General features: G+C 44.6%; 1 protein-coding gene and 1 pseudogene across 1 annotated transcript; both read right to left on the bottom strand.

The window, feature by feature from the left end:
* Window positions 1-8,590: 8,590 nt before the first annotated feature.
* Window positions 8,591-42,916, bottom strand: Sbspon (somatomedin B and thrombospondin type 1 domain containing). The gene is made up of 5 exons (XM_052175403.1): window positions 42,700-42,916; window positions 21,679-21,873; window positions 13,154-13,244; window positions 11,644-11,820; window positions 8,591-8,917 (listed from the first exon to the last, which is right to left on the bottom strand). Exons 1-5 carry the CDS (start codon window positions 42,911-42,913, stop codon window positions 8,800-8,802), a joined length of 795 nt encoding a protein of 264 aa, XP_052031363.1. The 5' UTR covers window positions 42,914-42,916; the 3' UTR covers window positions 8,591-8,799.
* On the bottom strand, window positions 33,280-34,006 carry LOC127679710 (peroxiredoxin-1-like; annotated as a pseudogene).
* Window positions 42,917-57,140: the final 14,224 nt, after the last annotated feature.

The following is a 57,140-nucleotide window of genomic DNA, read 5'->3' as shown; positions in this document are numbered from 1 at the left end:
TTCCCAAAAATGCCTGCGTCTCGATGTGTTTGTTTCCTGAGTTTCAACTCAGATGTGTGTTTGTTTCATCTCGTCTGGACTGGAACAACTTCAATGGGCAGTTTCAGGTTTGTCTAAGGGGATAGACCAGGTGAAACAAAACAAGCAAGACTCAGAAAAGTATCACTATATAGGAGAGTCTAGGTTAAGGCTTGCATATATCTACATATATACGTATACGTAGGTGTAGGACAGAAAGGGGTCCCGTGAGGGGGGACAGTTATTGGGACTTTTCATTGAAATACGGGTGTGAGTTAGAGGATAGGGACCACGCTGGGTGCCAGAAGAGGGATTGGGTAGAACAAAGTCATAACAACAGGTATATAAATGCCAGGGGACGGTCACTTTTATGCTAACATGGAGATATAATTTTATTTTTATAAAGCACTTGAGCAAGCAGCAAACAGCAAAAGGCTTGGAAAGGAAAGTTAGAAGATAAAATAGAAGGAGAGTTAGGGCTCCCTTTATGCCATGCCGCAGTAGACATCTGTTTTCGGAAGACTCAGGATTTAACCGGCACTTCAGACTGGACTTCAGGTTCTGTGGAAGTATCGTAACTTGGGCAGGTGTTGAAAGGCCCCAGGCCTGATCCAGCCCCAAAACATAGGAAAGTGTTTGGTTTTATTCCCCTGGACTTATGATGGTGATGATTAAGAAAATTAAATGCAGCTGGGCGGTGGTGGAGCATGCCTGTAATCCCAGCACTCTGGGAGGCAGAGGCAGGAGGATTTCTGAGTTCGAGGCCAGCCTGGTCTACAGAGTGAGTTCTAGGACAGCCAGGGCTATACAGAGAAACCCTGTCTCGAAAAATACAAAAAACAACCCACCAAAAAAAAACAAAAAAAGAAAATTAAATGCTCCCAAGTATTTTTTGCTTGTATCTCTGTCACTTGGGATATCTGCAGGATCCAAATTGTATCTATATCTAATTTGCTTTTTTTTTTACATTATAATCCATTATCTATTTTGTCACATTGTTTTATGTTCTTAACGTGCATTTGAGCCATGAAAACTAAAACATCCAAAAATGAGAACCGGTAGAATATTTGAAGCTTGCTTCAAGGCAGTCAGGTGTGATCACTGTTTGGTATATATTGGATCAGGTTTCAATTAGAAGAGAAAAAAGGAAGAAAAACAAAAACTTAAAGAAACTGGAAGGTGACCAGGCAGCATTTAGGAATAGCTTTGGCTTTTTTTTTGTTTAGATGTGGAAGCGAGGACATTAGCAGGCTGTGGCCTTTTCTAAGCAGATGGTTACAGAAGTTTGGCTTCTGGGATTAATTGCCAAAGAAGTGTGGTCAGACTTCTCTTGTTATATAGAGTCTGCTCACCGTCTGTTCAAATAGTCAGTTGGAGTTACTTCCAGTCTGGCTGCTGGACTTTTGTATTTCACTGGAAAGATGATATTAGTGTGTGTGTGTGTGTGTGTGTGTGTGTAGCCTGAACTCTGCTGCCCTCGATGTTGAGGTTTGCTTTCTTCTCTACAGATGTATTGGCTTTGTTCTGGCCACAAGGCATTTCTGAATCTGAAAACTGTATATCCAAGACCAGCTATCTGATGAGAATTTGGGCTTCTAATCTACAGGATGCTAACTAGTCACAGCCTCTCGGGCCCACTAAGCTAGAATTGGGCTTTGACCTCTGACACTCTTGCTGAAGAAGAGAAGGCAGTGGAGAGGGGCCTTCCTTTCCTCCAACACTAAGCAGACCCAAGGCTAGAAAGCAGCCTGCAAGTGGTGATAAAACTGCCTGCAGGGTGTGTCGGTGGTGGCAGTGTGGGGTAGCAGTTCATCTTTGTCACCATGTAGAATAAATGGAACACATCCTCACCTCATCACAGGGCACCCATGCTAGATCAAAGTACCTAAAGATAACCGCAATTTTAGTGTAACAGATATGAAGTCAAGATGATTACAGAGTCTAAGCTCAGGCTCTAGAGATCGCAAGGTCTGGCTGGCAAAGAAGGGTAAACTTGGAACTGAAAGCAAGTAGATGATGACTGGTCCATAAAATGCTTTTATTTTTCCCATGTAGCCTGCACCTTATACACATGTGTTCACAACATGGTACTTCATGGTTGAGATGAGCCATCGTCTGTTGAAAGACCAAGGACTATAGAAGATATTGTGACACATTAAACATTATGACTCAGTGACCTATACTTCTCAAATGATAAGAACATTACAGTGTTTTTTCCCTAGCTATTTACATTTACTCTTAAAGGTAATTTTTTTCCTTTCCTCTGGAGTCTTTGAGGCACTCACAAATGTGTACTATACACAGTATCAGTGTGTAATATCTCATCTGTTGCACACCAGAGAGGCAAACACAAAGTACAGTTATTTTAACTCCCCTGAAATTGTACAAGCACATCACAGAAAGATATTCCACAATACAGAATCCATTATTCATGTAGTATCTCTCGCCTTTATTCCAGCATGTGAGAGTCACTAGCATAGGTCGGGTGTCAGTGCCAGTGGCAGTCTGCCTACTGCTGCAGCACATAGTCAGAGGGAGGCACTCTTGGTGGAATGTGTTCTTTGCAAATGTCCCTTTCACCATGTGGAGATCTCCCCTTCTCAGATCCCAGTGAGCAGTGACATCAAGTAAGGTAGGGAGAAGTCGGGCATGCTGAGAGCCAAGAAGGAATAGCAATCCTATGGTGAGTACTTTTGTGGAGAACTTACCTGTTATAAACTGATAGATCACATACTGTATGTGTGCAAGCATAGCAGGAGTTCAAAAGTAAGGTTGTAGGTCAGCTTCCCCAAGCCTCTTAAAACTCGCGTTGCTTCGTGCTTACAATCCTTACAAACTTGTTGGGAAGCTGAGCTAGAGCGCCATGAATGTGTGGCTGGCCAGGCCGTGTAACGTGAACGGCCCCTTTGCATCCTCTCAGATCATTCTTCACATGAATTATTTATTATTTTTAAGAATCCTGAATGGCACTTAATGAAAGGCTCATTCTGCATCCCGCATCCCTCCTCTGTAGGGATCTGACCCAGCAGCTGTTAGGTACCTGTGGGGAGTCGTCCTCACCTCGTTCTGAATAGCGTGCTTAGGTCTCCTCCATTCTGTGTTCACTTAAGCTTGGCTGACTCTCACATGACTGCTCACTCCCTCTACTCCTTGCCTTTATTCCGTTTCTTCCTGCATTTGTTTATTCTGTAGGCCAGGTTCGCCTCAAACGTCAGCTTCTGGAGTTACCAGTGTCACAGATGTGAGTTGCACGCTCGGTGGGCCCATTCCTTAGTCAGTTCTTTGACATTGTCAGACAGTTTATTGGTTGACATAAGGACCATCTGTAACTGCAGGTAATCTGACCACCTTCTGAGTTGGTTTTAGTTTGTCATACAGTCTAACAACCTATTGAATATTCTTGGTGCTTACATATAGGTTGATACTAAACAAAATAAAACTAGTCAGAAACCAAGATGGTGGCTCTCTCTTTATAACTAGATAGCTCTCCCCTTATAACTGGAACCAGGGAGCCAGCTTGTGCTACAGTGTAAGGCCTGTCTCAGAATAAGCAATGGCTAGAGAGATGGCTCAGCAGTTCCCACACCAGCTCTGTTCCCGCAGAGGACCCACATAGTGGCTCACAACCATCTGTAACTCCGGGTAATCACAACCAACCACCTGCTGACATTGGTGGCTACTGCGCACACCTGGTAAAGACAAACATACAGGCAAAATAAACTATACATATAGAATAAATTATTTTAATTAAAAACTAAGACTGGAGAGCTGGCTCAATGGCTAAGAACATATAGTTCTTGCAGAAGACCCAACTTCAGTTTCTAACATCCAATGATTTACAATCTCTTTTAACTCTGACTGTAAGGGACTCTGTAAGTTGACTCTCACTTCTGCTGGCACCTGCACTCAAATGCACATACAAACACACATAAACTCAAACACATAATTGAAAATAAAAAATGTTCAAAAGAAAACAAACCTGTTGTGATTGTGTATTGCAGTAGATCCTGGGGTTATGGTTAAGTCATAAAAATGTAATGCTGTGGGGCTGAGGGATGGCTCAGCGGTTAAGAGCACTGACTGTTCTTCCAAAGGTCCTGAGTTCAATTCCCAGCAACCACATGGTGGCTCACAACCATCTGTAATGGGCATCTGATGCCGTCTTCTGGTGTGTCTGAAGGCAGCCACAGTATACCCACCTACATGAAATAAATATGTAAATAAAAATGTAATGCTGTAATACGGGATAAGCAAAGGGCAAAAGAATCTGTAGTCGAGACCGGCCTTGAACCTGTGATCCTTCTGCTTCAGATTTCCCAGTAGCTGGAATTACAGGTCTCTGCCATCATGCCCAACCCATGTCACAAAATCGATAAAATTAAAAAAAAAAAAAAAAAGTATTCTTATGTTGCTTTGGCTTCCTTGAGAAATGCCCGCAGGAGGCTCCTGAACTCTTGGTCTCCACTTGATGGCTATGGTTTGGAAGGTTGTAAAACTGAGGTGGTGGGATCTCACTAGAGGAAGTAAGTCACTAAAAGCAGGCTTTGAGGTTTTTATAGCCTGGCTTAACCACACACACACACACACACACCATCACAGATGGCATCCCTTCTTATTCTATAAGCCAAAATAAACTTTTCCTCACTTAAACTGCTTCTAGTCATGCATTTGGTTACAGTGAAGAGTAATATGTTTTGACTATAGACTTTACCCCACATGTTCATAGTGTTTTAGATATAGTGGTAGTTGGCTACACCATTTTGGCCCCTAGTGGGTTGCAAGAGCACACCCGCCTAGGAGCTATCTGAATTCATGAATGAAAGATACACACGCCAGTAAATTTTAATACGCATTGATTCACTCAAAGGCTGGGCAGTTGTAATCCTCTGCCCGTCAATGCATTTCCCTCCAGTCCTCCTGGCTCAACAACTTCTAACCCTATGTTTTATCTTTGCTGCCCTATTGCCTTCTTTGCTGCCAAGACATTTCTAGGGGTACATTCTTTCTCACCTACATTTCAGATGACTTTCCTTCTGCAGCTCCAAATCTAATCCGTCTCCCTCCAAATCATGGTGATTCCCCTCCCTCCTTTCTCCCAGTTCCTAGCCCTCACAAATCTAAAGGTCCCATTTAAGTCTACCTGCCCAGCTATTGGCAGATGGCTCTTTATTGATTGATTGAAAACCAATTAGGGACAAGGACCTTCAGTGTTTGGACATGAAGATTCCAGCTTTTGGGGGCTGGATTAATTCAGGAGCATTAGAACCAATCCCCAACATTTAGGTCCCCAGCAGACAGTGCTGTTTGAGAGGTGCTGTAGATGTTAGGTAGTGGGGCTTAACTGGAGGAAGCAGCAGGCCCTTGGGGCTGAGCCTGTGAAGGTTATAGCTAATTCCTAGTCCCTGCCACCCTCTCTGTTCCTTATCCATGTGTAGAGCAGCCTGTGGCATAAGCTGTCCAATGCATGATGCTGCCTTACCAAGGGCCCAGGATCAACAGACTCAACAATGCTCTGGTCAAAACAATCCCCTTTTAGCTAATTTCCTTCAGTGTTGTGACAGGAACAGAAAACATGACCTACACAACTGGCAAGGTAAACTGCCCATTCTCAGTCTTTGGTCCCCCCATTCTGGGTAGCTCAGAACCATGCCTTGTAGAGCCTTTGTCATATTTGAATAGTTTTATTTACAGTTTCTTTCTGGAGCTTGGCAATACATCTTTATAATTTTAAAATTAGTATTGCTCACTGTGACCACTGAGAGCCACCAGCTCTCAGTATTCCCTGGGGGTGGGGGGCTTCTCAGAAGTTTTCACTTTTTCTCAGGTATTTCAATATTTACTTTTGAAAAATATGCTCATGCTCCTTTGGTGTGTTTCATTGGCCTCTTGCTGTAGGAGCAAATGTTAGGCCTCTTGCATGCCACACCCGTCTATACCCCATCTCCCCCCAACACCTATACCCACTTCTGCTCTTCACCATACCTGGTCTCTCCAGGGTTCAGAATTTGTCATCTTTATGCTAAAACAATATTCATGATTTCTTTCATATTTTGTACAATGATAGGAAGTAATCTTTATATCATTATAACTCTGTGGCTGTCATGTATACCTGGACTTTCTAGGTTCTGTGTATCTGTAGTTTATACCTCTCCAGTTCCTCTAACCACAATGAAACTCCCCAAGCCTGTTAGCAGGTGATGGGTACTGTGTCACTACATTGCCTTCTTGTCCAGCCCCCTGCCACCTCCAGGTAATCTAGCTCTTCCCCTGTGGCTAGCTTGCTCTGGGCTCTCTGTCTCCCCTCAGTGTGCTCCCTATCCTCTGGCTTGTCTTGGTTTGCATTCCTTTCCTACTTAGTTGCAGCACCCCCTGATGCCCTCCCAGAAAGGGAGCATGGAGTGGAGATGTCCATGCTTTTCATGTGTAAAACACATCTTTGCTTTGTGTGATGAATAATGTCATTGGATATAGAATTTTAGTTCGAAAAACATTTCCTTTTCGGATTCCAAAGGTATTGCTGTTTTCTTTTAACTTCAGATACTGCATTATAAATTGTCACACACTGTTCTAATTACTGGTCATATACATATGAACCAGGTTTTTTCTGTCAAGAATATTTTGTATTCTTCTTTATTTTGATAGTCTGGATTTCTGTGTCTGCTGTAATAATTTCCTTGAAGAAAACTAATGAGACAGACTGACAGTCTGCCTTAAAGAACTCTCATCCTTTAAGGATCTCTGATCTCTGACTTTCTTGTGCTTGTGTCTTCTAATTTCTCTTTAAAAATTCACTTTATAAAGAAAAAGGGTGTTGTGTGTGTACTTGTGAGGCCTGTCTGTCAGACAGGCTGTCTCTCCTTCTTACATACCCAGTGGCAGCTGGGATAGAAAGCTGCCTTCAAGTTTAGTTCCTTTTGAGGCTTACAGGTTTTGTTCTGTTCAATTTTAAATAACCCACTGATGCTGAAGAGAGTCTGCCTCTTCAGCATCTTTGTTCCTCTCTAGGTGACCTACTTTTCTCTCAGCAAGCAGGGGATCGTCGAAGTGTCCCCCTGCACTGAGAGACCTTGCTTTTCAGAAGAAAGATCCTCAGTGCTGATTTCATCTTCTCTAAATGACAGGTAGTTGTGAGCCATCCTCTCTGGGTGCTGAGAGCCAAACTCCAGTCCTCTGCAAGAGTAATGGGCACACTTTTAACTGCTGAGCCAACTCTCCAGCCCCCAAATTAAAGGTTTTTGTTAAAATTAATTTTCCATGAACATACGTTTGGCAGTTAAATGAAAATATAATCAGAAATACTATCAGGAGACCTTTGCGACCCGTTTAAGCTTGCTTACCCTCAGTCGTTACATAATTGGCACCAAAACTATGCATTTTAGTTAGCTATGTTAGTGAATAATTACATTATATCACTTAAATATTGATTCAATTCTTCAAAGAAAATATCCTCAATTTAAAACCTGCTTCAAAACAAAACCAGGCTGAGGTCCTATAATGGAGTCTTGGGCATAGTTGTGATGATCTTCCCTGACTCCCAGATGAGGAAGGTGGACCAGGTGACTGCAGATGCCGGAAACAGCCTGCCGCCGTCCTAAGCCTGCGAGCACGCCATGCCCGTAGCCACAGCCGCAGTTATCTCCCAAGCAAGGCTAAAGCTAATATTTTATTGCCTGTGTAGGAAATCATAACATTTGCAGGAACATTTGTTTTCTACCCTCTGTGCCTCTGCCTCAAACGTGCTATAGGAAGAAAGTTAGTTACTAAGCACCTTTACTTAACATGAAGTCAGACATTAAAAGATTGTCTTATTCTGCTTCAGCCTTAGCTATGAATGATGATAGAATGCTTATAATTGAAGCAGTTGGCTCACCCATTGGTGGCAAAATTTCATGAAAGTTGTAACTCTTTAAGGAATTCCTATTGATGTAGCATGGATATTTGATCTTTTCAGCTAGGCAAAAAAAAAAAAAATTCTTCTTTAAAAATGTTTGTAGCATGGGTGTTGGCTTTTCATTATAAAATGCCTGGTGAAATTTAACAACTTTCCCTGTGGAAAATTAATTACTTATGACAATTTACTTGAAATTAGCTTAGAATTTATAAAGGTAATAGTATAGGAACTTTATTGTGAGAGTTCACAATATATATATATATATATTTTTTTTAAAGTGAGAAGCTCTTAAGTATAGGTGTCCCTGAATCCTTGTAGTTGGGAGGCAGAAACAGGGAGATCTCTGAGTTTGAGGCCAGCCTAATCTACAGAACAAGCTACACAAAGAAACCCAATTTTGACCTGATCCCCCCAAAAAGCAATAGACACCAAGAATAGCAGTGCATGGTGGCACACGCCTTCAGTCCCAGCCTTCAGGAGGCAGAGGCAGGCAGTTGTTTATTAATAAGAGGCCAGTCTGTCTACATAGTGAGCTTCAGGCTATATAATGAGGACCTGTCTTTAATTTTTAAAAGAGGGAGGACCAGAAAAACAGAAGAACATAGAAGTACATGGGGTGATTCTAGTGTGGACATGTGTGCTGTGACCAAATGTAAGGTCTGTAGGCCATCGGAGCTTTTAGTATGGGTCCTTAACTCATTAAAAATAAAAACAAAGAGACTGTGATCTATCTTGAAAACTATCCCTAAGTTTTCTTTCCCAGTGGCAAAGCACAGCAATTGCAAGAGGCCAGGATCTTGGCACAGCTTTCGAGGTTTCTGAAGCTCTGAGCGCAGTTTGTCGATGCTCAGCCCGTTCACCAGCGTGCTGAGAGGTCGCTCCCAGGTGCTCTATATAAAAATGAAGCGGTGCACATCTGGACATGAGCACCGTTCTACTCGACGCACTTTTTTCCAGGTTCCCTGACATCGAGGATTGCCAATGGCTTGCCAGCGAAGAGTCTGATTTCTGAAATGATATTGGAGAAATGTAGATTCTACTAAAAATCAAGCCAGAGGAAATTCTATTCTACGTGATTAGATTTTATTTAAAGGGTTAGTGTTTTTAATTTGTGATCATTAATTTGCTGGTGGGTGTTATGTCAAGTTAATACAAGCTAGAGCCATTCAGGAAGAGGGAACCTCAACTAAGAAAATTATCCCACCAGACGGGCCAGTGGGCAGGGCTGTGGGACATTTTTTAAAATCAATGCTTGATAGGAGAGGGCTCGGCTCACTGTGGGTAGTTCCTATGCTGATGCTCCTGGGTGCTGTAAGAAAGGCTAAGCAAGTCAAACAATCTATGTCCCTCCATGGTCTCTGCTCTAGTCCCTGCCTTCATGGCCCTGCCCTGGCTGCCCTCAATGATAAACCCTTTACTTCCCAAATGGCTTTTGATCATAGTATTTTATCACAGTAATAGAACCATGACTAATATCGATAGTGATCACACAGTTTCAACATTTATTAAAAGTCAGTTTTTAAATTATTAATTTTTTATTTTACATATATGATTGTTTTGCCCAAATGTATGCCTATGAGGGCTAGAAGAGAGCATTGGATCCCCCCGGAACTGGGGTTAGCTGCTGGGTGGGTGTTGGGAATCAAACCCAGGTTCTCTGGAAGAGTATCCAGTGCTCTGAACCACAGAGCCATCTCTTTATAGTCACAGAGAAGGCTTATTTTTACTGGGCTCTGTCAATATAAGTTATGAGTTGATCCCTATGCAAGAACACTTTTTCAGAGAGCTGCTGCTGGCCTTTATGTCCATTTCCCTCAGGTAAATGTAGGAACTACAACAGTGGTGTGTGCAGGTTTAAGTCAGGAGGGTCTGCCCAGAAGGCCATTTTCATCTTATTCCAACTCTCTGATTTCATAATGAAAAATGGAAGAACTACAAAGGAGCAAAGCCAGAGAATTAAAAATATTATTCATTAAGTCACTCATATAGCAACCAGGGTTTAAGTGCTTTCTTTATTGGGTACAAATTGAATTGTAAATTCATTTAAAGTCAAAATAGAGATGAGGTATTTAGAAAAACATTAAATCCAAATATTAGGTTTCATTTGCTATGAATTCCTTATGCACTTACAGCGAGCTCAATAGAAACAGCTAGCCACAAGTGACCAATAAACGTGAGCCAAATCATTAAATATTAAAACACGATGGGAATAATGATTAATCAGAAAGGTCAGTCTTTTACTTGTAATCTGTTTTTACCATTACACCTGACATGATGAAAACCTTTATGTGTGTTCGGCTAAACTGGTCCTTCTCCAGAACTGTTGCAGGGATTCCTTCTAGCTGTAAATGGCATTAATAGGTCTAACCAAGAGTGAGTGCAGGGCGGGGAGAGGCTTGCAGGGAGACACAATGGCAGCAACTCTGCGTGTGAATCGCATGAGCGGGACTAGCACAGTGTGACCACTCATTTGCCCACCCCTCTTTGAGTAAACTTGGGAGTTAAGGATGAATGGTAGGGTTTTTAAGATTTTATTGTTTTTAATTATGTAATATGTGTGTGGATCTGTCTGCTGAGACACCCAAAAAGCCAGAAGGGGTAGCAGCACTTGTGAGCCACCTGACCTGGGCGCTGAGAGGTGAACCTGCGTCCTCTGCAAAAGTCGCACACTCCTAGTTGCTGAGCCACCCCCCCCCCCCCCCCGGCTGCGGCTCCCATGTCCTTAGGAATCAGAAGACGGCAGGTGTAGTAGCTGATGTTTGTAATCCCAGTATTACATGAGGCTGACTCTGGAGTTTGCCATGTGTTCCTGGGTACCCTGACCTTCATAGTAAGTTCCAGGCTATACTTGGATAGAGTAGCACTTTGTATCAAACAGCAACAAAGAGTTAAAGAAAAATCAAAAGAGCAATGTTTCATGACACATGAAAGCCATCTGTCCTACTTAGGGCTTCACTGCTGTGAGAAGACACCATGGCCAAGGCAACTCTGTTAAGGACAACATGTTATTGGGGCTGGCTTACAGGTTCAGAGGTGCAGTCCAGTATCATCAAGGGAACACAGCAGCATCCAGGCTGGCATGGAGCAGGAGGAGCTGAGAGGTCTACATCTTCCTGAAGGCTGCTGGCTTCCAGGCAGCTAGGGCGAGGGTCTTAAAGCCCAGTACACAGTGGCACACCTATTGCAGCAGGGCCACACCTTCTAATAGTGCCACTCCTTGGACTGACCATATACAAACCATCACACCATTCCACTTTTATTTTGGTGCTCACAAATAAAGCTTTGTTAGAGCAGAGCCAAGGTTTAGATAGACTCGGTATCACAGTCAGTAGTTATGGCAGAGTGTAGTGGATGGAAAGCTGAAAAGAACGCTTCCTAGCATTTCTAGACAAAGGTCTTAGGTGCTAACCTAGGAGTTTACTAAATCTCAGCTCTCAAGGCCACGGGTGTGGCATGGCCTTAAGTCTGCAATCCGAGAGATTCAGAATCAAGTGCTCTACAGTACTTTTGGGGTGATCAGGGTTTTGGTAGTCATTTGAAATGAACCCCAACAACCAAACTTGTCTGTGTATTTCTGGTCGAGAGAGCCTCTGAGTCCTTAGTGAGACCCAAAGTCCTGGACTTGTCCCTGGACAGGCTCTGCTGCCCGCAGCCTGTGTAGATGTGCTACATAATGACTTAAAAGGATAGATCCTCAGGATACGCAGAAAACTGGGTCAGTGTTCCTTCCTTACCCATCAGAGTCCAGACCGTCTCCAGAACAACGCAGGCTCACAGAGTTCATAGCTGGAGGCTGACAGTCCACACACACTGTGTATCCCTCACGGAGATACTGCATCCATCGAGTCAGGGGACGGTTGTCCAGGGCACAGTGAGGAGTCAGGGACTCTGTCTTGAACTCCATGCAGTATCTGGAGCAAAAGAAATCAAGAGGTCACTTACTCAGAAGTGGCCCAGTACAGAAGGAAGTCTTAAGGAGTCATGTCAACTTCATGTGGAAAATATCACTCATTCCCTGCTTTTGAGGCAAGGCTTCACCGTGTGACTCAAGCTGGCCTAGTAGCAATTCTCTTGCCTCAGTCTAAGTGCTGGCATTACAGATTTGTCATAGTGCCCAGCATATGTAGATGGTATGGATACATACATGTATGCATATATACTTGCGTACATGAAATTGGAGTCTGGGCTCATATAACTCAGATTGGCCTCAAACTCAGCTGTGAGGCTGACCCTGAGCTGCTCCTGATCCTCTTAACTCCACCCCACCTGGAACTCGTGGATTACAAATGTGCCACCACCTTGCTAAACTAAATATAATTTTTTGAGAATAAAATAATTATTAATAAAATCCCTAGTAAGCAGCCTGGGGATCTGAACGTGTGGTTTCCCTTATCTGATGGAAGAAGAATGGGTCCAGGTGAGCATCTTGCTGGTATGTGACGTGGGATCATGTTTCAAATTCACAAAACAGTTTATGAAAACTGCGGGGTATGGCGTTGCATTCTCTGAGTTCACGGCCAGCCTGGCCTGCTGTTTGGGTTCCAGAGCAGCTGGGCTATTTCATGAGATCCTGTCTGAAAAGACTCCTGGGGGAACATCCATGTACTTGTTCAACACACAGCACCTCGGTTTATATATATATATTATATATAAATTATATAATATATAATATAATATATTCCTGGAGATAAGACTAGGAGACACACAACTACAGCACCATAAAACCGAGAAGACAAGTACTTTCCGAATTTACAGTGGACTTGTGTTTTACCCAAAGTTAATGAGCAAGTGTAAGAAAACAAAGTCAAAACATTCACTCTGAAAGACTGAGAAAGCCAGGCAGCGTGGCTCCTGCCTATATTCCCGGCGCTCAGGAGGTAGAGGCAGGTGGAGTTCTCGGTTCCAAGCCACTCCCTACACAGTGAGTTACAGAGAGCCAGGGCAACACAGGGAAGCCCTGTCTCTGGAAACCAGCGGTGTGGGGAGAGGGAGGAAGGGAGGGGTGGTCGGACAGAAGGACGGACAGACGGAGGGATGGAGAGAACATAATAGTAAATTGTTTTTGTTTTTTGTTTTTTTGAGACAGGGTTTCTCTGTGTAGCCCTGGCTGTCCTGGAACTCACTCTGTAGACCAGGCTGGCCTTGAACTCAGAAATCTGCCTGCCTCTGCCTCCCAGAGTGCTGGGATCAAAGGCGTGCCCCACCAACGCCCAGCATAACAATTATTTTAAAACAACATATTACCCAGCATCCTCAGTGTGTGTAGACCACTGTGGAGATACAGCTTGTATTATTCTCTTCTTGTTGAAGGCAGAGCTAGTTATGAAGGCAGGAACTAGAAAAGAAAGAATTAGGTTGCATTTGTGCAGCCAAAGTACTCAATAAGGTTTTCCAAACTGGGTTCTGGGCCTGTCTGAGGTCTCTGTTTCCAGAGCCAAAGACCTTAGTGGCACAGTGTCAAATGAGACTGGCAGCATCTGCGGACAAGCTCACTCGTCCTCTTATGTGCTTCTAGATAGCTGTGGAGGGAGGGAGGCCTCGGTGAGCACATCTGCCTCCAGGCATGAACTTGTAAAGGAAGGGGGGCCAAAAGGAAAAGCCAGCCGCAGATAGCAAAGAAAATGGAGGGGCTAGGAAAAGAAGGCAGTGATGGAGACGACGGCATGAGGAAGTGAAGGGAGGAGAGAGAGAGGAGAAGGCAGTGTGAATGAAGCTCAAGAACAGACGCACGAGAAAGACCAGAGAAAAGAGGAAGAGGGGGAGAACCAAGCCGAGGAAATGAGGAGCATCAGAAGCAGCAAGTGGAGAAAACAAGCGGCCTGGGAACCGGAGCCCGGAAGCTTCGCTCCGCCACCACCCCTGCCCGGGCACAGTGCCCTAGTGTGGCTGCCCAGCATCGGCTACCACTGCCAGTCCCAACAACCCCGGGGGAAGAAGATTCCTGTGGCCCCTTCCCCTAGCCCGTCCAACGGGAAGGAAGCAGCCAGGGATACTTCCACTGATGGCTTCCTTTAGCCGCGGCATCTTGCTTCAGTCTGGTGAAGTACCTGTTGATAAGCCTCTTGACCCCATGCTCTGTCACTGTTCCCCTGGTACTCTTATGCACTTAATACATGCTTGTACAATGAGACACGGAGTGAGGTGTGGGCTCGCCACCAAGACACACAGGTCCTACGTGCGTTCTCTGGTCTGCTTTACGCAGAGCTCTCTTGGTGTCTAGGGCTGTTGAATTCGCAACCTCTAAAGTACACGAGTGCTAAGTCCTTTAAAAATGCTCTTAAATACCTCCCCTGCTGCACTTTTTAAGTGCCGGGATCGAAATTTAGGACATCACATACACGAAACACACGCTTTACCACTGGGTTACACCCTCAGCTCCACCCATAGACTTTAACAAGTCGAGAAAACCTAAAATACCCAGTGTGGCACAAATCGTTGTTACTGTTTAGCTTCCTAAACCGTGGATTGGGAATGGGAAGGTTGTGAAAATTTGGCAAGAGTAAAAGGTGTTTGTATGCGCCATGACAAAAACTTAACTCAAAGTCAGACTCGCAAGGAATGCGAGCTGGTTCTGGCAACATGTGCCCACGTGTGTCACATGACCTCATTGCAACCTCCATTCTGAAAATGCATGCACTGCACTGCGGCGCCATCGCACCAAGAGTCACTGGCGGAGGCGCTGAGCGGCTGCTGTTTGAGACTATAGTGTATTTAGGTTGTAGTGTTTTTAATGTAGATACGAAGTTTTCTCCTCTTAGTGAAATATAATGGTTCAATTATGGTAAACAAAGATTTGATGTTGTCATAGAAGCATTAACTCAGTATATTTTTATATAGTGATGTGTTAGAATGCTTGAATTAAAAAATGGCTGTTTGAATAGCTGACTTGCCTTTCCTTTAAAAAAAAGTAATTCAGTGATTTTTGACTTCAGATTAGGACAAATTTTCCAAAAATTTCTGAAATGGCCTCAAACATCCTTCAGCTGGTTGGTACTGCATTTTTATATGAAGTAGTGTACTCAACATTAATGATTATAAAATCAAAATATCAATCAACTCTGAAAAATATCAAAGATTTTTTTTATGTCCTGTATTTCAAATATTCAACTAGGACTTAATTTTTATGTGAAAATAAATAAGAACATCTACTTCATTAGTATGTATATCTGCTTTTATCTTTAATAAGTGATAAAATTATATATAAAAATAATTGTTTTAAAATAAATTCCATTATGGTTTATTATCAGTAAGCATTTTATTTACTTACCTATCATATATACTTATCCACTTGGGATGAAATAAAAATTTGAATAAGGGTGAAAGAGAGTCACAAGTAGAAAAAGATAAAAAGTCCTGGTTTAGAAATAATATCAAGGGGAAGAGTCTGGGCAGGAAGGTGGCTCAGGTGGTAATGTGACTGCTACTACACAGTGTGCGGACCTGGGTTCCATGCCTAAGAACCATACAACAGGCACACACACACACACACACACACACACACACACCATTTTACTATATATGTTCAGTATAGACAATTTTCCCTCAAATATTTCCAGTCCTACTTGGGTGAATCTACAGATTGTATGGACAGAGCCTGAGTAACTCAATAGCCTCTCCTGCCTTTTGCTTCAGAAACTGGACAATCTAGATAAGGGCAGATAGAGGCTAAGACTGGGTTTTGAAATGCTAAAATCGTTAACAAGAGCAAACTGGTGTGAAGGGGCTATAAAAAGAAGAAAAGCTTCAAACTACATGTTGATTTTCCTGGCACCTGGCTGCCACAAGATGGCAGGCCTTAATTCTCTTTCAGACTTTGTTTTGTTTATTTCTCTTCCTCTCTTTCTTCCTCTCTTCCTTCCTTCCTTCCTTCCCTCCCTCCCTCCTTTCTTTCTTTCTTCTCTCTCTCTCTCTCTCTCTCTCTCTCTTCTTTCTTTCTTTCTTTCTTTCTTTCTTTCTTTCTTTCTTTCTTTCTTTCTTTCTTTCTTTCTTTCTTTCTTTTTTCTTTCCAGAGGAGTAACCCTTTATCCCTTTATTTACATGTTTCCATTCAAAACCAGCAGAGTAGAGTGTTTGGGAAGGATTAGTCAGAAACCAAATCCCTTATCTGACTCCTCAGACCTTTCCTTGGCTTCAGTTCTGGCTGTGGCAGCAGCACCAGTGATGGGAACAGTGACTACAAGAAAATGCAGATGTGGGAGCCCAGAAGGCACTGACCTGTCCAAATGGGAAGGTATACGTAGTTCTCACAGACAAAGCCAGGGCCAGATGTGTATGTGTGGGCTCAAGCACAGGAGATCAGGACCAACTTGAGATGTCATTCCTAGGCAGATGTCTGCCTTGCTTTATAAGATGGGATCTCTACAGAGGCTGGCTGGTCACTGTGGCCTCTGATCTCTAGAGGTCATCTGACTCTAGCTTATCAACACTGGCATTGCAAGCACATGCACCATGTCTGACTTTCACCTTCTGCTCTTTAGACTTTCCTGTCCAGGGGTTGAGAATGTAGATCAGTTAGAGCATTCTTTAGCATGAGGCCCTAAGTCTATCACTAGCACTGGAAAATCACAGCAACAACAATATGCATATATATAACCATATACATATATATATACACACACACATATGTATATATACATGTATAACATACACAAATAACACATATGTACATATGTGTATACACACATATACACATTACACATTACACACACACACACACATATGTATATATATAAAATCCTATCACCCATGACATAGATGCATGAGAATTTAGACCAGTCTGACCAGTCTGGACTGCAGGACTGCAGGAGTCCCCATATTCTTGTTTAGTTTCTGTGCTGATAGTCTGTGTTATGTTTATTGTTGTTATTTGTTTCTTTCTTTGTTTGGGGACAGAGGCCCAGGATTGTTTTCAAGTCCGAATCCTCTTGCCTGAGCCTAACGCCCCTGACTTGTGACACATCTTAAAAGCAAGGCATTCCTGAGAAACCTGTCTTCTCCCACACCCAGCGGCTGCCGGGTTTGGATCCAGGACATCCCTCCCCCGCTCAAGAGTCTTCAGCACACAGACTCTGAGCCAGATGGCCTGCAGCACTTTGAACCAAAGCCACTCTTTAATAATAATCTGAAGGTTTAATTTTCATATCTTGAGGGTTGTAAATAATTTAAATGTTATTTTGGCCTTCACTCCCACCTCTGCTTCTATGGGGAAGCATGGAGCTGGTGCCTCAGGACACGGTCTCTCCGTGAACGGCTGCCCCTCCCTTTCCTGGGTTGGCAGCTCTGTTCAAATGTAACAGCGTCTTTGCTCAGAGGCCATTTGCCAACTTTTTGGCAACCTATGAACCTACCATTGTTCACTCTTACGACAAGTTTCACTTTAAAAAATCAAACAGCACAGCCCTGCACATATTTTCTTTGAACATGAAAGTAAATGAGTTTGCTTTGAGAATTTCATAAGCCCTCTGACACAGCGCATGCCACAAAAGTGGGCTTAGAGTCTGCTGTGTGCACAGTACAGAAGAGAATAAAGAGGAAATTTGGCAAATAACCCCGACCTGGAAGCATAGTTTATTGTTAACGTACATTGGCCTTTTGTGGGGGGAAAATGCACATAAACCTTAGTAATGTGCAACAGTTCAGGTTCTTATATTTGTTTTTTAGATAAAATATAATTATATACCTTGAGTTTAATGCGAACAACTCATTAGAAGAGAGTCGGCGTGTTCACAGGCTTCATGGGGCTTTTATATTTTGACTTAGTCACCAAGTCTGTAATCCTGATTTTAATGATGACAGTCTGCAGAGGAAGCAGCACAGGATTTGTAGCCGTGAGGTGTGAGTTTTAGTCCTGATAGCCATGAACAACCAATTGCCTTCCAGAACTCTAGGGTCTTTGCCAAGCACCGTGACTGAGCTGCGCCCTTACCCTGGAGATGTCCAAGCCTGAATCTCTAGAATGCATGCCATGTGATATGACAAAAAGGGATCAAATACACAGATAGGATTCAAATTGCTCCTCAGTTGATTTGAAATAGGAAGGTTCTCCATCTTCTAGATGGATCCCAGGGACTTTTAACATGTCTGCTGGGAGAGGGATATAATTCAGAAGAAAGGCACAGGTAGATGCAGTGTTATTAGATGTAATGTTGTTAGCTGTGCTGATGGACAGGACTGTGAGACAAGGAATGTAGTTAGTCTCCACACAATGAAACACCAATTTGGAGATGAAACCCTGATTTCTTGTAGGATTTCTATGAGAATTGACTCAAGAATGCTTATGAGAGCTCTCTGAACGAGGTGTGTGCATATCTGCAGGTGACAAAAGTTTGTCCCCAACATGTGGGAGGGGACAACAGGAAGATCAGAAGTTCAAGGTCATCAACGGGTACATAGAGAGTTTGAGGTCAGCCTGGGTTACATGAACATGATCTTGTTTCAAAAAACAAACAAAAGATATCCATGCCATTCAAAAGTGAGGTATATCTATGCCATGCAATAAGGCCTGTGCCCCATGACAGGGGTTGCAGTAGAGGCACAAGGGGGTAGTACTAAGTACACATGTCACCACAGCATAGAACAAACTTCCACTGAGGTGGACTTTTCTCCATGCTCCCACATCAACCCAAGACACACCCCCAACACACACACACACACACACACTTTTAAAATTGGGGGTAGTGCTTTATGCATGCTGGAGGGTGTGTGTAGAGGTTAGAGGAGAACTTGCAGGAATTGATTGTCTCCCTTCTTCTGGGTGGTTTCCAGCACTTGACCTCCAGCCCAGGACTCTTCCCAGCACAGTTCTCATGAGCCTGAGCTGTAGCATGATGTGATACACTTGCTGTTTGGGTTTGGATCACTAAAACCTACTGCAGTCATGGCAGGAAGCAAGTACTCAGCAAGTATTTAATGAATGAGTGTGTGGCCTGGCCTCTGATCGCCAGGTTTGAGTGCATTGATCTGGCTGGTGAGCAGGAGTCCCCTTCCTCCCTGATGCCTCTCCATTCTCATCTTTTCTGAAGCTATGTTTAGCTGAAGAGGAGGATCTGTCCTGACGGAGGACCAGCCTTCAAGTCTGTGAGAGCAATGTGCTCCTTAGATAGGGCTTCTACCTAAGCTCACAGAGTCTGAAGGAGCAGGAGCTGGAGTGAAACAGACCACGAAGAATCCACCAGAATGGATGCTCTGCCTCTCACCTTCTCTTATTAGTTCATCTTATAACGCATATTCATGAACACCAGCGATTTTACTGAGTTGTTTCTGGGGTGAGGGAGGTTTGTTTAACTAAACATGGTGGGGAAACCCTGAATATTCTACATCCTTCTTTGCAGAGTGGACTTGACCCAATCATCATTAGTTCTGAAAGGTCTTTTGGTCGAGAAAACAAATTCCTTTTTGTTCACATTACTATTACAAAAGAAGGTGCACTTTGGGAACTTTTGGCAGCCATGACACAAGCAGAAGTGCACGGCCATGTTTGAGATATCCTAAAACTCTAGTGACAATTGGTCAATCCAGAAAGGTGTGTTGCAATTCAGACGGAATTCTGAACCCACCCCATGCGTCTGGGCCAGGCCCTAGAAGGTTTTATTTCTAATGAGTTTCTAAGCGGTTCAGGGTCTCATGTTAAGAGCCACTGCAGTAAAGTATTCGGCAGGCATTCTGGTTCCCAAGCAGCCTGTGACTGGAATCACCATTTCAATTCCTCTCCCCCTGGGGGATGGGGGGAGATCAACCTTGGGACCAAAGTCAGGACTAAAACTGTGAAGATGTCCCTCTTCTTTGCAAACTAGGAAATTGGTATTTAAGCACTTAGGGAGTGTAAACACAAAATCTACACCAGTGTAAACCAAGGCCACTAGCAGCTTCAAGAAGAAAGAGAAAAAAAAACCTGTCACATCAAATCCTCAGTGGGGTGTGTTGGCAGGAGCTGTGAGATGGATATTTGGGACCCTGTGGAAGAGGAGTTAGAAGGCAGATCTGGAGCTGGACAAGAAGTAAGCACCTCTAAGAGAAACACCCAGGACTCTGAATATGAACCAGGCTCCCCTGGGGCACATTGTCCCCTAGGTATAAGTTAGAGACTCAAGACTGGGGAGTGCAATAGCTTGAGTGTTGAAGAAACCCTTCCAGCACCCCAAAACTATGAATGAATAGAATAGATGCTCTTCTTGCTAGGTAGACTCTAGGACTACAGCCACCAAAAACTAAAAGCCACACAACAACCATCTTGCTGGGCCTGTGGTGTTGTGTCTCTGCTGAGGGCTTGAACTGAGTATGAACTATGCCCTGTAAATGCTTCTGTGAATACCCTCTTTAGAGCTGCATAATTATTTCTCCCTAAACTTAATGTGATAGCCACATCAATAACTGACCTTCACCAAAACCCTCCGCTGTGATCCTTTACAACCCCAAGTCTGATTACAATGGTCCCTGCAGAACACACCTCAATGGCTTTCCTAGGCTCTTCCGAAAAAGACAGGAATCCAAAAATAGAGTTCTCTCTACTTCAAAAGCTTGCTGGCACCAACCCCCAAATTTTCCACATTCAGTTTTTAAATAGCCAAACAAGGGCGTGAGGAACAAGTCAGTCAGTAAAGTGCTTGAGGACTTGAGTTTGATCCCCCCCCCCAGAAACCACATAAAACAGCCAGACGTGGGGGTGGGAGGTGGGCTCTGCGCTTGGAATCCTAGATTTAGGGAAGTGTGGAGAGGCAGACCCCGGGGGCTCAGACGCCAGCCAACCTAGGTTAATTGCTCAGTTCCAGGTCAGTGAGAGATCAGATTGAAAGAACATGGGAAAAGGCACCTGAGGGGAGACATTGGGGGCTGTCCTTTGGCCTCCACATGCATGCCCACATGTACACGTACATGTGTTCTTGAACACATGAATACACACACCTTAAACAATCAAACAAGCAACTTTTTAGCATTTAGTGCTCACTTGCCCAACTGTGGCACCACACCCAGTATCCACTAATGAGACAGGACCTTATATCGTAGATCCCAGGCCGCCATGCTGTGAGGGGTTCCCTTCCATATACCCTGCTCAAGCACTGTCTGCTCAAGTTTGTCTCTAGTAGTCCTCTGTTAGCGTTAGTCAGCCCTTCCATCTGTGTGCAACTGACTCAGGGTTAAGCAAGCTGGCCTTTCTTCTGGGCAGCTCAGGCTTTCTTGGCCTCATCCCCAAAAACAAAAAAACAAACAAACAAACAAAAAAAAAACCCTCTTGTCCCTCAAGATAAAAGGGAATCAGTGTTATTCCTGCTTACAGATCCCTGGATGTCTGATTTGTTTGCCTCATTGGACAATTTAACACAGTTATAACTCTCTAGGATTAATTTCCTGGGATCATGGGATGTTTATGTTCCTTCCCACTAAACTGCAATGACCAAGACTTTGGGCCTCACATCAACTTTCCTCCCCACGATAACCCAACATACAGCCCATGTCTGGCACCAAATTGACATTCAGCAAATAAATACATGGATGTGGAAAAAAAGAAAGAATGAAATTGTTTGATAAAGATCACATTGATGTAAAATTTTCCAGGTTTATACAAAACATGTGGTGTTTTCTACCCAGGAAAGCCAATGTTTTGCTGCACTGGATTCGGTCCAGAGCACCACACCCAGTATCCACAAATGAGACAGGACCTTATATCGTAGATCCCAGGCCGCCATGCTGTGAGGGGTTCCCTTCCATATACCCTGGAAGTAGCAGAAAGTCATCAAAAGCAACAAAGACAGCAGTCGTGAGAACACCAGTACCGAAGGCGTGCCCGCAGTCCTGGCCCTGTGATGAGGAGTACTCCAGGCAGCCGGCTCTCTCTTCCAGGGCTGGGCAGGGCGCCCCTCCGTTTAGTGGCTCCTGATGCACTGAACGCCTGCGCACACGCGTAGTGGGCTGGCACTGACCTGCGCAGCTGCTCCAGGGGCTCCATTCTCCCACAAAGCAAGGGCGAGCTGGAAAACAGAACGACAACATGCTCACACTCGAGGAAACCCAGCCAACGTGCCAGCTTGTTCCTGTCCACACCAACGGTGGAATCTATCTGGCTGTGTAAGCTTTGTAAACTTAGCCATGACCTGTAGTATCTGGAAACACAACAGTTCTCAAAGATATGAACTCCACCCAACCTGATGGTTAACTGAAAATCATGTGCTTCTGTGGAGATCCGGGATGCTGAGGGTTGTCCAGGGACACACAGGTAAATTTATACAGGATACTTCCTCATACTCCTGGGTTTATATTCGTGTGTGTGTGTGTGTGTGTGTGTGTGTGTGTGTGTGTGTGTATGTAATAGTAACATTTATCCCAGCCACTAATTTTTAATGTGATTTTCTTTCCAGATTGTATTTTTACATGTATATATTTATGTGAACAGGGGTATAATGATCAAATTAGTCACTAGTAAACCGAGCTTTTTAAACATTGAGTATTTCCTGTAGGTGGAACTAATAGCCATTTTGGAATATAAGATTGTTAATAGCCACGGTCACCCAGCAATACTACAGAACATTGGGAGTTGTTTCTCCTAATTGCATCAGTACACCTGGTAGACAGCCTTTCTCTGTCATCACCTCCTCCCTTCCCAGAACACTATCAACAGTAATACAGTCATTGTAGAAAACACATAAAATAATTATAAAAAAAGCAAAAATGAACTTTATCCATCAATAGCCCCAGCACTTCCTGATCAATCCTTGTAGAAAATGCAATGATAAGACATGTAACTCAATAGTAACAAAACCAAACTTATTGCAGGACACACAGGTCTCTGCAATAGAACAAGGTCCCTGGTAGAAGTCTCTGGAACTACAGCCACCCCACTTTCGACAAAGAAAATGGAAGTTCACACTGGAGAACAGATAACTGTCAAGGTCCCAAAGCCCCCATTCCCCTAAACAGGAAATGCTGGCAATGCGGCCCTGAACAGGTGGACTCTGGCTGGGTAAACGGAAGGGTTGTTGTCAGGTAAAAAAGCCTAAATGCTTCTCTTCCCCCATCCCTCCTCTAGCAAGGGCAGCTGGTACCTGACGAATGGAGATAGTCTGCATGGGCTCAGACCCCCACCCTGCCAGCTGTCATATAAAATCTGGATGCTTTCTCACTATTTTGCTTTGCAAATGATTCTAGGAAATTAAATGAAATTGGATCCTTATCTCTCACTCTGCATAAAAATCAATTCCAGTGGCTCAAAGATCTCAGTGTCGGCTCTCAAACTCGGAAACCACGACAAGACAAAGGAGTGAGTGTGCTCAAAAATATGAACACACACAAGGGCTTTCTGAATAGGACTCAAGGAAATAAGGCCAAAAATGGAGATAGTGGGATCTTACAAAATACAAAAGCTTCTTTTAATGGAGAGAAGAGGCAGCCTATAACATGAAGCAATCACCTGACAGAATTAGTACCTAGAATATACAAAGAACTTAGAAATCAAATATCAAGACGACCGGGTTAATAAATGGCCTATGCACTGTCTGCTGTCACTGTTGAGGCTTGTCCCCCTAGCATAGCTGTAGCCATTTTGTTCATGCCCATCAGGTACTCATTTCATTGTTGTAATGTGCGTGCCAGTCATTGGTGCAGAAAAATAACCCTCTGAGCAAGGTCACACTGACCGCATACCCTGTTATGTTCTGTATGTTATAAGGTTTGTTAATCTTTTTCTCTCTTTTTTTATTGAAAGGGAAGTAAAAACATTTTATGATAAAATTGAAGATTTACATGGAAAATATTCCTGACAAAATGAAAAAACATAAAAACACATTAAAATTGAAATTTTTCATGTAAAATTAAAGAGTAAATTGGTAGACATAAAGAACATTGCTAAATTAATTGAAAAAGGAGGTAGAAACATTTTATGATAGAATTGAAGATTTATGTGGGAAATATTTCTTATACTATTATACAAAAATATAGAATAACTTATTAAAATTGAAGATTATCATAGAAAATTACACAGATAAAATGGTATGCATAAAATATTTCTTAGGTGATTGAAAGTGGAATTATAAACTTTTTCTGATAAAATTGAAGATTTATATGGAAAATATCTCTGATAAAATTGAAGAAATATATAGAAAACACATTAAAATTGACTATCTCATGGAAAATTATACGGATAAAAAGGTAGACATAAAAACATTACTAGCCAGGCAATGGTGGTGCATGCCTTTAATCCCAGCACTTGGGAGGCAGAGGCAGAAGGATTTCTGAGTCCGAGGCCAGCTTGGTCTACAGAGTGAGTTCCAGGACAGCCAGGGCTACACAGAGAAACCCTGTCTCAAAAACCAAAACAACAACAACAACAACAACAACAACAAAAAACCCACTAAATTAATTGGAAGAGGAATTGCAAACATTTTTTGATAAAATTGAAGATTTACATGAAAAATACTTCTGTTAGTCTATGTCTTTTTATTGGGGAATTGAGTTCATTGATGTTAAGGGATATAAGGAAGAGTGATTGCTGCTTCCTGTTATTTTTGGTGTTATTTTTATGTTTGTGTGGTTACTTTCTTTTGGGTTTGTTAGAAGATTACTTTCTTTTTCTAGGGTGTAGTTTCCCTCCTTATATTGGCATTTTCCAGCTGTTATCCTTTGTAGGGATGGATTTGTGGAAAAATGTGTAAATTTGGTTTTATCATGGAATATCTTGGTTTCTCCATCTATGGTGATTGAGAGTTTTGCTGGGTATAGTAGTCTTGGCTGACATTTGTGTTCTCTTAGGGTCTGTATGAGGTCTGCCCAGGATCTTCTAGCTTTCATCATCTCTGGTGAGAATCTGGTGTAATTCTGATAGGTCTTCCTTTATATGTTACTTGCCCTTTTCCCCTTACTGCTTTTAATATTCTTTCTTTGTTTAGTGTATTTGTTGTTTTGATTATTATGTGCCAGGAGGACTTTTTGGTCTGGTCCAATCTGTTTGGAGTTCTGTTGGCTTCTTCTATGTTCATGGGAATCTCTTTCTTTAGGTTAGGGAAGTTTTCTTCTATAATTTTGTTGAAAACATTTACTGGCCCTTTAAGCTAGAAATCTTCGCTCTCTTCTATACCTATAATCCTTAGGTTTGGTCTTCTCATTGTGTCCTGGATTTCCTAGATATTTTGGGTTAAAAGCTTTATGCATTTTGCATTTTCTTTGACTGCTGAGTCAATGTTTTCTATGGTATCTTCAGCACCTGAGATTCTTCTATTTCTTGTATTCTGTTGTTGATGCTTGCATCTATGACTCCTGAATTCTTTCCAAGGTTTTCTATCTCCAAAAATGTCTCATTTTGTGATTTCTTCATTGCTTCTACTTCCACTTTTAGATCCTGGATGGTTTTGTTCAGTTCCTTCACTTGATGATTTATGTTTTCCTGACATTCTTTAAGGGATTTTTGTGTTTCCTCTTTAAGGGCTTCTGCCTGTTGACCCGTGATCTCCTGTATTTCTTTAAGGGATTTTTGTGTTTCCTCTTTAAGGGCTTTTACCTGTTGACCCATGTTCTCCTGTATTTCTTTGAGGGAGTTATTTAAATCTTTCTTGAAGCCCTCAATCAGCATCATGAGATACGATTTTAAATCCAACTCTTGCTTTTCTGGTGTGTTGGGGTTTCCAGAACTTGCTGTGGTAGGAGAACTGGGTTCTGATGTTGCCATGTGGCCTTGGTTTCTGTTGGTAGGGTTCTTGTGCTTGCCTTTCACCATCTGGTTATCTCTGGTGTTAGTTGATCTTGCTGTCTCTGGCTGGAGTTTGTCCCTCCTGTGGGCCTGTAAGCCTGTGTCCACACTCCTGGGAGACCAACTCTCTTCTGGCAGAGTCTGTGCACAGAAGGCTGTGGAGCTGCCTGGCTCCCTGGTGCAAATGGTGATCAGAATACTCCTGTCCCAGCAGCTCCACTCACTGATCATATGCCCCTGTGTGCTCTTGGCTGTTCCCCTCCAGAGAGAAGGTGGAGATCTCACCTCTGCACTCAGATGTGGAAAAGCCCTGCTGGGAGATCACCCTCTTCTGGAGGGCCATGCACTGAAGGCTGTGGAGCTGCCTGGCTCCCTGGTGCAAATGGCAGCCGGAAGCAAGGTTTCTTAATCTTTTTTTTTTTTTTTTTTTGTCTTTTTTTTTTATTTGATATAATTTATTTACATTTCAAATGATTTCCCCTTTTCTAGCCCCCCCCACTCCCCGAAAGTCCCGTAAGCCCCCTTCTCTTCCCCTGTCCTCCCTCCCACCCCTTCCCAGTTCCCCGTTCTGGTTTTGCCAAATACTGTTTCACTGAGTCTTTCCAGAACCAGGGACCACTCCTGCTTTCTTCTTGTATCTCATTTGATGTGTGGATTATGTTTTGGGTATTCCAGTTTTCTAGGTTAATAACCACTTATTAGTGAGTGCATACCATGATTCACCTTTTGAGTCTGGGTTACCTCACTTAGTATGATGTTCTCTAGCTCCATCCATTTGCCTAAGAATTTCATGAATTCATTGTTTCTAATGGCTGAATAGTACTCCATTGTGTAGATATACCACATTTTTTGTATCCACTCTTCTGTTGAGGGATACCTGGGTTCTTTCCAGCATCTGGCAATTATAAATAGGGCTGCTATGAACATAGTAGAGCATGTATCCTTATTACATGGTGGGGAATCCTCTGGGTATATGCCCAGGAGTGGTATAGCAGGATCTTCTGGAAGTGAGGTGCCCAGTTTTCGGAGGAACCGCCAGACTGCTTTCCAGAGTGGTTGTACCAATTTGCAACCCCACCAGCAGTGGAGGAGTGTTCCTCTTTCTCCGCACCCTCTCCAACACCTGCTGTCTCCTGAATTTTTAATCTTAGCCATTCTGACTGGTGTAAGATGAAATCTTAGGGTTGTTTTGATTTGCATTTCCCTAATGACTAATGAAGTGGAGCATTTTTTAAGATGCTTCTCCGCCATCCGAAGTTCTTCAGGTGAGAATTCTTTGTTTAACTCTGTACCCCATTTTTTAATAGGGTTGTTCGGTTTTCTGGAGTCTAACTTCTTGAGTTCTTTATATATATTGGATATTAGCCCTCTATCTGATGTAGGATTGGTGAAGATCTTTTCCCAATTTGTTGGTTGCCGATCTGTCCTCTTGACGGTGTCCTTTGCCTGAAAAATACAACAAGAAGAACTCTCAATCCTGAACATCTATGCTCCAAATGCAAGGGCACCCTCTTTCATAAAAGAAACTTTATTAAAACTCAAAGCACACATTGCACCTAACACAATAATTGTTGGTGACTTCAACACTGCACTTTCCTCAATGGACCGATCAGGAAAACAGAAACTAAACAAGGACACAATGAAACTAATTGAAGCTTTGGACCAATTAGATTTAACTGATATATATAGAACATTCTATCCTAAAACAAAAGAATATACCTTTTTTTCAGCACCTCATGGTACCTTCTCCAAAATCGACCATATAATTGGTCACAAGACAGACCTCAACAAATATAAAAAGATAGAACTAATCCCATGCCTCCTATCTGATCACTATGGAATAAAAGTGGTCTTCAATAGCAACAGAAACAACAGAAAACCCACAAACACGTGGAGATTGAACAATACTCTACTCAATGACACCTTGGTCAAGGAAGAAATAAAGAAAGAAATTAAAGACTTTTTAGAACACAATGAAAATGAAAACACAACATACCCAAATCTATGGGACACAATGAAAGCAGTGCTAAGAGGAAAACTCATAGCCCTGAGTGCCTCCAAAAAGAAAATGGAGAGAGCATACATTACCAACTTAATGACACACCTGAAAGCCCTAGAACAAAAAGAAGCTATTTCACCCAGGAGGAGTAGAAGGCAGGAAATCATCAAACTCAGGGCCGAAATCAATCAAGTAGAAACAAAGAGAACCATACAAAAAATCAACAAAACTAGGAGCTGGTTCTTTGAGAAAATCAACAAGATAGATAAACCCTTAGCCAGACTGACCAAAGGGCACAGAGAAAGTATCCAAATTAACAAACTTAGAAATGAAAAGGGAGACATAACAACGGAAACTGAGGAAATCCAAAAAATCATCAGATCCTACTACAAGAGCCTGTACTCAACACAACTGGAGAATCTGGAGGAAATGGACAATTTCCTTGACAGATACCAAATACCAAAATTAAATCAGGACCAACTAGACCATCTAAACAGTCCCATAAAGCCTAAAGAAATAGAAGGAGTCATAGAAAGTCTTCCAACCAAAAAAAGCACAGGACCAGATGGTTTCAGTGCAGAATTCTACCAGACCTTCAAAGAAGAGTTAACACCAATACTCTTCAAACTATTCCACAAAATAGAAACAGAAGGAACACTACCCAATTCCTTCTACGAAGCCACAATTACGCTGATACCAAAGCCACACAAAGATCCAACAAAGAAAGAGAACCTCAGACCAATTTCCCTTATGAACATCGATGCAAAAATACTCAACAAAATTCTTGCCAACCGAATCCAAGAACACATCAAAACGATCATCCACCATGATCAAGTAGGCTTTATCCCGGGAATGCAGGGTTGGTTCAATATACGGAAATCCATCAATACAATCCACTACATAAACAAACTCAAAGAACAAAATCATATGGTCATTTCATTGGATGCTGAAAAAGCATTTGACAAAATTCAGCATCCTTTCATGCTTAAAGTCTTGGAGAGAACAGGAATTCAAGGCCCATACCTAAACATAGTAAAAGCAATATACAGCAAACCGGTAGCCAGCATCAAACTAAACGGAGAGAAACTTGAAGCAATCCCACTGAAATCAGGGACCAGACAAGGCTGCCCCCTTTCTCCTTATCTTTTCAATATTGTACTTGAGGTACTAGCTCGGGCAATTCGACAACATAAGGAGGTCAAAGGGATACAAATTGGAAAGGAGGAAGTCAAACTATCATTATTTGCAGACGACATGATCGTCTACCTAAGTGACCCAAAGAACTCCACTAGAGAGCTCCTACAGCTGATAAACAACTTCAGCAAAGTGGCAGGTTACAAAATCAACTCAAGCAAATCAGTGGCCTTCCTATACTCAAAGGATAAGCAGGCTGAGAAAGAAATTAGGGAAATGACCCCCTTCACAATAGCCACAAACAGTATAAAGTATCTTGGGGTGACTCTTACCAAACATGCGAAAGATCTGTATGGCAAGAACTTCAAGACTCTGAAGAAGGAAATGGAAGAAGACCTCAAAAAATGGGAAAACCTCCCATGCTCATGGATCGGTAGAATCAATATAGTTAAAATGGCCATTTTGCCTAAAGCACTATACAGATTCAATGCAATACCCATCAAAATCCCAACTCAATTCTTCACAGAGTTAGAAAGAGCAATTATCAAATTCATCTGGAACAACAAAAAACCCAGGATAGCTAAAACTATTCTCAGCAACAAAAGAAAATCTGGGGGAATCAGTATCCCTGACCTCAAGCAATACTACAGAGCAATAGTGTTAAAAACTGCATGGTATTGGTACAGTGACAGGCAGGAGGATCAATGGAACAGGATTGAAGATCCAGAAATGAACCCACACACCTATGGCCACTTGATCCTCGACAAAGAGGCTGAAAACATCCAATGGAAAAAAGATAGCCTTTTCAACAAATGGTGCTGGTTCAACTGGAGGTCAGCATGCAGAAGAATGCGAATTGATCCATCCTTGTCTCCTTGTACTAAGCTCAAATCCAAATGGATCAAGGACCTCCACATAAAGCCAGACACTCTGAAGCTAATAGAAAAGAAACTGGGGAAGACCCTTGAGGACATCGGTACAGGGAGAAAGTTTCTGAACAGAACACCAATGGCGTATGCTCTAAGAGCAAGAATTGACAAATGGGACCTCATAAGGTTACAAGGTTTCTTAATCTTAAGAAATCCTGAAACTCTAAGCTTCACATAGGATCCATCAAATTAAAGGTCAATATGAATTGCTATGTCCTAAATGGCTTGAGTCAGGGCAGACCACTGGGCAGCACTTCCAGCACCTGCGTATGAGCTCATTGTGTCTTGCAGGTTTAGCCTTTATAAGCAGGCCCTGAGAAATGGCCAGCCCCCAGCTTTGATCTGTTTCCCTGGTCGATCATTCTTGGGATGTGCATTCAATAAACCATCCCTGCCTGAGATCAATGTTCATGTGGCTTGTGGGGTGATTCCGGTAGCCCCACAATCAGCAAGATCAGAAGAGATGAAAGATGCTTGTTTTTATAAACCCATTCCTCTGCCTTTCGATTCCCTTTCCATGCTCTGTTTCCCTTTGCCTCCCTCCTCCCCCAGTTAAGTAAATGTTATCGATGGCTCTTGGGCTACGGAAATAGACAAACAAATAAAATGGTTTATGAAACTGAACAGTTCTCAAAAGAAGCACAAGTAACTAGGAAATGCTTTTAAAAATGTTCAGCATCCTTTTCCATCAGGGAAATGCAAATCAAAATCATACTCCAGTGAGAATGGCTCTTACCAAGACCACAAATGACTGTAAATGCTGGCAAGGATGTGGGGGAAGGGCAACCCTGATTCACTATTGTAACTAAAGAAACAACTGGTACAGCCACTATGGAAATCAGTGTGAGGTTCCTCAAAAAAATCTAAAAATAGAAATGCAGTGTTTTTCAGCTGCACCACCCAGGGGTCTCAGCTCCAATTCCTAAGCTGAGCAATTCCACTTGAGCCTTTTGTTTATTTGTTTGTTTGTTTGGTTGGTTTGTTTTTCGAGACAGGGTTTCTCTGTGTAGCCCTGGCTGTCCTGGAATTCACTCTGTAGGCCTCGAACTCAGAAATCTGCCCACCTCTGCCTCCCAAGTGCTGGGATTAAAGACGTGCGCCCCCACCGCCCAGCCTGAGCCTTTTTTTTGTTGTGTTGTATGTTGTGTTGTGTTGAGACAGGTCTCTCTATATAGCCCTGGCTGTCCTGGAACCTACTTTGCAAACCAAGTTGGCATCAAACTCACAGAGATGTGCCTGCCTCTGCCTCTCTGCCTCTCTGCCCTCTGTCTCTGTCTCTCTGTCTCCCTGTCTCTCTGTCTCTCAGTCTCTCTGTCTCTCTGCCCTTTGTCTCTCTGTCTGTCTCTCTGCCTCTCTGCCTCTCTGTCTCTCTGCCCTCTGTCTCTGTCTCTTTGTCTCCCTGTCTCTCTGTCTCTCAGTCTCTCTGCCCTTTGTCTCTCTGCCTCTCTGCCTCTCTGTCTCTCTGCCTCTTTGTCTCTCTGTCTTTCTGCTTCTCTGCCTCTCTGCCCTCTGTCTCTGTCTCTCTGTCTCTCTGCCTCTCTGTCTCTCTGTCTTTCTGCCTCTCTGTCTCTCTGCCTCTCTGCCTCTCTGCCTCTCTGCCTCTCTGCCTCTCTGCCTCTCTGTCTCTCTGCCTCTCTGCCTCTCTGCCTCTCTGTCTCTCTGTCTTTCTGCCTCTCTGTCTCTTTGCCTCTCTGTCTCTCTGTCTTTCTGCCTCTCTGTCTCTCTGCCTCTCGGTCTCTCTGTCTCTCTGTCTTTCTGCCTCTCGGTCTCTCTGTCTCTCTGTCTCTCTGTCTCTCTGTCTTTCTGCCTCTCTGCCTCTCTGTCCTCTGTCTCTGTCTCTCTATCTCTCTGTCTTTCTGCCTCTCTGCCTCTCTGTCTCTCTGTCTTTCTGCCTCTCTGTCTCTCTGTCTCTCTGTCTTTCTGCCTCTCGGTCTCTCTGTCTCTCTGCCTCTCTGTCTCTCTGTCTTTCTGCCTCTCTGTCTTTCTGCCTCTCTGTCTCTGTCTTTCTGCCTCTCTGCCTCTCTGCCCTCTGTCTCTCTGTCTCTCTGCCCTTCACCTCTGTCTCCCAATCGCAGGGAGGAAAGGCGCCCCGCCAGGCTAGCAGCCACCTGAGCCTCAGGAATCCGGGTGTTACAGGAGTGTCCCTGAGCTAGATGACAACGCTTTCTTCCCCTTCCCCTATTGCCCTCAAGACATATAGTGCCATTCATATGCAATCCCTCTGACTTTTGGAAACTTCTGACAGTACATACATGAAAACATCTTACACCTGGTTTTAAAAGTATACATGCAATTTAAAGCTGAGTTCTTTAAAAAAGTATCTTAAAGCACACTCCATTTACCATGTAAAGCCCATGGGTGTATATCTCATGTCAGCTACCTTCACGAGTGAGTTGAGCCATGCTGGTCTTCGTTGCCACATCCACCACCTGTTGGTCTCCTGATTGTCTCCTGATGAGCCCTCTCATTTCGAATGTATCTATTCAAGTCCTTTGCCCATTTTTGAATTGAATTTTTAACTCTCTATTGCCATGGAATTGTAAAGTGAACAGTAACTCTTTGTCAAATTGATAATTTTACACATATTTTCCTCCAATCCTATGGTGTGTCTTTTTTTCTTTCTTGATTTTTTTTTCATGCAAAAAAAAAATCTCTTTTAATCCAATGAAGATTAACTCACCTATTTTGTTGCTGGTGTCACACATACTTTGGACTTCATGTCGGGCTGAACATTGACTCTTGAAACTCCAACATCATGAAGAATTGTGCGAATAACTTCTCCCATAAGTTTATAGTTTGTTAGGTGTTTTATTTGCTTTAATATTTGTCTGTGGAACTAGGCATACATCTCTATTCATTTGCATTTGGATATCCAATGTTCTTGGTACTACTTGAAGAGATCAAGGCCCTTAGTACCCTGGTCAGAAGTTAACTAACCAGTAGCCAGGTGTGGCAGAATACAGCTGCCATTTCATAACTTGAAGGCTGAGGCAGGGGAATTGAGAATTTCTGCCCATTCTGACTTAGATAGTGAAACTTGTTTTAGAGGTTTCTGCCCATATAATGGGAGGGTATGGTCAAACAGAAATGTCTATATCATATCATCAAGGAGAAGACATTCAGTGAGACCCGCAGGCTGGTAATGGGCTTGAAGGACTTCTGCGAGCTTCATGCTTTCTGTGCCTCACTTCCCCCTCAGACTTCTTCATTCCTGAGTTTAGCTCATTCTTCCAAGTGTTGAACTTGAACAGCACTTAATACTTGGATTTCAAAATGCATTTGTTTCCAATTTTTTCTCAGAATTCACATTTAATATATACTTAAAAAGAGAGAGAGAGAGAGAAAGAAGGAAAGAAAGAAAGAAGGAAGGAAGGAAGGAAGGAAAGAAAGAAAGAAAGAAAGAAAGAAAGAAAGAAAGAAAGAAAGAAAGAAAGAGAGAGAGAGAGAGAGAGAGAAAAGAGGGAAGGAGGGAAGAGAAGAGGAGAAGAGGAGAGAAGAGAAGGGGAGAGGAGAAGAGAGAGGAGAGGAGAGGAGAGGAGAGAAGAGGAGAGGAGAATTAATAGGCTGGTTTCTGTGACTGATATAAGATGGTCTGCCCAAAACACAGCTCAGCCCTGTATGGAAGGCGTATCTGGAATCACACCACATCATGTGTGTAAGCGTGAGTAGAGTATAAGAGGTTTTCTCCTGGCTGCTCAATGCTGCCTGGCAGGAAAGTGGTCCAGTGCTCGCTTCTGCCCGAATACTCTTTGCTCTTAATGACATCAGGCCTGATGGACACTGCTAGGTTCCAGCCAGCTGGGCACACTTCACCATGTTTGTCCGTGAACTGAAAGGCCTGGACCAGTCTCGCAATCTCATCCACAGAGCAGCCAACAGGAAGATAATTTGTTGTTATCGGGCAAAGAATACCTTGATCATCAATAACAAAGAGGCCCCTGAAAGAGATACCTTCACCAGCCTTTAAGACTCCATAATCCTGAGCAATGGTGCGCTTGGAATCTGATATGAAGGTATCCTGGGTCCCAATCCTCCTTGTTTCTTGGGTGTGTTTATCCATGTCAGATGACAGAAGTGAGAATCCACAGAAGCCCCAGTCACTGGGCAGTTGAGTTTCTTAAATTCTTCTGCTCTGTCACTGAAAGCAGTGATCTCCGTGGGACACACAAAAAGTAAACTCAAGAGAGTAAAAAAAGAACACAACGTATTTTCCTCTGTATTCGCTTAAGCTGATCTTTTTGAATTGCCCATCTGGCATAACAGCGATAGCTTTGAAGTTGGGAACAGGGGGGCCAATTTTTGCATTTCCTGAAGACATTTGCTATCAGCAGGGTCGAGCCACGGGTCTCACAAACAGAAACAACCGTGAGACCGCAAGAAGAGGTCACCCCTGTTTCAAATTTTAAAATTTGTACAGTGCTAAAACATGAAACTGAGTGTCATTCACTCACACTTCTGTGATGTGGTCTTGAGTTTGACTTTAAGAGTGGACACGAGGGAGTATTTTCTGACAGAATTTAGTGTCTCGGAATCTCTTTAAATCTGTGTCTCATGCCCAGCGTTTGGTGGGTGTGGTACCTTTTGACAGTTCCAAGAGTCACAGAATCACTGTGTCAATTGTGGTTCTTATTGTCTAAGATTAGTCCTTGACAAAGCAAGTTATTTGCTATTATTACTATTGACTTTCAAATCCTCACAAAGGGCTGAATACTAGTGTTGTACTGGGAGTCCCAGGTCCTTGAGGACTGAGATAGGAGAATCACTTGAGCCCAGGAGTTAGTTCATCAACAGCCGGAGCAAAGTTTATTACAGCCTATCTCCAAACAAACAAACAAACAAACAAACATCTCATATAGACAAACTCAAGTTCTAGGTTCCAAGACAATGTCTCCATGGCTTTATTCTAACACAAAATACAAGAGGAATTGAAATATAACTTATATGGGAGGGGGTGCTCTGTAAGACTTTTGCTAAAAGTTTAGCTGGGTCATTTATTTGTCTTCCACTAGAAGGTTCTATTCTTGATTCTCTTGTGAACTTTTGATTATGTGAGGTGGAATTCACCACAAGAGATTTGGGGTCCCAGAGGTTAGAAGTACAGGAACTTCGGACAGATTTATTGCCAGTCATAGGTTCCAGCTCATGACACTGCTTCCTTTCATTTCATTAACAGCCCTGCCCCGTTCCCACTAAAGCCTATCTTTATAGACAACATGGCAGAATATTCTTTCTTCAAAGTCAGTCTCCTCAGTGTTTTTACCAGCGGCTAATGGGGTCTGTCACTGTGCCACCTAAGCAACTGGTGCTTGATGGCCTTGGGCTCCTCTCTGCTCAGTTGCTTAACAGAATTCCATGACATCACCCCACCATCCTTTCAGGGAAGGAAATCTAGATTTAATGGGTACAGGAAATTCGGTGACATCTTCCTCTTCTTTGTTTAAATTCAACTCAGTATTCAGGTTGGGTTTCTCCAGAGGCAGTCTATGGAATGTGGACTTGATTTGGGAAGTGATTCTACCAAACACCAGAGGGAGTAGAGAACAGCACCGAATGCATAGCTGTGTTCCTACTGTTGGCCTGGTATGTCTCTAACTCTAACCTACTGACAGCGAGGGTGATAATCAACCAGAGAGTGAGGAAGGATGGCGTTCTTACTGGTCAACTAGTCTCAGATATCCATCCTTCCAGGCACAAGAGAATGGCCAAGAACAAAGAAGTAGTTATACTGTATGCAGGAATAAAGTACCCTTTTACATGTTCTGACAGGAACAGCCAGTCATATCCAAGTTCGATAACTTCAAAAACTGTACCCCTGTTTGTCATTGTTGTTGTTTTGAGATAGGGTCTTACCATGTAGCCTAAGTGGCCAAGCTTTGTCATGGAGACTGTGCTGTTCTTGAACTCTCAGAGATTAGTCCAAGGCTGAGAATGAAAGAGCTCTTGTGCCTGGCTTTCTATCAAATAACCGGGTAATCTCTTTTATTACTGCCGTTGTTGTTTGGTTTTGTTTAAAGAGTGATAGCTACTTTTCTGTGACTGTGAAAGAATACCATGACCAGCAAGTACAAGAACAACAAGTTTATTCGCCTTTTGTTTTCTGAGAACTATCGTTCTCAGATAGGAAGACAGGAAGCTGTGGCATGGCAGCCGATGCCGGAAGACGAAAGACTGAAAGCTCACAGCTCCACTGCACGCGGGAACAAGATGGAGCAAGACGTCGGCTGGAGCTCTAAACTCTCAGCCTGTGCCCATGGCATAGCTTCTCTAGCAAGGCTCCATAGCCTCTTCCAAACAGTGTCACCAGCTGGGACCAAGGGTACAAATACACAAGTCTATGGAGAATATTTTTATTCAAGCCACCCTCGCTTCATATGAGATGAAATTCAAACTCAACACATACACAAGAACACTCACATTCACACATTCTTACACACATATACACACACATTCATAAGAACACTCACATTAACACAATTCTTACACACAAGTGCACACACATACACACATATACACACAGAGAGACACATACACACACATACATACACACAGGAGTACACTCACATTCACACACATTCTTACACACACACACACATATACACACATACACATACACACAGGAGTACACTCACATTCACACACATTCTTACACACACACACACACACACACACACACACACACCATTGGTACCAAGCTTCAACTCCACCGCCTCTTTCCTCCCAAGACACAACAAGCATGTGTGTTCTAGGGCCTCCAGACACTTCTGCACTTCCTTCCAGTTTCTTTCTTTACAGCGTACGACTGAGAACTGCTCATCGTAAAGTCTCAGACAAACTGCTTCCTCAGCTGAGGCCTTTCTCTCTGTGTCGTAGCTTGGGGAGATATGGCCTGCGAAGGCAGCCAGCACTGGGACCCACACCGCTTTGTTGCCTGTTCACACCTCTTGACGAGCCAATACCTCATCTTAAGTAATGAGCTCCTTTAGTTTTATCATCTGAGACTTGAAATTGTGTTTCCTTTTATTTGATCCCAATTTTCCTCCCTCAAAGGTTGCAGCATATAGTGAAAGAAACGTTCCCACTCAGCTCTCCGCAGGCTCTCTCTGTTTCCGCATGTCTGCCTCCCACTGCTCAGTGAGGGCTTTCCCCATGGAGTACTGGAATTCTGGAACCGTCCTGCTGTGGAGGAGACATCTCCCATCTCGGGCTGCCATGGCCTTTCTCTAGGCAGACCACAACTCTGACTTATGCCAAATCACTACACTTGGGCTCCAGGGTACCAAGGGGATTTTTTTTTTAATTTGTTGTTTCTTTGGTTGTGTTCTGAGACAAAGCATCAGGGTGTAACCAGGATGCCTTCAAACTCACCAACTAGCTAAAACTGGCCTAAAATGGCAATCCTCCTGTTTTCAGCACTTGGGAGTTGGAAGCTCATGAGCAGCGTCCTTAGTTACATAGTGAATTCAAAGGCATCGCAGGCTCCATGGCATTCTGTCTCAAAACCAAGACGAAACCAAACTCTTTTTTCTTGATGCTGCTTCCTCTCAAAGTGTGTATACACCATCGTTACGTCACAGGTTAGGCCGCTAGCAGGAGAAGGGTTCCTTCCTCATCTAATCATTGCTATTGAGTTCTTCCATCTCTGCTGAAGCATCTTGATCTTGTCCTCGTATAGTAATCTCTCCTGCATTCAGCACACAGACACAAGAACTCTTCTTTGTCACCCGCCCTGCCTGTTCCATCTACATGTCAAAGGCTACGTGCTTTCTCCCGTACACCAGGCCCGCACATGCTAGTACCCCTATGGAGTATTCTGTGCAGGCGCTACAGGAGTGCCCACTTGTTTACTAGTATTGCTTCTTCTTGACAGTCTACAGAAAAAGTACAAAATGACTTCTTAACCAGCATACAAAAGGCAGGCTTATCTTGTGGAGATGTTATGTCACATCTCTTCCATTTTCATTTTCCTTTCTAGAAAATATACATTTTCTGCACAACCTCGCCAAAGCCTTCCCAAGACTCTGATAAACCCACATTGGAGAAGGGACTCTTTCTACCTCAATTTAAAACAAAACAACAACAACAACAACAAAAAAAAAAACAGGTTTCATCATTGTTGTATTGTTTGTTTGTTTTTTCCTCTTGTAAAAAAATGATGTCATCTGGTCCTCAGTAGGTTTTACAAAATCTTTTAAGACATTAGGTGGACTGGTTTATAAGATTGAAGGAAACAATGAAATAAGCAACTCTGACAGACAAGCAGGGTTCTAGACATCATGTAAACCTGGGGTGGGGCTGGGGAGAAAATACAAATGAAAAAAGGTTATGGTGTTTTCTTCTGGGTAGCGTTTCCAGTAGAACTGTGTTCTTGTATACACTTCTGGGCCCTACATCCTTTTGGCAATGCTGGCGAATAAGATGAGACCAAAATCAAGTGTACCTTCAGTGGGTCATGATACCGCAGTGAATCAATAGCTATGAGTGGCTGTGCAGCGACTAGGGTGTAGGGAGGAGTGCTGGCCCAGAGTAAATGCCACCTGAGTGTCAGTGGCTTCCCTCTCCCCGGCTGTGGGCTGGGTGGGCGGGCACCACTGCTAAGTCAGCTGTTTTGCAAAAGGGCAGCAGGCCCTGCACAACCGCGCACGCACGCACGCACGCACACACACACACACACACACACACACACACACACACGCACGCTGTGCTGCTTGGATAAGGTTCACTTTCTCAGTCCTTGCCATCTGAGGCAGCCTTGCTCTCAGTGGATCAGTCAGTCAGTCGGCCGGTCGGCTGGGAGCCCGTGTTCACACAGTGTCCATTTCCTCATTGGACTTCAGCAGTTTGTTTCCGGGACTCCCCAGAAATCCGGGAGAAGACACAGATGCTACTCAGGCTTTACCCTGTCCTATGTGAATTAATAATTGCTATGTATCTGTCTACCTCTTCCCTACATTTCTGTGAAGGAGGCAATACTGCACACTGTTTTGATGATCTTACCAGTAAAGTCAGAAGAACCCAGTCCTGAGTTAGCAGCTTGGGAAGGACACTGGGCAAGCAAGACTTCCACTAAATTCTTCCAGGGCAGGATGACCTGAATCTAGGTCTGTCCCTCTCCTGCTATTTTATATATACCCATTGGAGGGGTTTGTTTTGTTCTGTTTTGCTCATTTGTTTGGTTGGTTGGTTTTGGGGTTTTCGAGAGAGACATTCTCTGTGTCTCCCTGGCTATCCTGGAGATCGCATTGGTCACACTGTCAGCCAAAGGGCTCCTGAAGGCAAGGAGAGCAAGCACAACCTTGGGCAAGAACAGAGTGAACGGTGAGGCGGCTGTGAGTACTGAGTAACTTGGGACTCTAGACTTTGCTGTGTCTAGGAAAATGTATGGAGTCACCACACATTCCATTCGAAGAGGTGGCTAGTAGCAGCCTGAGGTCAAGTTTCCCACCTTAGTGCTGTCCTCATTCCTGTGAGCTTGGGTGATGGGAGCTCTTACGAATCTCAGCTTTGGAATTTGTGAGTCAACAGGGCAACTGCATTTTTCCCAATGTCCCTCAGTCAGGTGAGTTTCTGAGTTCAGACCTTCCCTGATCTTACATAGATAAACATCAATATACATACTTGATTTGGGTGTCTTTTCTCCCCAGGGTCTGGAGTAGATTTTTGTAAAAAAGAAAAATAAATTGTGGTGCTGGTGACCAAACTCAAGACCTGTTCATACCAGGCAAATGCCCTACCATTAAATGACACCCTGAGGGTGGAACTTGTAACTAATTTATTCATAGTGGTTCAAATATCCCTCGGAGCAGGGGAGCAGGCTCCAGTTTTCTTAGGCATTACCTTCTAGGAACCAGTTGGCAGCCCCTGGGGTGTTCTTCTCAGTTTCCTTTTTACACAGGAGAAACTTTGAGCCCTAAGATACTGGCACACGCTGTCCACAGCCATGGGACCAGTGCGCGGCAGAGTAAAGGTTACACAGGAGGCTTTAACATTAGGGACAAAATCATGACATTGTGGTTATTTAGAGAGAGCAGGGATCACAAATAATAAATATTTTCAGGGAAAGTCCCAGGAGATTAGAGGCGTTCTGCCCAAGCAGTGCTCTCACAGGCAGCCTCTAGCCACAAATCTAGCTCTAACCCGTGGAGGCAGGCCCACAGCAAGCCTGACCCACAGTAGCTCACCCAGGGCTGAGGAGGCGGGGCTGCCCAGCTCTGCCCTGCCCCGCCCCTTAGCCTTCCCTGCAGTGTGTAAGCAGACTCACAAAACAGCCAGCTTTTCCAATGGCTGCTATTTCCCTGTGTCTTCACAGGAAACTTCTGACTAGAGCATAGCCTAGCAAGGGACCTCACGGTTCTGCTGGTCCTCAGCCGGCAAAGCCCTCTGCTGACCTGCAGGAAAGTTCATGTAGGACATGGATGTGCCTCTGAATTCCACCACACACTATTCCTTCTCTGGCTTTAGTTCCTTGTCTGTCACCCACAACCTTTCTGGAAGGAGTGCAGTCCCTTTGATTTGCTTTCGAGTTCTTCATAAGATAAGCTTACTTAATCTCCTTAATCTATCCAATAAATTCCTGATCCAAAATAATTGATTTTACTATTTCTACAGCTCAGGCTAAAAAGAGGGTATATCACTTCTTTGTGGCCAGATAATGACTGGGAGGGTTTGTATTCAGCCTAGGTCTGCCCAGTGTCTTAGAAACACAGTACAGCCAGGTGGAGTACATCCTTAGTCCCAGCACTCTGAAGGTAGAGGCAGGCAGATCTCTGAGTCTGAGGACAGCAGAGCTACAGATACAGACTGTAAATAATAACGATGACGATGATGATGATAAATCCCCCTCACTGTACTCCCTCTTCCCCATCCCCCCAGAGAGCCCGAATCTCTCTCTCTCCCCTCCCCTTTTCTTCCCCCTCCCCCCTCTCTCTAGTTGTGTCCACTCTGTTAGCCGCAGGGCCTGGCAGAAGCATTCTGCTCCCCGTGGGCAACTGGACAGGGACGTTATGAGGCTTTCCACAGATCTTCAGAGTATCTCCTTCCCAACTGTCTTCCTGGTGACCTGTTTTGGTAAAAGTCTTCCCCTAACCCTAGTTTTTCTGCCCTCAGAGTCTGTAGCCAGCTACTGTTTAAAATATGAAATGGAAAATTCCAGAAGTAGCTAATACATTTTCACTGTTATGCATTTCCAAGCAGCACGAGGAAGTCTCACGCTGCTCTGCTTCTGTTTCTTCCTGAGCAGTACTCGTGCCTCCATCTGTCTGTCATGACAGTGTTGTGCACATGGCTGCCCCCCAGCCAGGGAGGAGCCTCCTTCCATCCACTGTGGCAACGTAACGGGGCCTTCCTTACCTCACTCACACAGAGCACGGAGTGTGAACTTACAAATACGAGAGAAGTGCCACAGCGTAAAGTGCACAAGGACAGATGGACCCTGGGACTGTAGGAAAGGGCACACAGGAACAGATCAAAGCCAACCCTGGTGGTGGGCATCCCTGGCTACCGTGGCAGTGTCCCCTGTAGGAAGAGAGAGTTTTCTGCACAGTGTGCATGTGGCTTCTCCTGTGCTGCCGGTACACAGCGATTCCTAAGAACAGAGACTGAATCATCAGTGCCACAACCTCCCTGTGCTTACTACAAACCAGGGCTGCAGGACTCTAGACTAGAATGTAGGCAAGCACCTCAAGAACAAGGGCTTTGGGGCTAGAGAGGTGGCTCAGCCCTTAAGAGCACTGACTGCTCTTCCAGAGGTCCTGAGTTCAAATCCCAGCAACCACGTGTGGCTCACAACCATCCATAACGCCCTCTTCTGGAGTGTCTGAAGACAGCTACAGTGTACTTACACATAATAAATAAATCTTCTTTAAAAAATGAATGAGAGCTTTGGCAAGACCCGGGAGATATAGCTGAGAGACAGTCTAGGTGTTGCCAGGGGAGGGCGCACGTGGCTCAGAATCACTACATTTTCTGACTAATTGACTTTAGTCTGAGGCAAGATGTCCTATAACAGGGGGTGGCGTGGGGAGGGGAAACTTATTAAAAAGGCATCCCATCACAGGTATATAATTAGTTCCAGTCAGTAAATTTTCGAGTTTTGGGCTGTGCCCTTCCACGGTATCAGGGATGGGTGACTGACCTGCCTGGGGGTTGACAGGCTCTTAGCAAAGAGGCGAGAGAGGCCTTGTTGCTACTAGGCCCCTTGTTCCTGGAGTATGGCGCAGCCCTTGGGTCCTCTCCATAGAAGTTGCCTAGGACTTGTGTGGGGACCAATGAATCCAAACCCTGTCATGTCTCAGGCCTCGGGACTGATCTGAGTCGCAGGAAGCAGAGCTGCTTTGGTTTCCAGAACTGACTTCTTGGGCACGGCTGGTTTGTCAGGACTATGTTCCTCATTTCTTCCTTTACCTTTAAATCCAGTTAAACTTGCATTGATAGAATTGATAAAGGGGTAAAGAACTGTGAGATGCTACAGAAATGTTAAATAAGAAAAGGCCTCATTCTAAAGGAAAGCTAACTGGATCAAACCCTATAGAGACTCGAGGAAGAAAAATATCAAAAGCTAGTTCCAGGAGCATGGAAAACCTCCTCACAGGGAACAGCTGTGGTCCATGTTGGAGCCCACTACAGAACACCTGTGAACACCACAGAACACTCTGAGAACGTGAAGGTCCCTCCCAGGGCAAGCTTGGTACAAACTGGGACAGTCTCACCTTCCTGGCCTCCTCACCCTTCTCCATCCCCAAACTTTATCTATGAGGTTGACAGAATGAGTGTGGTGATGGCTGGTCCAGGGACACACCCCTGACAACTGTCAGCACCACCCTTCCAGGCCCCAGGTGACTCTATGCAGCTGGAGTTCTTGAGTCACAGAATTCATCCCAGGGGTGACCCCACAGATGTTGCGGGTGTGCTTCGGGAACTACTGACTGGGAAGCCTGGATTGAGCGGGGATGGGGAAGTGGGAGTGGGGGTACTGGGATTGTGAAGGCTGATACTGGGCTGGCCTGGAAGCGACCAGAAGATTCCTGGCTTCCTAGCGGTCCCTCCCGGGGCCCACACCCACCTGGGCACGCCCTGTCGTAGTCGAAGCAGCAGTCCCCGGTGAGATGGCAGGCTTGGTCGCAGAAGCACGTTCCATAGACCCTGTCCAACCTCCAGCCGCGGGCGAAGCAGGCTGGGTCCCGGCCGGGACAGCAGCGGCCGGCTTCTGCACAGCCGGCTAGGACCCCCGGCCACAACCGCGCCAGAGCGCACAGTACCATCCACAGGGTCCTCATGGCCAGAGCTGCGGGACACCTGCGAGCGACCGGCTGGAGCCTCGGGCGAGCGCTCAGCTCCTCCGACAGCCGCAGCCCCCGCCCTCGGCCCTCCGCCCTTCCGCACCGCCCCTCGGCAGCCCGGGCTACGCGCCTGCCCGGCGGGCTCTGGGCGGTGGCGCTGGGGCCCAGGTGGGACGCGCCTCTCCTCCTGGCCACCAACCCTCCCCGGCCCGGACCGCCCCAGGCTGGTGCTCGCACAGCCCGCTCCCGGCCACTTTCCCCAGGATCCAAACTCTGTCTCCTTAGGTCTGGGGACGAGGTAGTCCCAGCCTGTTTGCACCCGGAAAGCAAAGTTAGAAAACTGAGTCCCTGTGCACCCGGGCGACCCACCCCACCCCACCCCCCCAGACGCTCCAGCGCCAACTGCCTCACCAATTCTCCTAGGCCCTGTCGGGCACAGAGACAGAGCTTTCGGATCTTTCTGCAGCATTTTATAGTGGCTTTTTCTCGCCCAGAAAAATGCTACTTTGCTTTACTTAAAAGACAAATTAAGGAATACGAAGAAAATGATAAAGTAGAAACTGTCCTCTGTTTTTTATTAAAGCCTATTTCCCAAAGAGAATCCTCACCAATAATTTATTTTTTTAAATAATAGCTTGCATTCTATGGGGTTCGCCTGTGGAGAGTTTGATTTGCTTGCCGGTCTTTTGTTTGTCTGTTTGTCTGTCGTCATGTTCTTACCGCACTTAGGATGGAAACTAGATCCTGACCAACTCAAGGCTCCTACTGAGGCACACCCACCCGCAACTTGTTTGCTTGCTGGTTAAGGCAGGGACTTTCTTACTCTGGCTGACCTGTAACTTGCTATGTAGACCAGGCTAGTCTCACAGAGAGCTACTGCTTCCCAAATGCTGGAATGAAAGGCATAGGCCGCTACGCCCTGCTTCACGCCCAACTTTTTATATGTGTTTTTCTCTTCTCTAAATAGATGAAATTTTCTACACTTGATTCACTGAAATTAATTCTGGAAGATTCACATTTTTTTATGATCTTAACTTAATTAGCATGGTTTGTAGAAAGGAACATTTTGTATTTCTGAGAATGTAAAGAAATCAAATTAAAATCTAGTTTCTTCCATCTTCATACAGTGTCTTCTCAAAGAAGAATTTCTGTCGTTGGAAAGTAACGTAGGTAGAAACTTTAAACTTCACCACAAATGTGATCAATCAACTTAGCAACCGAATGTAAAAATGAAGTGTGTTATGCAATGGAAAGATGTACGTTGGAAGGGTTGTGTCTGATAAGCCCTGGTCTCGGATTGTTTTGACCATTGTAGAATTTAATGTTATTTGATTATCCAAAGAAACTATACTCTAAAAAGAAAAGAAAAAGAAATTTTTCTTTGTGAGTTTATACAAATACGTTCTCAGCATTGGAAAACTTTTTTGTTTTCCTTTCTGGCAATCATCTCTTCCGATTGCAGTTTAAAGAGATAATATGTACTGCTTTGTGTTTTTAGTTTTGATGGTTGGGACTAAATGCTCTTGCCAACAGTTATGCACACCCTCCCGTTCTCCTGTTAGGAGTTTCATTAGCCACTCTGTAGTAACACATTCGTGCCGTTCATCACCACACCTTCTCTAGTCTGTCTTCGCGCGCTGCCTCTGGGCAGATCCTTTGGTAATGCCATAAGAATCTGGAAGAGTGCCAGAAAGGTGTCTAAGCAAATGGTGACAGAGAAGAGGAGGTGAGCTCTGTCTTAGCAGAAGTGAAAGGTGGTGGGTGGGGAGACCGGAATGGCTGGAAGAGCTGGCTGTCCTTCCAGGGAACCAAAGTTTATTCCCAGCACTCACTTGGGGTAATGAACCGCCAGATTAGGTGAGTAGAGTGATGAACCCCGTTAGTGCCAGAGGATCGAGCCACTCAAGAAACACACAGACACATGCATATGCACACACACATGTACATGCACACACACACATAAAAATAAAACAGAGAAGCAAAAACCATAATGTCAAATGCTTGCTCAAATACTGTATCTCCAACCTGTCTACACTGCTCCAACCCCACCGGCTTCAGGTTCACAGTCTGGGATCTGGACTGTGATTTAGAGAGGACTCGGATTCAGGGTTGGCACTGCCACCCTTGGCAGTCACCTCACATGAGAAGCCTACAGGAAACCCGGGACAGGTATAAACTGAGCACAGTGTCTGCTAAACACCTTGTGGTGGCTTCAGGTCCACTCTCTGCCATACTTTTAGGTTAACAGCAAGTCAAAGACAAGTACAGCTTTATTGGTGTGTAACACAGAGGAAAGCGCAAAGTTTAATATTTCAAAAAAGGAAGAAAACTGTGAAGAAGTGATCAGTCCTTAAAATAAACAAAGGGATGCCTGTCTCTGGAGATGCTTCAGGAGGTTCACAGCATCAAGTCCAAGCATGAAGACAGCCTTCCCCTGCAAGCCCACAAACCCAGGGCAGAGCGACGGGACAGAGACCGGTGAGGCAGTCACGCTCACATCCCAGCTAGAAACTGGATGCAACCAGCTATAACAATGGCTGGCTTTGTCTGCCGTGCAGTGTGGATATTTGATGCACAGAAATCACCGTGACAAACATAGGAAGTAATCAAGTGTAACTTTAAAGACTTCCTGTCTGCTGTCTTTGGGGTTAGTCAAGAATGGGAAAATTACAAAAAACAGCTGAGGCCTGCCTGTTGCCTTAGATTCCAGAACTCGGTAGCTATAGGACCTCCACCTGCGCAGTCTCACTTGCTCCTGTGTAACTGTGAAGCAAATACCTACCCCCCTCCCTCCCCACCCCTGCCCCTGGTTACAGCTGAGAGACAGACACATGGAGGACACAGCCAATTAGTAACTAATCAGGCCCAGAACCAAAATTACCCTTTCCAACACACTAAAGATTCTTCCATAACTTCCAGCATGGGAAGGGGTAGGGAAAATATGATAATGGGGAAGAAAGATGGATAACATCTTTATAGTACTGGGCAGAGTACTGTAATTAAATATATAGAAATTAAAATACCGAAGCTTCCCAAGAGGCTGGAATGCATTTAAAACGTAAGCTGAGGAGATGGGTCAGCAGATAAGGAATATACTCACTGTCAACTTCAGACTTGCATACAAACATGCCCTTATGTGCACCCATGTACAGATGTGTGTGCTCACATGCATGTATGTGCACACACACATGCACATAAAACATGGAAAAATACAAAATACGAAAGTTGCATTTTTACTTACAAAAATTGAATTTTATTAAAATCCCTTGAGATTGGATGACAAATAGGATAGTTGACACAGTCTGGAGGCATTTGTCAGAGGCACGGCACCTCGTGGATCTCTGTAACTTATTTTCTTCAATACCAGATGTCTTTGGCTATATTATCTGTTGGATTTTGTATGTTTGTTTTTGTTTTTGTCCTAGGACAAAATAATGACGGGTTTGTGGGATAGGAGGGATTCTAGTTTTAGAGATGAATATGCCTCATATAGATACTGATGTCTGCTGCGCAGCTGCTGGAGCCTGTCCTTCCGAAGGCAGCCACGAGCTGTTGCTTCCTTTGCTGTGAGGAGGTTTTCTGCTTGTTTGCTTGTTTGCTTGTTTTCTTGCTTGCCTTGTGTTCTAAGACAGTGCTTTACCATAGCCTAGGCGAGTCTGGAACTTACCACGCAGCTCAGACTGGGCTCACACTCCTGTCATCTCTGGCCTAACTCTCCCAACTGCAGTGGCAATAGAGTCATCGAGCCTGGGTGGGAAACTTTCTAATTTCATGGAATCTCCACACACACACATACTGTTTTGCATCAGAATTTTACAGTACGGCCATGACAAGTGTGGGCTTCACTGTGTGAGTCAGACTGGCCCCAAACTCATGTCGGTCTCAGGCCTTTGCATGCCTACCAAGTGCTGGCACTGTATCTGGGCACCACCATGCCAGACATAGTTCTTGCTATTATTTTCAAGGGCCTCTTGCTACCTCTCTCCCTGGACATGCTCTCTGTCTCTCTCCAGTTTAGAGGATGCACACCTCACAGAAATGTCTTTGCTCCATTTTGAACTGAATTATTTTTGTTCAGGTTCAGAGATCTGAATCTGTTTTCCGTTTCTGCACATGGGTACCGGCTTTCTTCAGCACCGTGAAAGCACCAACGGTCCATGAGCCCACGCACCGCCCTGCACAGGAGCAAATCAATCTGCTTCATTTGATATTAGCACATATGCTGCTGGAGCGAGCATCTAGGCGCAGTTCAACAGGCTGATATTTTTCAATTACTGGGCTTCAGACCCAGAGCCTTGCTCTCTTATCACTGAGATACGCTCCTGGCTTGCTTTTCTTATGTTGTGTATTTATTTTATGTCTGTTTGTGTCAGGGGTGGGGATGGGGGTCTCGCGGCACATGCGTGGAGGTACAAGGCAAGCCTGGTGGGAGCTTCTCTTCTCCCATCACGTGGATTCAGAGGAGCACCTCAAGTTGCCAGGCTTGACGGCAGCAAGCATCCTTACCCAATGATCCAACCTAGCTGGCTCCTGGCTCTTGTAGATTTTTGTGGGGAGGGGCTTGTTTGTTTGCTTCCTTTTGTTTTAATTGATAGGGTATATGGCTCTGCAGCTTCTGTTGGCCTGGAACTTGTCCTCTCCTTGTCTCTGACTCCCGAGTCCTGGAATTGTAGGCATGTGTTACTGCACCAGGTTTGCTTCTCTTGTTCTGTTCTATTGAAGTCTATGTGTTTGCTCCATCTGCCCATGTTTCTTTCCACAAATCCCAGAGGGCAGTCCCTTTAGAAGTGATGCTTCCCATACTTCAGTTAAAAGCAAGTTTCTGAGGACGATGCGTGTTTACAGTAAGTCAGAAGCGCCCCTTCCCTCCCCCCACCCCCAGCTGGATTCTGATCACTGTTGACTCTCAGAATCACTGAAGCCACAGGGCCCTTGCTTAGTGTTTTCTCTGACTGGCAGTAGCAATACCTTTAAAACATCCTAGGTGTTATTCTAATGACCATAAACCAATGTCCACACAACTCCAGAAAAACAAGAGAAATACACACAAACTGACCGTTGTGTCCCCAATTAAGTCAACCCCGAGGAGCTGGCTCAGTCACAAGTGCTTGCCGTGCAAGCAGGCATCAGGACCTGAATTTGGTTCCTTTTGCTGAAAGGCCAAGCCTAGAGGCACACACACAGAATCCCAGGCCTGGGGATGGCGAGGAGACAGGACAGTCAGCACAGCTTGCGACCCTGCCTTAAAACTAAGGTGGAGATGGGAGGACAGAGCCGCCTGACGCTGACCTCTTCTTCCACATGCATGTCCCCACAGAGAACACACCCTCAGCACCCAAGCCAGCCCGAGCCTAACTGAGACTCGTGGGGAATTTTTCTCAGGGAGTAGGAGGTGACAAGAAGTAAGGACTGTGCTCCAGTTTTACTGTCCAGGTCACACAGAGGCTTACACGGTGTTCCCTAAGAACAATAAAGAATAAGAGAGAAGAAATGTTTCCAGTTGCAAGTGGATAATTTGTTGTTCTTGTTGCCTTTTTATCCCGCTATGCCATATGTCATTAATAGTTCATCCTGATCCACAAATCAAAATAGCTCCAGTGCCAAAGAGCAACAGTAGTCTGGAAAATGAGCTGCTTTGACTCTAAACCTACAGAACCCATGCCCAGGAAACACAGCAGCCAGGTTCCGGTGGGGTCATCTGCCCACAGGACGCTCAGTAAGTGTGGCTATGTGGTACTTTCACTGTCGCTGACAGGCTGAGCAGACCCCGTGAGTCTGTGCAGAGGGGCCTCTGCTGGGAGAAGCGTCCAGCAGCTGTGGGCACCACCACCTGTGTGCAAGTTCCCCACGAGCCCAGAATCCACCAGGTTTTATTGCAACACCCTGTGCCTTCCTAGCTGCCCTCTGTTACTACTGTGGAACAGGGGCCGGGGAGGTTTATTCAGAGCACACGGTTACTTGGCTCACAGGACTGGGAAGTCCACGGGAAATGCACCACCTTCTGCCCAGCTGCACTGTAACCTGGAGGAGCACAAGTGAGATAGTTCGTTTTATAACAAAGTCATTTTGTGATACCCCATTGATTCATTAATCTATGAAGAGTTTTCATCATTGGAGTCCTCTCAGAGGTCAAACTTGTTAACATGCTTCATTGGAATTCTTGGGGAACACATACAAAGCGCCAGGAGCATCTGCCGTCCTCTCACACTAAGAGGGCAGAGCCAAGTCACTCTATTGAATGAAAACTCTGAGACCCACAAACCTAACTTACATTACCTCATCCTTTCAGAAAAAGTCTATTGGCCCCCAGTCTCTGCGTCCAGCTGTAAAACTCTGTGAACTAATGTGCATGCCACAGTTGGTACACTACAGTGTCTCCATCCCTGTGTAAGTGGTTTATATAAAATGGAATTCTGAAGTTTAAAAAGGTGCAGGCAGAGTACTCACACCAGCAAACATTGTTGGTGACGGCAAAACTGCAGACAGTGCCAAGATTTCTCCTGTGCTGCTTGGAAATTCTTCACGATTATAAGCAAAAGCTAAAAACTGCAAAGGAGAAAAATCATCTGGTTGACATTAAAGATGTGTAATTTTGTTCCTTTTATGGTAAAAAGCCTCTGATCCACACCAGGAATCTTTATAGCAAATTGTTCTTTCTTCCTACATGCAAACTCCGTGCCAGCAAAGGGCACAGAGCCCTGAGAGGGGAGCCGCATCAGCCAGAGAGAAATGTGCCCTCCGGGAGAGGCATGCTCTACTCCATTTATCTCAAACATGCAAGTGGGAAGTGAGGACAGTCCCTGACTAGGCGGGCAGCCCTGCGTGGGTGTGAGGCAGTACATAGCTGTGACCTTGAACCTAGACATTTGCTTGAGGGAGGACGTGTTCTTTACACACTAAGCCTCCAAAGATTCTCCGAAGATGCAAGGAATAATGGAAGTTCTATTTGTAAAGACCTAGTTGGCCCTGAAGTTCTTCACTAGCTCTTAGCGTATCATATTGGGAGCTGTTGAAGTTATGTATGAAGAATACATAGCGCTACTATGAAGTAGCGCTTCATATGTGCCAAGAACACGTGTATTCTTCATAGCTGAGCAGCTTCTAAATTGATGATAAGAAGCCTGTCCAGATTAGAGACACTCAAATCAGTTCTGCGTCATCATAAGAGCTTCTCTGCTCACAAAGTTAATTGTATAATTAATGACTTACTGTGTATTAAAATTCAAAGTTCAGTGGGGCATGATGATGCATACCTTTATTCTCAGTACTGGCAAGGCAGAGGCAGGAGGATCTCAGAGTTGTAGGACAGCCTGGTCTACATAGTGAGGCATAGCTATCTGGAGCTACATAGGGAAACCTATCAATCAATCAATCAATCAATCAACCAATTAAGAGCTCTTCCCATCCCCCACTCTGTGATTCACAACCATCCGTAGCGCCAGTTTCAGGGCTCTGACTCCCACTTCTGACGACCACAGGCACTGGGTCTGCTCATAGTGCACATACATGCACACAGGCAAAACATTCATACACATAAGATAAATACATCTACAAACCATACACTCTCACAGGCATTGTATGATCAATGGGAAAAGGCAGAGGGTGGGAAGCCTTCTATTCTCCAGACTGTTTCTTAAGTTCTGAAATATTAAATGGTAAAGATTGAACTGGAGGGTGGGAGAGGTAGGTTCTAAAGTTGATTCTCTTGTGACTTAGGATGTGAGCTGGGGCATTTATCAAACTCTGCAAGTCTTAGTTTTCTGCATTGTAAAGTAGGGACAACAAAATTTATTTCAAAACAAGAACAAAAACTAAAAACAAATAAACAAACCTTGTGAGGACCAAGTAAAACTGTATCTGTGACACTGCTTTATCAGCATTATTGTCTTGTCATTGTTAGAGTGTCATTTTATCGGAATCTGTTCACATTTGGATGTTTATAACTTATGACAAATAGGCGCCTACCTCAGAGATAGACAGATTGAATGATTGAGGCAGGATCTTGCTGTATAACTCAGACTGGCCTCCAATGCCCAAATCTTCAAATCTTACAGGTCTGTGTTACCTTACTTAAATAACTTCAAAAAACTTCTTAAAATGTGTATGTGTGCTTGTCGTGTGTGTGTGTGTGTGTGTGTGTGTGTGTGTGTCTGTGTGTCTGTGTGTGTGTTTATGCATGCGCACACACGTGCTCATGTGCAGGTCACAGATGTGCTTATGGAGGTCAGAGGATAACACTTCTTGTCAGTCCTTGCTTTCTACTTTGTTCAAGATGGGCTTGGGTTGTTCTGAACTGAGTGCCAGGCTGACTGTGCCTCAAGCCTCAGAGTTCTCCTGCCTCCATCTCTCTTCCTGATGTAGGAACACTGTGGCTGTGTGCAGCAGTGTGCAGCTTTATGTGTGTCCTGAGGACCCCAGCCCAGTTGTCACACTTGAACTGCACATTCTTTTGCCACAGAGTCATTTCTCCAGCCTTCAGAGATTTAAATCCAAACTTTGTACATACCTTGGCTTAGAAAATGTAGTGTCTCCTTTTAGTAAGCTTAAAAGGATAAAGGTATCACCCTTTTAAAGAAAGAAACATTTTTACAAGGCGATTTATTATGTAGCCCAAGCAGGCCTCGGGGATGTTATCCCTTACGCTGCCCTTACGAGTGCGGATGTCACAGGCGTGTGCCACCATGCCAAGGCAGAAAGGCCATTTCCCAACGTTATCTAAGATTCTATGTAAGCAGAACAGCACATCTGGCAGCAAACCTTTAAAGTTTTACGTTTTAGCAGGAGATGTCTAATGTTTAAATTCTGTGTCGTCACACCATTGAATCCAGTGGGCCCGCAAGGCTTAGACTCACAGGAGACAGTGCCCCTGCTTTTCCAGCCTTCCAAACATCACGGCGGGATGCTAAACCACACCTTAGCGACAGTCTGAATGCTACGGAGTTACCACGTCCTGCCCACTTGGTTCTCTCACCTGAGAGCAGGTTGGAAAGGTCCCTCCAGACTTTTTTTGCCCTTCTTTCACAGAAAACTGTTCCAACCAACAGCCCCACCTGCTGGCTGGTGCCGGGAACTAAATCGGGGCCCTTGCACCTAGGCCAGATTAATCCACACAACTCTGAGATGATCTTCATCTCAGGAGGCCCTGATTTCACGCTTCCACAGACCTCTCTTTCTTCCTACTTTAATTTGCTGGGGCCTCTGTGACAAAGCGCCACCAACCAGATGTCTCAGATGGCATTGCCTCTGGTCCGCAGGCTGCAAGTCTGAGAGCAAGAGATGCGCGGCTTGGATCCTTCCCATGGCTCTCGGAGAAGGATCCAATTCCAACTAAGGAGTTTTTTTTTTCATCCTTTTTCTTCCGAATTGCACACGTACTGAGACTTACTTTCATCATGGCTTCTTCTACCTACCTGTGTCAAGGACTCATGTAGAGTAGGGACATAGAGGAGGCAAGATGGCCGCGTGCTTTGAAATTCAACCACACCTGGAGAGACGTGTGGGCAACCCCTAAAATCACTTCGGAGTGGGATTCTATTTTAAAATTTCATTCCACGTATTTTATTTATGTATTTATTTCTGTGTGGGCACACGTGGGCACTCATGTTTAAGGGCGGGGGAGCACAGCACATGTGGAGGTCAGAGGACATCTGGTAAGAATGTTGTCTCTCTTTCACCATGGGAGCGTCTTAGGAGTCAAACTCGGGTTGCCAGGACTGGTGGCAAGTCCCTGGACCCACGCCAGTCCCTCCTCATTTTCTCCTACTTAAACCAGATTTCAATCTTATTTTGCAAGCAACAGTAGCATTTTTACTGCTATAAAATACACCAGAAGTCCTTATGAATGGGTTGCTATGGGCCCATCTCTGCACACCACCCTCCCTGACAGCCATCAATGCAATAGTTTCTCTGAGGCCTTAGTAACTTGTCGGACATAACCCTGTGGCCACTATTCTGGCTGGACTCCACCCCTACAGTCACCTGGCTATATCCAGGCTTTCCCAGCCCCACGGTTACCTGGCAACAGCCAGGTACCTAGCCCACTATAAAGAGGGATGCCACGCCCCCTACGCAGGTACGCGGGCCCCGCCCGCTCGTTTTCCCTACAGTAACTGAGGTGTAGTCAGCTTTGAGGTAGATGTTGGGAATAACATAAGAAAGTCACGTCTCAGTGGAAACGTGGAATCTGGGGGTGGAGCCAGACATAACTAATACGATCTGGAAACAGGAGAGCGTCATTACACATCAGTCAGAAATCAGTGATCCCACTAATAAAGAACAGCCAGTGTCAGAGAGGGACAGCGTCCTAGTGGGTTGGATGAGAAGAGAGACCAGGCTACACTGCAGAAGAGAAGGGCTTCCTGGAATGCTTGATGTGAGCCAGAAGAAAGACGTGGCAGGTAAGTGTGGTATCAGACCAAAGAACTTTTGAGCAATGTCTTAGGGTTTCCACTACTGTGATGAAACTCTAGGACAACAACTACACATTGGAGAGGAAAGGGTTTCTTTCAGCTTACAGCTTTCAGGTCATAATCACAGAGGAAAGTCATGGCAGGAAGTCAAACAGGGCCGGAAGCTGGGAGCAGGAGCGGTTGGGAGCAGGAGCGGAGCCCATGGAAGGGCGCGCCTTACTGGCTGGTTCCCCGGTTTGCCCAGCCTACTTTCCCATAACACCCAGGACCAGCACCTGAAGGATGCTGTTATGGGAAATGTTAAAAAAATGAGCCGGCACGTTCACATTCTGGTGACAGCACGGCAGGCTACAACAGTATGCCCGGTAGGGTCCCACCGGCTCTGTGCCATATTCCAATAACCAAATTGAACCGCCAACCTCAAGACTAGATATCACAATACCCAGTAACCCAGAAAAATCAAAACTCTCAAAGCTTATAGTTAACTAATCAGATTTATATATCAATAAAATCACAATTTACAAGATGCCAATACAATAATTTCAGAGCCAATTGATAATAACAAAAGCTTTATCCCATAACCTTATGATATCATAACTACCTGTGGCTGGTCAAAAACCACGTTAGTTCACATCTCCATCCACACACAATGGGCTAGGCCCTCCCACACAATCACCAATTAAGAAAATGCCCTACAAGTTTGCCTACCACTGCATCTTTTGGGGGCATTTTTTTTCCAATCAAGGTTCCCTTCTCAGAAGATTCTTGGCTTTTGTCAAGTTGACAGCAAAATTAGCTAACACAGTCTTCCATCTAGCCACAAGCTTCAGCCTGCTTCTGCAGATGAGTTTTTGTTAGAGACCCTGGTATGTTAAAGTGATAGGCGCCACCTTTGACCTCAGGAGCACACACATTGTTCGGGGCAAATGAGCAAAATACATCTAAACCTGCGACTTTGAGCCTCTTCACCCGTTTACAGGAGTCACTGTAATCACCAGCAAGGAATTGTTGGCACTGTTTGTCCACTCTCCCAGTGACTGCTGTGAGCGGCAGGATGGCCAGCCAGCCATGGAAATGTTTAATTTCTTCTTGGAGGTCAGCCTTGCGCCATTTCTACTTGCACCAATTCCTGAAGTTTGTTTCAGGCTGAATTATTTTAGCACTTTGCAGTCACTCATAAAGCTAAAGATAGAATAGATTCAAAAGGAGGCTGTGGAATTATTCTTGTGAAAAAAGGGGGCAGGAGGTGTCTCAGAATCCCAAACGGTGCTCACCGCGTTTGATCGTTATGTAGAGCCGGAAGGGCAGGCCAGTGTGGTGGGGTTTGTTTCCAGGTCAGAATTCGGTCATGACTTGGTACAGAGGCCTCCTCTACAGCTGCTGATTTCTCAATTTTACTTCTTAGCAGTTACTAGCAGGTAACTTTATTTACTATAGTTCCTGGGGGAGGGTGCCTGTATGTATGTGTATGTACCACATGTGTTGTACAAGACCCTTTTATGTGAACACAGCTCACATAAAACCTTGGAACTATATCTATAGACAGTTGGAAGCCACTGTATAAATATTCAGAATGGAACATGGGTTCTCTGTTAGAGCAGTAAGTGCTCTTAATGGTTGAGCCTTCTCTCCAGCCCCTGTTTATTACGGTTCTGAATGCCTCCTAAAGATCTAGAAGTGGGCCCTTATGTGCCCTTATGTGCAGTCCTCAGTCATTGAGAGCACGCACCTAAAGGGGATGGGGGATTCTGATCTCTTCGTCATTTGTTTCCTGTTCACAGAGGAGGAGTTGTCTCCATCACATGCTCACAGCCAGTACCGCCTAGCATCCCCATCTACAGGGACCCTAAAACCCATGGGCCTTCCTCATCGTAGACTGGAACCACTAAGAATCAAGAGGCAATGGAAACCTTTTCTATTAGTAACCTAATTACTTCAGCTATTTTGTTACAGAAAGCTAGATTACATAAGGTTTATAACCCATGTCGCCCTAACCCAAGCCCTCATTTGGAACGGAGTTTTATCCCCAGCATCAGAGTGAAGAACTGGAGTCTGAGAATGTTAAAGCAGAGGAAGACAGAGCACATCGCTACCAAGACAGACAGACAGACATCGCTACCAAGACAGACATCTCTACCAAGACAGAGCACATCGCTACCAAGACAGAGCACATTGCTACCAAGACAGACAGACAGACATCGCTACCAAGACAGACATCTCTACCAAGACAGAGCACATCTCTACCAAGCACAGGGGGGAGTTCAGCCGCTGAGGCCACTGACCAGATGTGGCTGACCAGGCAGAAGCCAGGGTCTCCAGCACTGAGTTTTGCTTTTGGTCTTTCCTATGCAAGTTCCTCCATTCACACCCTCCCCTCACGAACAATGGGAAGGATTTAATCTTAAGGAACAAACTGAAGGGTTTAAAGATGGATTGAACAATCCAGTTAATCCAAGTTTGTTTGCTTTTTTAAACTCCCTAGTGACAAAGAATGGATTGAAGGGAGCATGTAACAAATATGTCTTCCGGTTGTGTCCTCTTCACAGCCCTAGGGTGGTCCCATTACCTCCAAAGTCGACTCACCCAGACCATCGCTCAGTGTCCTGGGGCAGACTCTTGACCCAAGGGCAGCCAGTCAGCTGTGACAGTCTCAATAGACAGAGGTATAGAGGTACACTGGATATTCTTCCTGTACCGTCTTCCTCTCTCTGTCTCTCTGTCTCTCTCTCCTTTCCTCACTCTCTCTTTCTCTCTTCTTCCCTCCCTTCCTCTATCTTTCCCTTCAGATATTATGGCTGAATTGTCAAGGGTGAAGCTCCTTTTTAAAGGGTTCTTTCATTTTTCCATGCCCAAACTAGCTCTTTGGGAGCCATTATGCAAATCTTGAACTAAGCTAGAAATTCTCAGATGCGGTGGAGACGAGAACAGGGCTGATGTGACATTAGAGCTTCTAGGGACAATTGTCAAGAAAGAGCTTCTAATATTTGGCTTGAAGAACAGAGGAACTGAAGAGACAAAGAGGCAGAGGAGGAAGACTCTGTTCTCAACTGCCCCAAGTTACTAAGCCTTACTTCAGGCCCCATTGCTTCTAATAACCTTGGATCTTTATGATGCTCTTCTCTTTGGCCTCCCTCCATGTGGGCACACTTACCGTGTGCCTGGAGCTGAGGCCGTCCGTCAGCCTTGCTGCTGGGATCCAGTTAGGTTGAATGCACAGCCCAGAATCTTTCCTTCCATTCCTTCTCCTTAGCTCTTTCTTTTTCACCCCCTCCCACCACATCCCATCCGTCTATCAACACTTCTCTCTCACAGAATGGTCGAAGGCTAGACCGCATGTTCTTAAGTGTCCACTACACACTGGCGCACTGTGCGTGAGTAGTTCCAGTTCCCCTTCAGGGAAATGTGGGAGCTGGGTAAAGGGAGGGGGAAGCCCTCGGTGGTTTATTTCTCTTCCTTAGTTACACTTCGTCAGTAGGGAAGAAGACAAGCCTGCTCAGACAGCAAGTGATAGCAACACATACACCCTCTGAGACACAAGCTGACCTAAACCTGTACGGTGGCCTGGAGAGATGGCTCAACAGTTAAGAGCACTGTCTGCTCTTCCAAAGGTCCTGAATTCAAATCCCAGCAACCACATGGTGGCTCACAACCATCTGTAATGAGATCTGGTACCCTCTTCTGGTGTGTTTGAAGACAACTATAGTATACTAACATATAACAATAAGTAAATCTTTAAAAACAAAGCAAAACAAAAGAAACTTCATTGTATTGCACGGCCTGAGTTAGCTGCTTGTAAACAAAACGAAAATGTGGCC

This window comes from Apodemus sylvaticus, chromosome 3 (assembly GCF_947179515.1).
Source record: "Apodemus sylvaticus chromosome 3, mApoSyl1.1, whole genome shotgun sequence".
Taxonomy (NCBI): domain Eukaryota; kingdom Metazoa; phylum Chordata; class Mammalia; order Rodentia; family Muridae; genus Apodemus; species Apodemus sylvaticus.
Note: the sequence above shows the minus strand (reverse complement) of the source record. Positions and strands in the feature narration are given on the sequence as shown.

Coding starts and splice junctions, on each gene's coding strand:
- Sbspon (XM_052175403.1), bottom strand. CDS start 42,913: ATGAGGACCCTGTGGATGGTACTGTGCGCTCTGGCGCGGTTGTGGCCG. Junction 11,821..13,153: donor ACACACACTGAGGATGCTGG/GTAATATGTTGT, acceptor CTTTTGCTCCAG/ATACTGCATGGAGTTCAAGA. Junction 8,918..11,643: donor GACGGTCTGGACTCTGATGG/GTAAGGAAGGAA, acceptor ATATCATTTCAG/AAATCAGACTCTTCGCTGGC.